This window comes from Sinocyclocheilus grahami, unplaced genomic scaffold (genome assembly GCF_001515645.1).
Source record: "Sinocyclocheilus grahami isolate Dianchi unplaced genomic scaffold, SAMN03320097.WGS_v1.1 scaffold229.1, whole genome shotgun sequence".
Lineage (NCBI taxonomy): Eukaryota > Metazoa > Chordata > Actinopteri > Cypriniformes > Cyprinidae > Sinocyclocheilus > Sinocyclocheilus grahami.
In genome coordinates, this window is record NW_015505408.1 from 155,893 (window position 1) to 219,139 (window position 63,247).

The following is a 63,247-nucleotide window of genomic DNA, read 5'->3' on the forward strand; positions in this document are numbered from 1 at the left end:
TCGCACTTCCCACACACACACTTGCCCCGTCCGCTGCAGATGGAACCATCCAGAGACATGCATGAGCTGTTGCTGGTGCTGCAGTTACAGAACTCTCCCATCCAACCGCTGTGACACACACACTCGCCACAGTCACATTCCCCGTGACCTACACAAACAAGCATAAAGGAAATACATACAACAATATTTAAAAAAAGACAAAGAAATTAATGCTTTAAATCAGTATGGAAGCATTATATTGATCAAAAGTGACAATAAAGACATTTATAACACAAAAAAAAATGTATTTGAATTAAATGCATTTTTTTTATTTACTTTCCTTATTTATCACAGTTTCCACAGAAATATATACACTATTAATAATAATAATAGGAAATTTTTCTTGAGCAGCAAATCAGCATATTAGAATGATTTCTGAAGGATCATGTGACACTGAAGACTGGAGTAATGATGCTGAAAATTCATATCTGCGTCACAGGAATAAACTAATAATATTATTATTAAGTTATTTTAAACTAATAATATTTCACAATATTACCATTTTTACTGTATGCATGATCATATATTGCAGCATTGGTGAGCATGTGAGATATTAAAACATTAAATATAAAAAAACCTAAAAAATGTCATTATTAATAATAAATCAGTTTTATCAGTTCATAAGTTTGTTAATAATTACATGCTGATTCATTCATCAAAATACCATAATCAATGACCAATATTTGCAGAAAACAGCATTTACCTTAATTTTATTAGCATAAGTTAACATTACACTTTTAAGCTAGACAAAGGCTTCAAACATGAATTTTATTAATTTCATTCATTATTTTCACAGTTTTTTTAAATAATTGAATCACACATAATAATTGTGATAATCACCTTAAATCGACAGCCCTAAGGTAAATATAAAAAGCTCACATTGCACACTTGCACTGATATGCAAATATACATATAAACATGAGACGGCCCGCATTAAACCCCTCCGCCCGTGTCCTCCCGAGTACAGCAACTGTTTTAGCGATTGTCAGCGTGTTATTCTTTCATTAACATTCCACAGATCAAATATCCCTCCCACAGTGCCAGCGCTTTCTTTCCCTCCACTCAAAGGGTTACACTGGGTACTGACCTCCGCAAAGCTCTCCTCTGAACCTGAGGCAGGAAAAGTCGTCGCACTCGCAGTACGGCCCGTAAACGTGTCCAAAATTGGACGGATGGCACACACACTGTCCACAGAAACACTCACCCAGGCCGCTGCACATCTCCACACCTTCATGCGCCCTGCCACACACATAATCTTACATTAAAGTATGTCTGCCTGCCTCGCAGGAAACTCTCCATGACCTGCAGTTCTCACCTGCAGTCGCTGATTTGTTCTTGGCCTTCTGTGCACTCACACTTCGGTCCCACGAAGCCTGGATCGCACACACAGGTGCCACACTCCAGCGCCCCATGCCCTCGGCTGCAGAAGGTGCTGTTCGCTTCGGGGGTTTGATGACAGTCACACACACACTGAGACTCCAGTTCGATCTCCAGGGCATCTTGGAAACCCACCGGCCGCAAGGAAAACTGCCGTGGACCGGCAAGACAGCCTTTTAACTCGATCGTAACATTAAAAGATACCTGAGTGAGAAAAGATCACTTTTGTTTTGATTGCTTTGAGAAATTGTGTACGATTCAAATCATTTTCACAGGACATATTGCGCAAATATTTTCAAAACGTGTTCAACTTGTTCGGCGAGGTTTGTTTGTAAGTGTCAGGAAGTTTGATTGATTTAAACACTTGTTTAAATGCTGTCATGTCAGCACAATGGTGCAACAAACTATATCAATATTATAATCATTGCATTATAAATCATACATGATGTGACATGTTTGTTATTTCATCAAACAGATGTATGACACGTGACAGGCATTGTTTTTTGTTGTTGTTTTTTTTGTTTCAGTCGTGTTTTAATCTACCAAGAGAAGCATTACTGTAAGGAACGATTGAATGAAGAACTGACCACATCACCAGCTTTGACATTGGAGCAGTTTTTATGTCCGGTGATGATGGCCCCGTCCTGACAGAGTGCTGTGAAGGAAAGCTGCAGATCCTCAGTGTTGCCCAGCACCTCCAGATCGATCTCTGACCTCAGTTCCTGTCAATCAAACAACAGACACGAACAGTCCGTTAATGTGTGAAGAGTATCATTTTTGTAATATTTGAATGTAAAAACTTTCCTTCGAGCCAGTCATTACCACAAAATAAACCTTGACAGGGTGATCAGGACCCCAGTGAAGAGGCTGATATATAACTAGAGGCTGATATATAACATAACTAGAACTAAAAAAATGAAATTAGAAGTAAAAGAGAACTCATTTTGGTAAAAGCATGCGCTGTTTGAGAGAGCGATGTCAGAGAGGCGACCGCACGTGAAGACGGTGCTCATAGAGCAGGAGTATTGAACGAAGATATTTTTGCTGCTTTATAGGCCTTAATGGTTAAATACACACAGTTGTATGTGTCAAAATGCCTGTCTTTGCAAGCATTCATGTAAACACAGTAATTTAGGTCTTAAGTGAAAGCAAACAGCTGAGAAAGAAAACGTGTAACAGTAGATCCGGGCAGCTCTTAAAGTGACAGCAGTCTAATATTCCTGCTGTCTGTCATTCATGTTAATGCAAAAATAACTATATCATGATATATAACATTACCGTGAAATAAAATTACTCATATGATATAAAATTTTGGTCACCCCTAGAATCAAGTAATTCATAAAGCTGGGTATTAAAGAAAACAAATAGTCGAAACCCTGTGTCAGTTAATCAGGATCAAAAATGTATCAATGTTATGTAAGTATGTAAGATTGAGCACCTGAGCAGCTCATCGTGTGTCTGGCTGACTCATGTGCCGAGTCAGCAATACGAGCACACCAGGTGCCAACACATCCAGAGCGACGTTAGACTGTCAACTTTAATTCAAATAGTCTATTCTAGCTTATTTACTGAGGTTTGTCACAGACTTTACACTTCAATAATACGCCACCATAGTGGAGCTGTGTCAGGTAGGGTGGGATGTGCAGTGCTCAGGATGTTTCTGGAGGGGTGTGATGAAAATTAGAGTGCAGGCAGGGGTAAGAGCGAATGGGGGATGGAGAACGGAGATGAAGAGATCAAACAACAGCCATAGAACGAGTGCAGACACGCTCTGTGAACACGGCGATTCTCATGAAAATGAACCGAGGGGGTTAAAGGGAAGGGAAACGTTGAACAGATAAGATGCATGTTTGCATGAAAAATAATTCCCAATAAATAATTCTCTCCCACATTTGGTAAACCTAGTGAAAAATAAATATACTAAAATGTATTTGAAACATTTATTTCATGCTAAGTATACTACAAATACATTTACATATCTCTACACTTAATAAAAATACCCTGCAGTTGTACTTTTAGTATTCTAAATTGGAACAACTAAGTTTGTGCTTAATGCACTTTAATTGTGTGGAATTACAGTATGGTCTAACTTAAGTATCTGATTGTGCTAAAGTGGAACTATTGCAAGTGTACTTCAGGTACACTTTAAATATCTTGTATTTAAAGACCAATACAAAATAATACAATCCTCATCAACAGCGACATTAAAATACATTTTAGGCTTAATATTAAGAAATGTGCATTGTGCACAAGCAGTACTCCAAATAAAGTTTAATTATATTTTTTATATCAGCAAGTCTCGAGCGATATGTCAGTGAATATGTTAACAGATTTGAACTACACTTAGTATGAAATGCATGTATTTTAAATATATTACTTTTTTACTTAGGAATTTCTTCCTACTAATAATTACTTATTCAAAAATCATTTGTTTTCTGCTTTTTTGCATTTCCTCAAAGATTAACAAACAAATATAATAAATGAAAAATAAAAATATAATTTTATCTATCTATCTATCTATCTATCTATCATATTTTTATTTTTCCTTTATTATATTTTTTCTGTTTCTTTAAAAAATATATTTACAAAAAAAAATATTTATTTATTTTTCATTTGCAATTGTAGCTACGAATTTTACAGATAGAATTCAAAAGCTCAACCCATTTGAACTAATCACTAAATCACTCACAGTTTTAAAAAACCTCATCTATGTCAGCCTGCAAAATAACATTTCCTTAAATCAGCCAAACTGGCAAAACATTCAAAAGACCACAGAAATCCAAACGCTAAAGTTTGCAAAGCATAAAAAACACGTGCATGATCATCAAATGTGTGAATGTTGGCCTAATAGGGCCATTATTTCCATGAACCGTCCAGGAACACTCTCACATTACCCGTGATACACTGAGTCTTGTGAAGACTAACTGTACCTTATATGAGGTCATGATGAGTTGCAGAATGTTCCTTGAATCGGATGCCAACACCCCCACAGTAGCACCAGGAATCAGACTTGCATAATTCTATCAGAGAGGCAGAAGAAGGTGGTTAAACATCAACTGCAAACTCCTGGAGAGCAGCCACAGAATTTGAGATGTGGGAGAGCGATATGGAGAAAGGGAGGGAAGACGAAAGAAAAGGAGAATTTAGAGAACATAAAATATTTGTGTCATGAGAGGTCGGTCTGGGTGATGTGATAAAGACTGTGTTTAAGCATGTTGTAAAGAGAACTCAATACAATAGTGATTCATGCAGTCTATTCACACACTGACATCTTCCTTCAGGTCTTCTCAGGTTCCACATACACAGAAAAACACATGCCTTTTTGTTTGCCTCATTGTGGCCTAAAATGAATAAACATGAGAGAAAAATCCCTTACTCTTTTCTCACCTCATAGTTCTGCCTCTGATTGTCTGTCACAGCGAATATAAGGAGGATATTGTTTTCAACCAGTTTGTCCACAAGCTGCCCTAATGTTGGGTACTCCTAAATACAGATGAGAAAAGTACCAAATACAAGACACTCAGTCAGACAACAAATTCACAAGAAATACTGCAGGAGACAGGACATACCTACATTCATTTGTTTAAAAAAAGCATTAGTCAATTAATTAATTTAGATTTAAAATATAGTAATTAAACAAGAACTCAAAATAAATACGTTATAAAGGAATATTCCAGGTTAAATGCAACTCAAGTTACATTGACAGCATCTGACAATAATACTCCGAATTATTACTGTAAATGCTTTCAAGTCAAGTCATCGTTATTTACATAGCGCTTTTAACAATACAGATTTTCAAAGCATCTTTACAGTATTAAATAGGAAAATAGTGAGTCAATAATGCAGAGGGACAGCAGAAAACACTCAATTTTCAGTTAAAGGCAGTTCATCATTGAATTTAGTGATGTCATCATCCAGCTCAGTTCAGTTTACACAAAAATCACAAAAAAATAAAAAATTATATATATATATATATATATATATATATACATATACATAGAGATATATACATATATAGTGTATATATAATAAAAAAATGAAGTGCATATTTTTGTGAAAGTATTTACAGTAATAATACAGTAATAACCCAAAATTATTTCATGTCAACTACCAAAATTATTTTTTTCTAAAGCCATCAATGCTACCTTTGTCAGCTCAACACCACATTTAATTTGATCCAAATTAAAGGCCTTAACAAGGGTTAGTTCACCCAAAAATGAAAATTAGCCCATGAATTACTCACCCTCAAGGCATCCTAGGTGTATATGACTTTCTTCTTCAGACGAATCCAGTCGGAGTTATATTAAAAATTTACTTTGATCTTCCAAGCTATTTAATGGCAGTCAGTGGGTGTTGCAGTGCATCAGTACAAAAGAAGTGAAATAAAGCGCATCCATCCATAATAAAAAGTGTCTCACACGGCTCCGGTGGGTGAACAAAGGCCTCCTGTAGCGAACTGATGCGTTTTTGTAAGAAAAATAACCATATTTAAAACATAATAATCAATTTAATCTTGCTTGCGCTCACTGTTCCTGGCGGATGACGTAAGATGTCGGCGTTGCGCATGCGCCGCTCAGAAGTGACGAACGCGGAAGCGCAGGAGAGAGATCAAAACAAAACAACGGTCAAGAATTAGAAGTACAAAACGAGGATTTGTAAAGAAGAATGTTGGAGGATTTCGATATAAGCCAAGAGGAGACTGGTTTTCCTTTGCTAAAGTAAGGAAACTTTGCTTCTTTTGATCCTGTAAACAAACGTTGGTTTTCACGAGACTCACTGGCGCATGCGCAACGCTGAACTCATACATCAGCCGCCCGGAACTGCTTCCGTGTACAACTGTTGGCGCAGGCTAGATTAAAATGATTATTATCAAAAACGCATCGATTCGCTACAGAAGGCCTTTGTTCACCCCCCGGAGCTGTGTGAGACACTTTTTATTATGGATGGATGCACTTTATTTCACTTCTTTTGGACTGATGCACTGCAACACCCGCTGAATGCCATTAAATATCTTGGAAGATCAAAGACAATTTTTAATATAACTCCGATTGGATTCATCTGAAAGAAGGAAGTCATATACACCTAGGATGGTAAATAATGGGATAATTTTCATTTTTGGGTGAACTATCTCTTTAAGTGAAATATGTCTGTTCAACTGTACTACTTCTTGGTATTATCTTGGTGTCGATCGTTCAGCCGATGAAATACTGAAAATATGTGTTTCCAAAAACTCCATCTATCCCTCCCAGCCTTATTTGTTTCAAATGGAATACTACTATAGAGGTTAATTTCTAGTCATTGTAACCTGGAATATTCCTTTAAGTGATCCAAATTTCCTGAATACTCAGGAACTGAAGCTGCAGACTTCACCTTACCAGATGGGCAGTCATGGAATACTCATTATTGTTGTCCAAGTGACACTCTCCATCATTGGGGACAACGATGCCGGACATCTTACTGTCCATCCCAAAATGAGAATCTGCATCGCTCACGAACACCAACAGCTTCATGGAATCGTTCCGCCAGCCAATCCTGTCCTGAGTTGACAGTGACATTGCCAGAAGTTGAAAAAAATGGTGTTCTCTCCATAAAAGCGAAGCATTTGAAGGGAAACCGACTCACCCCGCACACCGCTGCCTGCATGATGGCGTCAAAACCGCACTCTGGCACGTCGATGTTCGCCGATACCTGCTGCTTTGAGATGATCTCATTGAACTTGTCAGTACTGCTCGTTAACGACAGAAGGTGTCGGTATCCAAATGTGGGGAGACATTCAAAATCAACACTCCTGCAGAAGAGAAGCATGATTAAAAATGGGTTTCTATTGTCTGAAACGGTTCATCGCTCACTTCTAAATGGACGATGATGTCATATGACGTAACTCACTGAGCTCAGTGGTCATAAACATGATCGGTTGAAATTAAATCACACTTTCCCCCCATTGATGTCCCATTCATCTTACTTCTTGGGTTTATACTGGCAGACCCCTCAGATCTGGCTAAGCTGGTGTATTATGGGAATCACCTGCAGGGATTGGCCAACTCTTCGCGTGTTATCTTGATGAAAGGCAAAACTGGTTTCTCTACAAAGGAACCGAATCCTAGTCTGAATTTGCTGGTAAGCTTAGCCATCTCTTTTGAGAGCGTCGAGCCCAAGTCTTTGATCATTTTCAGATCATCATACATAGACGCTGACAGGTCCATCAGGTAATAAATGTCCACCGGATGGTCCTCCGGTTGCTGCACTCGAATCTGAAAGGTCAGCTGGCTTCCTGTGGAAGAGAAATGACAAACAAAGCTCAAAACAACATGTACAAATGTTTTCCAGGTCAGAGTGATCTTCGGCACCAGTAGACATTGTGTAGTTCATCTGTGGTTGGTTTTCTGTCACTTAATGACTAAATCTTTCTAATCTTACATTCAGGGGAAGTACCTCAGCAGGAGAAGCAGCTGTGGGTAGAGAGACATTTCTTTGATTTTCAAATCTGTGTCACCCATTTTTTTTACCTGGTCTAAGCTGGAGGCGCATCTTCTGTGGTGCGATGTACGAAACGTTAGTGTGGCCGGCGCTCTTTCCTAAGCCTTGATCCTTCAGTATTTTGACGTTCGTGACGGGGAACTCCACGAATTCGCCAGAGCATCCCTTCTGAAGAAGAGCCTCGGGTGTGTCGCATCTCTCGTCGATTGAAAAGAAGTCAGTGAAATTCTGGATAAAAAATAATTTTCATTATTTTTGGTAACACTTTACCAGTTTTTTGTTGCATAGCGACATAAGACAGCTAAACTAAAATGTATATATTATATTATATTATATTATAGTGATTTGACTTTACAATGTAAACCTTTTTTCTAAATTAATAAGGTAATAAAACAAATATTATTGGAGTATGTTGTACATGAATATACTCTTTTAGTCTTTCTGCTTTAAAATTTCACATTGTGAAATTTACTAAAAATTTCTGAGTAAAAATGGTTGAAAAGCAAATCCTTTGCTATTTTTTCAGTGTATTCCCTAGAAAAAATATCCTATGCTATAATTTATTAAAAATACATTTATTTAATTCTAAGTATTAACTTTTTTATTGACACATCACTTAAGACTTACTGATATAAATTATAATTACACTTTATTTGGAGTATTTCTTTATTGCACAATGCACGTTTCTTAATAATATGCCTAAAATGTGTTTTAATATCACCATTAATAAGGATTGTATGGTCTCTGTATAATATCGGTCTTTAAATGCAAGATATTTAAAGTGTACCTGAAGTATACTTGCAATAGTTCCACTTTAGCACAACCAAATATACTTCACTATATATCTTTATATGGACTTCTGTACAGTTAAAGTGCATTAAGCACAAAATTAGTTGTTCCAGTTTAGCAGACTTTTAAGTATAGCAGCTTAGTATACTAAAAGTACAACTGCAGGGTATTTTTCCTGAGCATAAATATGTAAATGTGTTTGTAGTATACTTAGCATGAAATAAATGCTTTAAATACATTTTAGCATTTTATTTTTTTACTAGGGTTATCCATAATAGTGGAAGTTTGTCTTTGGCTTCACACCAGTGGTGCAACATATACATACAGCTGTGACTGACAATAAGATTTTAGTGCATGTGCCCTATAGCGCCTTCCTCATGGCTATTTTTCAATTAAAAAGAGGATGTGAAGAATCATTTACTACCATTGTTGCTACAGTGTATTGTACTGTACTACTTCATTTTTTTGGAGTGAACTATCCCTTCAAGAAGAGTTTGTTCAGTGCATTCTGAAACATTTTGAAAGCAAAAGCAGTTGTTACCTGTAGTGTGCACCAGGCGCACTGTGGCCCCAGCTGCAGACACTCGTCACAGGAGAGAGCGTTAAATTGAGAACACGTCCCTGCACACGACACAGCACAGCACAGCGTGGTTTGTGGATGCGGTTCGCTTTTCTCAAAGCAACAAAGTTTCTCACGCAACATCAAAACCATAGAGAGTCAGCTGATATATTTGCTCTCTGCCAAAAAGTAGTCTAAGCAGCAAGTAAATTTACACTAAAAATGAATCTTAACTCTGAACCTGCACAGGTTCTATTCTATTACAACAATTTATGCCTACACTGAAAAAAATGTTTCATTCATCCAATTAAAAAAAAAATGTGGGTAATGAAAGGGCAAGTTATTTATTTTTCATTGGCTCAAGTTAAAAAATACCCAAAATTGTTTTAATTGGATGAATGAAACATTTTTTTCAGTGTAGGTCTTTTTAGGTGAAACCAATAAGCAGCAGATGAGATGGACTGACGCATTTGTGAGTGCAAAACTGCTTACACTAGAAAAAGAAAATGGGTTTGTGGTTCACTCCCAATCTCTGTCTTCCCAGCATGCACTAGGGCATGAACAGCAGCATTTTTTGGACTGTTTACAAGTTTAATATGTATTATTTTTGATGTTAATTTTGTTGTCATGATTAGTAACGTCTTGTCTTGTGATGTCAGGATGAGTTTGTTCCTTTGTGTTTTATGTACCAAGCTTCAAGGTCTGTATGTAACATTTGAAGGTGATTAATATCTTCACATAATGAGCATTTATATAATTATGTGACAGTAACAAGAACTTTACTCTATTTACAGTACATAGCTACATTTCTCATGAAAATATGTGAGATGAAGCGTACATATTAAACAAATTTAAATGTAAATAAGAGCAACTATAGCCTTAGAAGATTTAAAATGACAGATTTGAATCATCTAAATAGGTTTGGTCATATTGGTGCGGATGTTCAAAATGATTTAATTTTTAAAACAAATATGGTTTAATAAAAAATATTGAAGGAAATAAGTTAGCTAAAAAAAAACGTAATATTGCTCTAAATGATTGATCATTTTAAAGGCGGATTTAAACGCTGAATGAGGAACGAAACTGCACGTAGCCTATGTTCTGTATTTGTGTGATTGATCAAAATGTCTTCAGTCTTACCTCCGACAGTGCCGAGCCAGAAGTGAAGGACAATGTAGAGTGAAACAATCCCCATTAGTCCTCACGGTTTCTGATCACAGGAGAAAAAATCAAGTTCATATTCTCAAGCAAGCAAACGCGGGATGCGAGCATGTAAGCGCGAGCGGGTCTGAGCTCACCTGGACAGACAGACTCAGCGCGTGCGCTTACCTGCTCAACCTTTATATGCACTTCCGTGCAAGTGAGAACACAACAGGTAAGTCACTCTCTCACAAGGGCACATATCTCTCTCACACACACACACACACACATATGTGTCTCAACACAACAATCTTGTGATGTCAGGATGAGTTTGTTCCTTTGTGTTTTATGTACCAAGCTTCAAGGTCTGTATGTAACATTTGAAGGTGATTAATATCTTCACATAATGAGCATTTATATAATTATGTGACAGTAACAAGAACTTTAGTCTATTTACAGTACATAGCTACATTTCTCATGAAAATATGTGAGATGAAGCGTACATATTAAACAAATTTAAATGTAAATAAGAGCAACTATAGCCTTAGAAGATTTAAAATGACAGATTTGAATCATCTAAATAGGTTTTGTCATATTGGTGCAGATGTTCAAAATGATTTAATTTTTAAAACAAATATGGTTTAATAAAAAATATTGAAGGAAATAAGTTAGCTAAAAAAAAACGTAATATTGCTCTAAATGATTGATCACTTTAAAGGCGGATTTAAACGCTGAATGAGGAACGAAACTGCACGTAGCCTATGTTCTGTATTTGTGTGATTGATCAAAATGTCTTCAGTCTTACCTCCGACAGTGCCGAGCCAGAAGTGAAGGACAATGTAGAGTGAAACAATCCCCATTAGTCCTCACGGTTTCTGATCACAGGAGAAAAAATCAAGTTCATATTCTCAAGCAAGCAAACGCGGGATGCGAGCATGTAAGCGCGAGCGGGTCTGAGCTCACCTGGACAGACAGACTCAGCGCGTGCGCTTACCTGCCCAACCTTTATATGCACTTCCGTGCAAGTGAGAACACAACAGGTAAGTCACTCTCTCACAAGGGCACATATCTCTCTCTCACACACACACACACACACATATGTGTCTCAACACAACAACCTCTCTAACGCATTTGACATCACGTTTATGAGTAAAAAAATAAATGAATTACCAGTGGTCGTTTCAATATATAATTCTGACGAAGTCACCTTTTTGGTAGTCTAGACATGATCAAGTTTGTTTAAAACACGCCTGGCAGTGAAGAGCCGTGACTCAGTCCGTGTCTGAGACCACAGAAAGCACAGACATATATTGATAAAACAATGTCAATGTTTAACCGGTCAAGTTCTACAAAATGAGCACAGGACATTGTTTTCATAATTCAAAAGAATGACCAAATGTAATGATTAACATTCAATCGTAAATCCGATCACAAGTGTGAACGGGTGGATGAGGCCTCATAATAGATTGTATTGTTATTGTAACAATAGATTCAATTTTTTTCATTTTTACAATCGTAATTCAAAGTCAGCATGGAAATATTGTAGCTCAGATGTTGCTCTTTCATAGCCTAGACTTGGTTACATTTCAAAGTATCAGCATTGTTTCTTCTAAAATTCCTTGGCATCTTGGCACAATTTTGAGACATTGTTGAGAAGTCTTCTGAAACTCTGGCCACATATGTGAGATTACTGGGGACTTTTTCTTAGGAGAGTAGTTTGGGAAGCACCATATTGAACCATTTTCTCCATTTTCGCTGAATTTAATCAAATTTCTACAATTGAAATGACTTAAATTTTCAAAGATTGCATTTTTCTTTCCTGAAGTGTGCATCTGTGACAGGAAGATCTACAAGAAAGATCTACTGCCTAATTCAAAAGTGAGCATCGCTATGCTCTACTCACCCAGAAGGGTCTTGTTTGTGACAGATTGTATCGTTTTATATTTGTATTTAATTATATTTATATTTTATGCAATTTATATTAATTATATCTTTATCGAATGTATATGTTTATTTGTATTTAATTACTAATTTATTAAAAATACCTCACTATTCAAAATAAAGAACAAGGATGCGCCACTCAGGATCATAAATGGCAAAATTCATGACCAGTGACCATCATACCCTTCACTAACAGGCCATTTGTAAAAGGATTTAATTGATCACTTTCATTTAGAACAATGGCTTTTGGAATTTAACTTAAATGCAAGATAGGGATAGGATAGGATTGGATATAGGATAAGGATAAAATGGGACAGGATAGAATTGGAAAAGGATAGGATGGGATATAGGATGGAATACAGTAGAATAAGATATGATAGCAGTGTTGTAATACTCAAGTCCGGAAAAGGCCACTCTCAGACTCAAGTTTGTCTCGAGTCCAATTTTGATCTGGTCTAGTCTAATAATTCAAAGTGTATGATCCTGGAAGCGTATTTGAGACATGAAACAAAAAGACTGATCCCTATTCAATCATATATCCTATCCAACCCCATCAAATCATATATATCATATCCTGTCCCATCTTATATTCATCCTATCCTGTCCTATCCTATATCCCATCCTATCAAATCTCGTCATATCATATATATCTCCCTGTCCTATCTTACTAGATCCTATCATATTATATAATTAAATATCCCATCCTATCCCCAACTATCCTATTGCATCTAACCTATTTTATTCTTCAGGTGTATCCTATCTGATCCGATCCGATCCTATCCTATCCTAGAATGCCATGTCCTCTCTTAATATATCATATCTTATATCCCATCCGATTAATCCTATCTTATCCTGTTGTATCCTACAGGTATGTCCTATCCTATCGTACCATATCCTATCAAAATCTATCATAACCTATATCCCATTCTACCTATCCCATTCTATCCTATCCTATCCTATCCTGTCCTGTCCTGTTGTATTTTACTGGTATATCCTATCCTATCTTATCTTATCCTATCATACCATATCCTATCCTAATCTATCCTACATATCATCCTACATATCCTATCCTATCCTGTTGTGTCCTACAGGTATATCCTATCCTATCCTATCTTATCCTATCATACCATATCCTATCCTATCCTGTTGTGTCGTACAGGTATATCCTATCCTATCTTAGCCTATCCTATCATACCATATCCTATCCTAATCTATCCTACATATCCTATCCTATCCTGTTGTGTCCTACAGGTATATCCTATCCTATCCTATCTTATCCTATCATACCATATCCTATCCTATCCTGTTGTGTCTTACAGGTATATCCTATCCTATCTTAGCCTATCCTATCATACCATATCCTATATCCCATCCTATCCTATCGTACTTTGAGCATAAAAAATATTTAGCCTTATATTTTATATTAAATTTGAATTTGACTGTATGTGTGACTCTGGTTTTAACTTTTTAACCTGCTCAAAAGCCATAAACACAATTATTAAACTATATAAACTTTAACCTTTTCCCATTACAGCAGATCACATTTGGACACTCAAGATACCCTGCTCAAAGCACATTTTGGCTGTATCAGATTGGAGTAACTCACCCCTGGAGGCCTCTGCAGCTAGCATGCTGTCCTTTCTCTCAATACCAAATCCACAGCAGCAAGTGGGATACGGCGGTACTGGAGTATGTGAATGTCTGTCCGACTGGAAGTGTGTGTCGGAAGCAATAGTACGCTCAAACTATCACAGCGGCTTTATGGAGCATGACGCCTGCGCTCCCTTCCTCACCCCCTTTTCTCACATACACACACACTTTTCTGCCTGAATGACGGCAGCAACTGCAGGACTACACACACACACACACACACACACACACACACAGTGTGAAGCTTCTTCATTAGTGAGAGAGAGACTGACAGGCCAAATGGGCTTGTGTGACTGTGGATTTTGTTGAATGTGTGTGCGCAGCATGTAGGTCAGTGGGGTTTTTCTATTGTCTGTCAGACAGCGAAACTGATTCTGTGGTAAGTAAAATCCACCATCAGTGTCAGGTGCTTTTTTTAGTTTAGTAACAGGTCTTAGCATGCCCAGTATGTGCGCGTGCCTCAGGTTTTGCCAACACTGGGGCCTTAAAGAAATATTCCATGTTAAATACAAGCGAATTTAGTGACGTAATGTTTTACACTTTGAGGCACTTTTGGCTTTCTGAAGATGCTAAATTACATTTTAATGAAATTTTAAAAACACAGTAAGCATTCTGTGAGGGTTAAGATATAGAAAACCTCCTGAGCTCAGTATAAAAACCAAGTAGAAAGTCAGTAGAAAGTCCCCACTGTGCTAGAAAAACAAGCATGTATGTGTGTGTGTTGGAGGGCTGCAGTCACACTCACCAGAAATGAATGGCACAGATTCACTCCTCATTCTTCCTCACTGAACTATGAATGGAACGCAGAGAAAAAGAGAGAGAATGAGAGGCACTGAGGAAATGTCTCTTTTATATAAAGTCAAAGGGAAAATAATGTGGGCAGCGAGAGCTTTGTGGTTGTACTCTTTCACACACACACACACACACACACACACATACTTGCATATGTGGTTTATGGGGACTCTCCATAGGTGTAATGATTTTTATACTGTACAAACTGTATTTTCTATCGCCCTACACTTAAACCTAACCCTTACAGAAAACTACTGGCAATTTTTGAATTTCATAAAACACAGTTTTGTATGTTTTTTAAGCCTTTTGTTTTATGGGGACACAGGAAGTGTCCTCATAAATCATGTTTACGTTGTAGTACCCATGTCATTATACACATTTGTGTCCTCATAAACCATATATACCAGTACAGAAGTACAGAGCTTCTTACATGTTTAACTACATTTGTGAAGACGTTTTATTACTAAAGACTAAGAAACCAAACCCCAATAAGAAAAAGTTATTTTGTTTAATAAAATAAAATTATACAATGTTTAATGGCATACAATTATTTTATTTACTATATATACAATATAGTAAAGGACTTTTACTGGAGTTTATTGATTTTTTATTTGTTATTTTATTTTATGCAGATTTTGCACACTATTTTCCCCCCTAAGTAGCTACACAAAACCACAAAGACACACATATCTCTTATCTGGCTAGTTCAAAATGCCATCCAACACAAATAGCTTTATAATGAACTTTGACTTTTCAAATGTTTTATTTCAGGAATACAACAGCAAAATTTGCTCTTTGACCATGACAGTCTCTTTCCATCGTGGGGTTCAGCCTGTGGGTTTTGCTTGACAGGGTGCTGTGGTGGTGATGGAGGTATTTAGATTGAAAAAGTTCAAGACAGATCTCCTATCTACATATCATACACACACACACACACACACACTCAAGCACAGACATCCACACACTCTTGCACATACATGCACATAACCTTCTCAGTCCCACCAGGATATAGGGTGTGTGTCCTCTCAGCTGTCTGGGGGGAGGGAAAGAGACAGGTGTACATGCTATTAAATGTGAACTTGTCATTAATATAGATCAAGAAACCAACATCTGACAGAAATAATAAGAAATGGGCAAGGCAATGAGAGTGAGAGAATCAGAAACAGTAAATTGCCTACCACAGACACACTCTCAGATTAGAGTTCGAGTCTGTGGTAATCAGACAGCGGAAAACACACTCACACAACAGTGAAAGACAGACACATGCAAGGTGCCTGGGAGTATTAGACATAATCTCCTGGATTTATGATAAAACCCTGCAGGCTGATATTACAAAGAGGGCCGCTTTCAGCTAAAGAGGTGCAAAAATGACCTTCCAAAGAAATGACAGTGAAATGTAGACACTATCTAAATATAATCGGAAATGTAGCCTACTATCAACGACAGTAAAGCTTAAAATAAAGGCGAAAGACCAAAATGCTGAAGAGGTGTGAGTTTTCTGAGATACTTCGTTTTGTGGCCTTAACTATAGCGCCATCTGCTGGTCAATGACAGTAAGACAATTCTACGCTGAAAATAAATACATAAATAAATAACATTCAGGTGAAACACCTGTCAAAAGATCAACACAGAAAATTCCTTCATATTAATACAGTACGTTGTGCCCTATTACGGATCTTTTTTAGAGAGTAAAATGCATTGATGAATCAGCAAGATTTACAGTTGCTTGAGTTTATCAAGAAAACGATGAGTGGTGGTTCTTATGCAGTCAGTCAGATCAAAGACTATAGAAATCTTAGATGTGGTGAGAAAAGTTCTGTGATTTGAGTCGATTAAAATTATGCTCAAACATTTAAAAAGCACATTTTTGAAAATGTAGGCTACTACTTATTTGTGAAAATATGCCAAAGATATTTAAAGGGGTCATATGATGCGATTTCAAGTTTTCCTTTCTCTTTGGAGTGTTACAAGCTGATTGTGCATAGATGAGATCCCTGAAGTTGCAAAGACTAAAGTCTCAAAACCAAAGAGATATTCTTTATCAAAGTTAAGACTCTGCCACGCCCCCCTAAAACGGCAGGGAGGGGGGTCACATCACAGTGGAGTCAGCTGTCTTAACCGTGGCTTGTGTACTGCAAACACATACCAGCTTCATCTCTGTGTCTGTCACGCGACTCTGTTACCCTCTCGGGCTCTGTCTTTACATTTATTTTGAAAGATGAAGCTTGTGATTATGGTAAGGGGCGTTACATTTCTGATGAGTGCTTGCGGTGTTCGGCCAATCACAATGCACTGGGTCAGCTGGCCAATCAGAGCAGATTGCGCTTGTCGGAAGGAGGGACTTTGTAGAAAACGAAGCGTTTGAGAGAGGCGGGGCATAGAGGACCTACAATAATGTACAGTATTTGAAAAATTATGTGTTTTTTTAACATTAAAGCATGTCAACATATTCTGTTACACCAAATACACAAAATAATGATCTTTAAAAAAGCATCATATGACCCCTTTAATAAAAACTATAAAGTTTACCGTGAAAAAAAATTATTATTTTATTTTTGTTTGAAAATGATTAAGATTGAACAGACATTTATTCAAGGCGAGGAAAGTGTTATTACCTTATACATTACACCATGTGAATTAATTCATACTGGAAGAAATTACTATGCAAATATTTGTTTATTATTTATTTCTATTATTACTTAAACTATTTATTATATTTGAATATATGTATGTATGTATTATGCACTTCTCAATCAAATAATGTTTTAATGCATCGATCCTTCATAACAAAAATTATGACAAAAATGTTAGTTTCAATAAAAATCAATAAATTAATAATCTATTAATCTCAGTACAGTATCCCCGCTGTCCCTCCCATCACAGTGCACAATACTGTCATAAGGCAGGCCAGATGATGGTTTATATTTAGCTTTGGCACATCTGGCTGTTTTCAGTGCATATATTTTCAGAGCTTGGATCTTAATCTCTGCTGCCTGTCGTCTTCTTCAGTTCCACCTGCAGTTGTTGTCATCACATTTCGATCTTCAGCTATAGCTCTCACAAGCTGAAAATGTTTCCGGATCTGGAGGGAAAATTAAATAAAAAAATAGCATTTTATCATTGCCGTGATAACATTTTATAACTTTACTGTATTTCATTTTAAACAGCATATCAACAACAAATACTGCTTTATTAAAGGATGCCAGAAGTATTTCTCATTATTCACCAGTTGCAGCTGCTTGAAGGGGTCCTCAATATCCACAGTCTCTCTCCAGTAAGGTGCGATTATTTGATAAATTGAACGAATCCTGACCTTTATCTGAGCGTACTGGAGCTCCTCTCTTTCTGCAGTGGAACGCAATTCCTCCCGTTTCAGTTCCTGTGGAACACATCTGTAATCTTGAAAGACTATACGGAAGACAGAGGTGCCACAGTGACATCTGCGTGTCTTTTTGCACATAACCCTCTGTAAGCCTCTAAATGTGTGTGTGTTTTTACCCATTTGTGTGTTTCTGAGTGTATGTTGTCTAGCTCTGTCTGTTGCTGCTGCAGTTGTTTGGTGTAGTGCAGGAGACGAGTTTGCTGTTCCTTTATGTCCTTCATCAGTTCCAGTTTTTTGTGCTCTGCCTCTTTCTCATTAGCTTGTCTTTCTAGAATTTCCTTTCTGATGGACTGCGCTCCATGACAGTCACGGTGTCGACCGGTGTTCTCAAACTCAAATTTCATTAAAAAGGAGGAAACGAAAGAAAAAGTGTAACATTACTATACAGTATATTTTAGATATTAAAACAGGTGGAACCTGTGTAATGTATCTAGAGATGCATGCATTTTGTCTTTAAACATTAAAACACGACTCTGTATCTTTCTTGTTACCCAATCTGTCTCATCGTTCAGAAAACTGAATACCAAACCACACAGAATAAGGCTGATCTAACACCCAAAGCCTCACTCTTCAGTCAAATGAGGCAGGTGAGTCCGGGGAAAGCCTGACAGTTTCTCTGAGTAGTTTCAGTATTTTTCCCCTTTCCAGACACAAAAAAGTAGACTAGACTACTAATAGAGTCGGACTACCTTTCCAGACATCTTTGCAGTGCTCTCCTGGTGGAGTTTGGCCAGTAGTTTACGCTGGTCCAGTTGCTCTTTTTGTGCCAGCAGGGCTTCATACTGTGTCATTAGTTTCTTAATGTTCTCTTCTTTCTCTTTGATTTTAGCTTCCTCTTCCTTTGTTTTTTGTATGGCACGTAACCGTCTGGCCTCATTTTCCTTAAGGGAGAGAAAGACAAAAAAGAGGTTACCAATGATATTTGTGACCCTGGAGCACAAAACCAGTCATAAGTCACTGGGGTATATTGTAGCAATAGCCAAAAATACATTGTATGGATCAAAATTATTAATTTTTTAGATCTTTTATGCCAAAAATCATTAGGATATTAAGTAAAGATCATGTTCCATGAAGATATTTTGTAAATTTCCTACCGTAAATATATTCAAACTTCATTTTTGATTTGTAATATGCATTGCTATTCATTTGCACAACTTTAAAGGCGATTTTCTCAATATTTCTATTTTTTTGCACCCTCAGATTCCAGATTTTTAAATAGTTGTATCTAAATAATACATTTAAAAAAAAAGATAAATATAGATAAAGTAGAATTCTAATAGAATAGAAAGTGTTAGAGTTAGAGGGTCAAATAAAGGTGGAACAGATGTGTTTTTAGTGGTTTCTTGAAGATGGGTAAGGACTCAGCTGCTGGGATTGATTTGGGCAGGTCATTCCACCAAAGGTTCTTCAGGTGTTAAAGGTTCTTTATGGAACCATTTAGACAAAAAGGTTCTTCTATGGCATTGTGAAGCACCTTTATTTTTAAGAGTGTATACGGTGAAAAACTGTATTGGACATTACATGTATTGGACATAAATTTTACGGTAGTATACCGTTTTTGGAAGTGAAAAATACTGTATAATTTACAGTGAATAACCGTAAATTGACATTCCCAGCATTCCCTGCATTACATTTCAAATTTGATGTTTTTTTGTTGAAATAATTATATTTCTTCTTAGTTTTTTCTTATCAGTTTTGTATATTAGGGTTGTGTGTTACACCTAATGTTGTTAAATGAATGTTTATTGCATTATTTCAGTTTCATGTGTGTTACCATGATGCTGTTTAGCGTTTGTGTGAATGACGCTGTGCATCTTCTATATATGTATATTATTATTATTATTAAAAGCTGCTAGTGATGGGCTTTGGTTCATCATGTGACTTTCTCATCACCTCCTGCATTTGGTGGTTATCAGTGTATTACAAAGCTACAAAACAGATTTCAGTGCTTCAATAGGTTGGTATAATAACATTACATCAGTTAATGAAATTACGGTATTTAACTGTAAATTTAAGTTAAAATCTAAAACATTGCTACTGTATTTTTGACGGTAAAATTCCGGTAACCACAGCTGCCGTATTTTTACCGTAAATTTTACGGATTTTTTTTTTTACAGTGTGTGGTCTGAGAACTGCAGCTTATCGTCAATCACAACTCCAAGCTTTCTAGCTGTTTTTGAAGGAGTTATGGTTGATGAGCCTAACTGGATGGTGAAATTTGGATAAAGTGATGGGTCAGTGATACATCAATGGAAAGCTTATTTATTCAGCTTTCAGATGATGTATAAATCTCCATTTCGAAAAAATGGACCCTTATGACTGGTTTTGTGGTCCAGGGTCACGTTGAAGTCAATTGGCTCATTATCCATGTATTTGCTTTCTTTCTTTCTTTCTTTCTTTCTTTCTTTCATACAAGCACCTTTTCCTGATCTTCCAGTGCTCTGTTCACTCTCTCGTTCTCCTCGCGCGCCTCCGCAAGTAGCATCGCGCTTGTCCTCATATTCGCCGAATCCTTCTCCAAATCCTTTATACCTCTGAAATATTCAACAATCTCTGAATAGCCTACATGCCGTTCACTCTGAACCATCTCCGTCCGCACAAGCAAAGAGCTACATTTCATCGACTTCGCTGAAACTCTGAAGCCACTGGCCATAACGACGATAGGCTGCATTAATGCTTCTAACAAAAACACGGTTTGTGGTGTAAGTTAATTTAGTACTTACGATGAGAGTCGTTCTTTAAAAACCGACCGATAGTGATCCTCCGCATTGAAAGTCATCTTCTTCTTCTTTTAGCTCCGCACACCGTGGACAAACTTTCTGCGCGTGTTTTAAAACGTTTAAAAAATGCCCAAAAATGCATTCCGTTTGTTGTGGTGTTTATGATCAATTTTGCTGGTGCTGACATAATGATGTTGCTGAGTGAATGATTTTATTATTAATTTATATTTAATTTAATTTATGGTTTATATTAATTGGAATAGCATTACTGTGTCATCCAGCGTAACAATAATAATTGTGCATTTATTATTATTATTATTATTATTATTACCCTCTAACTCTAACACTTTCTATTCTATTATAATTCTACTTTATCTATATTTATCTTTTTCAGTTTTTTGTTCTTTATTAAAAAAAAATACAACAACAAAAAACAAACACTAGCTTTCTATTTTTTCTATTCTATCTACTTGTTTTTCTTTGTTTGAGTGTGTGTATATGTGTGTGTATAATATATATGTATGTGTATATATATGTATATATATATATATATATATGTATACACCTTGCTACGTGTACTGTGTTAGGCTAACCAAGACTTGTCATTTGCACTTATATATTGTTGCTCTTTTGTTAGTTTTGACTGCTTTTATTGTCCTCATTTGTAAGTCGCTTTGGATAAAAGCGTCTGCTAAATGACTAAATGTAATGTAAATGTATTATTAGCCTAATAATAAGAATAGGCCTATATTAGAACATTTATGATGCATGGTTAAATATAATCTCTATCAAATTTGTACAACTTTTTTGAGGCATATTTACAGACAAGCGGCTTTTCTTCAATTCAGATCGTAGCTACCAACATACACTTTGGTGTAAATAAACATAGGCTATGTTTCTCTATTAAATAGGCCTAGGCCTAATGGAATAACAACGTTAGACTATTTTACGATGCATAGGCCTAATGGACTTTATAAGATCATTTCAAATATTACAATAAATGTTTGAAAATATAAGCTGTATTTAGATTTTTTTTTTTTGCAAATGTATTGTGTATAGGTGTATTTGATTTTGAATGTGTATATGTGTGTCTAGACAGAGCTGGATGAAATGACACGCAGTCACGCATTAATGAATAAAATAAGGAAGATTATGGAAGAGGCTCTATACAATGCATGTTTCAAATGTACAAAAAGAATACAAAATATAGCCCTTTATTTGTGGATATTCTCACAAATTATTTTGAGGGGCTTCATCACATACAGTAGGCTAATGGCCCTCGAGATATTTCATACATAAAGGCTATGGTAAATAACATTACTGTGACTTTCGTAGATTAGCCTAATGAGATAAGTCTATTAGCTATTATATTAAATTATTAGGCTATGTTTGGCTATCCTGTTTTACACCAATGGCGTACGGTGGTGTTTTAAAATGAGGAGGCAGTTATATCATAGTATAAAAACATGGACGTAGGGTCACCCATAGATTTCCGAAGAGCGTTTTTGAAGCTCAAAAGTGGGCGGAGCCGGCCGTCGCCATCTTGACTTCGAAGCCATTTGCTTCAGATTGCGACTTTGGTGCGGGTTCACGAATCATGCGATTCAGATCGGGGCTTCGCAAATCTTTTATAAATTTTTTATTCGCTAAACAGTAGAAAACATCAAAGGCAGTACAGTTATAAAAACAAAACAAAAAGAAAGATCGTATTGTACAAAAACAATGGTTAAACTATGATTGGTGTAGAATGGTTAATTTGTGGTTTCCATGTACTTGTCTAAATAAACTCTGCCCAGCAGGCACCAGACGTCTATGTAACGTCAGGTTGACGTTGGACATGACGTTAGACAGACGTTGCATTTTGGTTGAAAATTAAAATCGGGTTGATGTCAATTTGACGTTGACTTATCATTGGATTTTGGTTACACATCCAAAAAACAACAAAATATCAACGTCAGCTGACATCGGTATTGGACATCAATTTGACATTGACATTAGACATTGAATTTACATTGAATTTTGGTCACCCGACGTCGCAACCGAAATGTAACCAAATATCAACGTCTTATGGCATTGTGTGCCTGCTGGGTGAATAGACAAAAGAGAGGTTTAGAGCCCAGATTTTTTTTAATGTGAAATTTAGCTAGCAGGAAACACAAATTAATTGTTATATTTTCTTATATTCTCTTTTGAGTACTCAAACAATTCAAAGAAAGCATCTTTAAAACAGAAAGAAAAGTATCTTACTAAAGGAGAACATACAAAAATCCGACCAAAATTTCTCTGTGGGACTGTGGGTTCATCGCCAAACAAATGAATGACAACAAAATATGTCCAAATGAAACAAGAATTTTGAACTTGGCTTAATCCGATGTTCAGATTTTTGTTCTACAAATATATGCAAATGTCTTTAATTAGCTAGATAATGCCATTTTTAAGTATAACATTTGCATATTTAAACATAGTATTTTAAATCAGAACATTTTAAACACAAATATAATGTAATACAAAATAAGTTTTGCGATTCTTGATGCGATCAGTCAGCTGGGGACGTTAGGTCTGTTTATTTTTAACCTGTTCACCTGGAGTGTCTTGCCTTCCATAACTTTCAGGCTGACTAGTGTTTCAAAGTATCCTTCCTTCCTAAAAACAATATTATAACAAAAATGTTAATCTCAATTAAAATCAACCTTTTAATCTCCATACAGCAGCTTTTGAATTTGCCTCATTTTTGAAGTTTGCATCATTGATTTGAAACAATCTCAAGTGTATAAAGCACTATAATAATAAAGGTGTTTTGAACCTGATCATTATATCATTTCTTTATTGCAGCATATGCACATTAAGCAAAATCCACTAGACAGCAAATATCACACTAATTGATGTTATGATTCTTAAAAATGAATTAATATTTTTAACCTTGAAGAATAAATTCAAAAATGTTATTAATAATGATACACTGACATGCATTCAAGGTGTAAGAAAATGTTATAACTTATAGATTATGTGCCATGTGATTTTTTTTAAAGAATGTCTTAGATGTGTGTGGTTTTAATACACATTGAAAGAAATTACTACACAAATGCTTTTATTATTTTTATTATTATTATTTGATCTACTACTACTATCAATTATCTACTAGTTTCTTACAAATATCTAAGATGTCTATCTACTACTATTATCAATTATCTGCTAATATCTACTAATATCTTTCTAATATCTAAGATGTCTATCCACAACTACTATCAATTATCTACTAATATCTTTCTAATATCTAAGATGTCTATCCACAACTACTATCAATTATCTACTAATATCTTTCTAATATCTAAGATGTCTATCCACAACTACTATCAATTATCTACTAATATCTTTCTAATATCTAAGATGTCTATCCACAACTACTATCAATTATCTACTAATATCTTTCTAATATCCAAGATGTCTATCCACAACTACTATCAATTATCTACTAATATCTTACCAATATCTAAGAGGTCTATCTACTACTATCAATTATTCACTAATATTTTACCAAAATCTAAGATGTCTATCTACTATCAATTATCTTCCTAATATCTAAGTTGCCTAAGGGTTATTGTTTTTTTTGTTTGCACAGTGGGTACTGGAGGTTTTTCTTGTCTGTGGAGGATGGCAGGGCACTGGAGAAGGCCGTGGAGGAGCTCGGAGGCAAATTATTCCACAAAGTGAGCATATAAATCCTCCTTCGTCTTCTTGGTTTCCACTGGTTCCTCTCTCTTTCTTATCTTCTTCGGAGGCTGGCTACGTGGCATCAGCTTTTTTCCGGTCTGCAATAAAGACGTGATAACTTAGCATCACACTATTGATCCACATTACAATATTGATAAGCAAGACAAAAGAATTGGATATGTATTGCTGGTTCTGTGTGCCACTCACCAGTTTCACTGAATGAGAAAGTGCTCTCTCCTGTCTTCTCTGCCTCCGTTCTTCTAATAACGCTTCACGCCTAATGCGTTTCTGTTCCTGCTCCCTGTGAAAGAGAGAAAGCAGGCAAGAGGTTTTAAAGAACCACTCAATTTCTGCAGTTTTAAGAAAGCTATAACCGCTGATGATCATCATGTCAGCTATGTATTTCTATACCTTACCTGATTTCATAATGTTTGCAAATCCGCTTTTGTATTTTGCAGAGCCTCTCAGCTGGCATGTTTTCGATCAAATCCAGAGAGTCAGAAATCCAGTCCTCCAACTGGAGCAGTATCATCAATGGATACGCAGGGCTGTTGGCCTGCTCCCCGTAGCTCGCTTGGACCTTCGCAAGCTCCTCACACAACTGTTCGGTCTTTGTCCATATCTGGTGAGACAGAAACAAAATGATGAGATCAAATGTGACCGAGATCAACTGCACAGTCTCTTATTACATTCAGATGCTTGCGAGGGTCGCTTTAAACAAGACACGTTGTGCACTTACTTTCATTCTCCTTGAGTCCTTGACATTATTTATCATCTCCACTTCTGCTTTGACTTTGTTTTTTTTCTCCTGCTCTTCTTCAATGCAGAGAGCCATGCTCTGTATCTCCTCCTCCATGCGGTCTGCATTCTTTTTACTGGAGAAAACCACACAAGACAAAACTCAGAGCGTCAAACGCTGGTACTGTGTCTTCGGGTTTCCTCAGATTAGAGACTATTAAGAAATCAATCCCATGGTTGGGTACAAGAAACTTACAGCTTTTCCTTTTCATCCTCGTAGTACTTGAGTACCTCGTTGTTTTCCTCATTTAGGGACATGCAATTCACATACTCCCACGTAAATTTTTCAAGGTCCTCTGAGCTTTGTTTGTTGCCCTCTTCCTCACGCTCTTCACGCTCCCGGTCTTCCTCCAAATGCATCTCTTCAATTTCAATCGTGTCTTGAACACGATAGATTTTTCTGTAACAGAGATGGTTATGAATAATAGGATCCGAAGCAGCATCTTCACTGTTGGGATGAGCAGGAATGGAAACGCTATAATTGTGCGTACTGACGAGACAGTGCTTACCTTAGAAGAGCTTTTTCCTTGTCTTCTAATTTTAACCTCTTCGAAAATGAATCCTGAGCCCTGAAACATGACAACATGATAATAAACACCTGGCAATCAGAAGTTTATAAATTGAAACTGCGTTATTTACGATGACCACAAAAGCATGGCTTCAAGATTAACAGTGATGTAGAAATAATTACTTTTGCTCGTTCTTCAAAGGATTGGAGTCACGGAAAGAGGCTTCATAATTGGCCCAGTCTTGTTTTGCTCCGAGCTCTATTTGGGACATTTCTCTGTACTCCATAGAAGCACGTTGGGCCCAAGTATGCAGGATCTCCATTTTATGTATTGTATCAAGCTGAGAATGGAACAGAGAAAGAAATTAGAAGAGTACAGATGAAAAACCCCATCCACACAATTTCCAAGAGTAGTGGGTATTTCATATTACATACATAATTTGAACTGGAATAAGAAAAATATACAAAATTGGCTTACTTTACAGCGACCACTTTGTAAAACCTCAGCTTTGTATGCTGAGATGGGTTGAAACACTGCCCTCCGCACGCTGAGCGGCGGAAGACAGGTTTCGCTTCGGGCCCCTGTTGGTCGCGTTCCTGAGGCGGGGCGTTCCTGTTGTCCCTCTCTAATGAACAACCTGACTTTTTCCCCTATTTTGTCCTCCCTGCATCGGAGCCCAAAGATCAGAAATTGTTCTTCAGCACTGAGACTGGATCCGTTCACCTTCTTCTGAGGCGGTGGGTGTGGATGCAATTCTGCATAACATCACATTTATGTAATGTTAGTATGGCTCTCAGGAAGGAACTTGTGTTTACTTCATACTCATACCATAGGCCTATGTTTTGAATTCAAATGTAGCAAACCGGTTTCAGACTGTTTGAGCAGCTCACCTCTGGCAAGTGAAGGACTATGGATGGTCGGAAGCTTGACAGCCTGCATTTGGCTGGAGATTGTGGTGTTTTCGCTCACAGTAATGATGTTCTGGTGAGCGCTGACGCATGTTTGGTGCATGAGCTTGCGAAATTTGTTACAGTACATTTCAGATCTAAAAGGGTAGACTGCAACAATCTGAAAAGTAAAACTGAATGATCTGAAATATTACCCAGATCAGAAAACTCTACTACTGTTTTGTGCTTGTCGAGATATGATTTAAAACTGCACTGAACAATGATCGTACACTGAATGATAATGCAGATTCACAATCAGACACTGATGTGGAATCAAGGCTTAATTCAAAATTGTACGTCGTTTCAAAACTGATCAAAAGCTGACTGAAGCAAAAATTGTATACCTACACTAAAGCGTGTATACTGAAGCAACGAGTCAAAATGAGGGTTTTGTGATCAAGGCAGGCCACAAGTTCTAAAAGCCTCCAGTGCAGTGATGTCACAGTTAGAAAGAATTCACGCTGCAGCGCCGCGGATAATTAGATTCGCAATAGAACTCTTTTTGTTTTGATTTAAACAGCTTATGTTTATATGATTGCCACAGGCAGCCCAGGAGAGTAATCTAAATTACTTGTGAAAATGTATTAACCTTCTGCCTCTGCGCTCATGCAAATACAAATACTGACCGAATCTTGTCTCTTAAATTACAAGACAACATCCTGTGCCATTCACAGCGAGTCAGTTTATACGAATATAGTTTCATTGATTTGAAAGGATATTACTGGAGTTTATTAAACATCCTTTGATTGCCTACAGTAGCCTAAGGACGTTTTGGCTCTGCTTGGCAGGTGTTAAAAACATGCAGTGTGACTATTTAATAAAGGTATAGTTTAATAAAAGTAATTCGAGAACCCACATTTCGATCGTTTGCTCTTACAATTCCAGCAACCGCTGCAAAAACATAAAATAGCAAGCACAAAACAAACAAACGCGATTTTCCGTCGCTGTAGCTATTATTTTGGACAATGTTAATTCACATCACTTTTACGTAAAATAAACCAAAATCAAATATCATACCACTAAATGTTAATACAACTTCTCAAACTTTACATTTGAGTTGGTTTATTCGGGCAGATGTACACCGAAGTTATAGCGTTCATTTGTTCTCAGGAATTTAAGAAAAACAATTAACGAACATCACATAAATCGCAGGTATAGTGTCTACATTACATTTTCTTCTTTTTGTGTGTTTTCAGAGATGAGATTAATAACATATTTTTTAATATAGCCTAGTGACCAACATATTTGCAACATAGTATCAAAAGAAGATATGAGGTATAAATGCATGTTAAATAATTGTATGGCCAATAATTATTATAATATCTAAAATAATTGTGCATTATGCAGTAAATTCAGATAGTAACACCTACTTTGATTTACCTAACAAAAGTGTTCATATTATGCAGTATTGGAGCTATTGAGGCATGCTATCACGATATACAGTATGGGATTCTGCCAGTAGACTAGCTACATTTAGGCTTAAGAAACTTTACTTGGTCTTAAAAAGGTCTTTAAAAAGTCTTACATTTACCATCATAAACCCTGAGTTCAACTTTTCAGTTGTAATCTGCCTTCTTCACTATACAGTATAGTTGACACTTGCCTCAATGTGATGTGTTAAATGTAAGGCCATGTGTGTTGAATCTGAATTTTGTATTTTTTTTTTAAAATAAGATGACTCTGGAATTTTAAGTTGGAGGACATAACCTGATTAACTGTATGCTAGATTTGTGTTTGATATGTTCGTGAAGTATCAAAAAAAGATCTGTTAATGCTAATTTTTAAGCCAATTAGATTTCACGTGAAACACCTTTTAAAGTAATTAGTGATCTCTGTAAATGAAGACTGATGATTTGTGAGCACACATTTGTTTGCTTGCCTTTGAGCCATTGCTGACCTTTCACCTCGATCCCAGAATAGAAGAGCTCATGACCCAGGAACAATGACCACTTCATTCCTGTGCGTGAGGTTTTTAGATAAAAAGATGCATTTTAAATGGACACCCTTGCATGAAAAATACATTTCAATAAAACCCAGCGAATCCATTTAATTCTCAGAACATCAACGTGCATTTTCCTGTAAATGCTGAAAACCACCAGACTGAGACTTCTGTGTTTGTTTTTCCAGAAGAGCTCATGGTGAGAGAGGCGAGTTCAGCAGAACAGCACAAGACCTCAAGGTGCGCCACATGTAGCTCTGGGGTCTGCAAGCTGGAATTCAACCCGCGTCTGTGGATGCAATTATCAGCAAACAAGACTTGCTACATTGAACGCACCAACCCAAAAGTGCAGAGAGCATCTATGATGTAAGAGTTTTGGACTGAATTAAAATAGAGTAGAATAAAGAAGCTTTTTTTTTAAATAGTTGATTTTTTATAATTGGCCATGCAAGATCAAACATTATATAGTGATGTGATTTATTTTTAATGGGGGAATAAACAAAGCAAAATCTTTTTTGGCAACTAAAACTTTTCTATAATAAAAAACGTAATATTTTATTAGGCCTACTGGATACAGTAATCAAACTAATACACTAGCAGCCAAAAGTGTGGACTGAATTTGTTTCCTGCGACCTGTAGGATTATGCTTTAAATCTGTTTTGCAGACAAATATACATTGTGCTCACATAGGAATTTCTTGTCAAACTTTTTTTTTTTTTTTAACAAATGGGCTGAATAGTGAAGGACAAGCAGCCAAAAAGTGTTCAGCATGCATGGACACTCCAGTGTTGTTTAAAAAGCATCCCAGGATGCACCTCATGAAGCCGGTTGAGACAATGACTGAACTGTGCAGAGCTGGAATCTACACAAAAAGCTGTTACTTTGAAGAAGCCAAAATGTAATGCTCCACTATTATTCTAAAATGTGTAAAATAGTAATACTATTTTTAGGCACTTTTATAACATTTTATAAAATCATATTTCTTCCCCTGTTTTCAAACTTTTTAATGGTCATTTTAGGGTTTTATTTGTTATGTTGTTAGCCCTTCTGGCTATACTTATAACAGTGTTTAATGTTTGGCTCTGTTTACTTACATTGATTACATGTGTGTGTGTGTGTGTGTGATAACTCTCCCCGCACTCCCTCTCAGTTTCTTCTCCCTGCTTATTCTTAACTTAGATTTTTTACTTTACATTTATGTATAAGGCTTGCAACTTCGTTGAAACAATATCTGAACTCCATAACTGCTCTACTATTCTCGATCTCGAACAAGCAAATCACCAAACGGCATTCTGGGTTGAGCGAGCGGCACTGAGCATATTGAGTGAGCGGAGCGGAATCTTCAGAAAGGCGCTCTGCGCTCTTAAGGAAATATTACCACTCCGCTCCCCGCTCCGCTCACGCTCCGCTCCGCTCACATGCTCTGGTGTGATTACAATTCAAGACTGTTACACATGAACCTTGTGAAAGGTGTGATCTGTGAAGAGCCAGACTGCAGATGACGTCAGTGACGTGGTATAAAAGCATTAGAGACACAGACACGCTCAGAAGCTCAGCTCTGTCCTCCTCCCCTCACGCAGCATGCTGTGGACTCTCCTGTTCAGCTGCAGCTTGTATCTGCACGGCGCTCTGGTTTCTGCTCAAGGAGTTTCCAGAGGTGAGTTGACTTCTGCACGTTTGCATTCACTTACTGTGACATTCATACATATTTAAGGTTTGCACACTTCTTGCACAATGAACTTCTATTACTTGACCATGAAATGCCTGCTTTTGTTATATCTTGGACATATCCAGGACTTTAAAAATATGTTTATAACGAAATATGTTTATTAACATCTTCACTAGAAAGTGCTTTACAGAAAGGATACAATATACACTCAAACAGATTATTATTGGTCTAACTCTCTAAAGTGCACTGCAAGATTGTTCCAGAGAGAATATTCATATTTATATTTTTCTGGATTATATATAATGTCCATGTTTGCCCCTTCCTAAATGAGCAACTTTATTTTTATTCAAATATTTTTTTTTACAAAGCTCTTCCAAAGGTTTAAGCTAAGAATCTTTTAACAGATGCTGTTTGACGTGTAAGATGAGAACCTGTCATGTGGGCAGATTTTGGTATGTTTTAAAACCCGTAACAACACTGCTGAAGAGAACATTTACGTTCTATGCAGTTGCAGTGTAAAGACCAACATTTTAAGTGGCCCACCAGGCAAGATGAATAACTGATAAACTGAGCTTATGGAAGCCTGGAATGCATATGGAAAACACTGATGCCGCTAATGGAAAGAGCACACTTCCCTTCTGTTTGTCTGGACTGCCCTCTGGGGAGGGGAACCTCTGACAGAAGCCCCACCTGTTACATTTAGAACTTGGATTTTTTATTTTTTTTTATTAATTTGACCACAATCAAATATGGGGAAAAGCGAAACCTGAGCCTTACTGGGACCCTAACCGCAGCACTAGAGCTAAGAAAGAAATGCACTCAGGTTGATTTGATAATTCTAGTGTTGCTACTCCTGTGGCTCATAAAACCAGCTTCATAAATCACAACTGCAACAGTTTATCTGCTGTCATAACAACATGTTCATGAACCCATGAGATGAATCAAAATGAAGCATGCTATTTGGATTACATGTTATGGTCATGCCTAAACACAGAAAACAGGATCCAACATTAGCCCTTGCCAAGGCAACAGACTTGGACTGGGCTTTGCTATTCACAAACACACCGCATAAACAATCGAAGTGAGTGAGTTCTTGGCAAATTACTCTAATACATTTCCTAACTGATATAATGTCAGATGCTGACAAATTATCCACAGGGCCGGCAGGAAAAGTCATTATATTTTGAGCGTAGCTTTATATGCATTAATCATGAAACCGTCCTGTTGTTTGTATGTAGTTTCCAGTTCATACAGTCTTAAAGGGAAAGTTCTTCCAAAAATGAATATTCACTCTTAGGTTTTTCACTCTTGTGTCATTCCAAATCTGTATGGCTGTGTTTCTTCAGCAAAAGAAAGATATTTAGCAGATTGTCTGAGGTGTTCCAAAAATAACACTAACTGTAAAAGTATCATAAAAGTGCTTCATGCTGTAAGCCATTAGATAGCTAGAACGAATCTGAATACATTATTGCTGAAATTCTTGACTTGAAGTAAAAGGTAAGGGGAACTCAGCATGTTGCTATAAATCATCTTTCTGATTCTACATCGTTACTACAGATGGAGAGATTATCAAACAGATTAAAGGCACAAACCAGGAGCTTGCTGAAATCAAAGAACTGCTGAAACAACAGGTAAATCATCTAAAATACTGAAAAATATGGAAGAAGATGCCATTGCATGTTCTCGGGTAAAATGATTTTGTATAAAACTTCTGCTATCCACTCACACATAAAAATATTTTCATAACATTCCAGCCTGTTAAAGACCTAAAGCACATTTTAGTTCTTATACATTTTTACATAATACTGAACTCTTTGCTTTATAGATACAGGAAATTGTTTTCCTGAAGAACACAGTTATGGAGTGTGAAGCATGTGGTGAGGAATTCTAAGCTTATGATTGCATTAGATTCTTAACTGAGAGTGTTATCTGCTAAAAGTTGCATATTTTTTCTCTCATGTCTTGCTAGGCATGAGACCAGTAGATCCTATAGAGCCGTCATGTGTTCCCAACCCCTGCCATCTTGGTGTGGAATGCATAATGACTCCCAGCGGTGTGAAGTGTGGTCCGTGTCCAGAGGGCATGACAGGAAATGGAACTTACTGTACAGATGTTGATGAGGTGAGTGGGCTGTCTGAGATGAATTAGGGTGAATTCCAGTCAGAAGTGAGCATCCCTATGCCCTGCTTGTTCTATTACCATGAATGGGAGAAAGTGCAATGCGCAAATATGGTGGAACAATCCTGAAAAGTGGAATCAAGTGGAAAAGTCCCCCATTTAAGATGATCACTATTTTATATTTTATCCAATGGTATATAAAAATAATATTAAGTGAAGTACATTTTAGACACAATATTGACTTTTTTATTTTTTCGATCGTATTATTTGGTTTATTCTGCTAATGAAAATCGTTCCAAACAGAGTGACAGCAGAACTGTTGCGTATCTGATCAACATAGTGGTGTTTCGTTTCTAAATTCTAAATTAGTCGATGATTCAATGACCCATTAAAAAAAGAACATTCACTTGCTTCATTCGTGAAGGAATCAGCTGTACTGAACAAATCGTTTGAATTAACCAATCAATGATTCACTTATTAAGACAGCACTAGGTGCCACCAACTGCCAGTTTTAGTTTCATAGGTAAAGTATAATTGCATTTTTTCAACGTCATATTTCTGAATCTCATTAATTTCAATCATTAATTTTTTTCCTTTATTATGATAAGACAGATCATAGCTGACAAGAAGCTGTGGGAGAGAGAGAGGGGGGTGTGATCGGGAAAGGTCCTCCCGTTGCGATTTGAAATCGGGACACCCATAGTGCATAGACGCTGTATGTCGGCGCGCTGCCCACAAGGCTATCAGCACCAACAATAACACTTTAGTTTGATAATCCACATTCTACTTCATGCAACTATATGTAACTGTTAGTCTGGTAATAGTCTAATGAGAGTCTAGTGAGAGTTAATTGACATTAATTGATAGTTGCAAAGGTACTTATTGTAAAAGTGGACTATGGAAAAAGTGTAATCCTTGTGTATTTGGTTTTAGCGGAATAGATCTGCTATGCTGCTGCTGCAGAGCAAGTACCGAGACTTGCTACTGCCAATAAATCCCCAACATGCTGCTGTGAGCATGTAAGAAATATTGCTGCTGCAAATATAACATACATGAAATAACCCCCATATAGCATACATGAATCACCTCATAGCAGATCTATACAGGTGGAGCTGGGGAAGGTGGAGGGTTTCTGAAGCAAGCTGGGACTGCTACGGCAAGCACTAGTCATATATTTGAATGTTGTGCAGCGAGCTCATTGGCTACCGATACAGGAGAGAACCAGTCAGCTGTGCCATGTGATAATGATGTCATTAGGTCAGATTGAGATAGACCTATCGGACTGTGCCATCTAGAGTTTCATGCCAGAACTCTGTATTTTACTGTGGACTAAGATTTTTGTTCTCTACTGTTTCTTTGCTGTGTACAGTGTGCTGTAATGCCATGTCACATGGGGGTGAGATGCATTAACACGTCACCTGGTTTTCGCTGTGGCCCCTGTCCTGCTGGGTACATGGGCCCCCAGGTGCAGGGGGTGGGACTTGCCTATGCATCTGCCAATAAACAGGTATAATTTTTAAATGGGAATCTTTTAATTCAAATACAAGCAATCAATGGATAAAATGTTTGAAATTGAATGTAAATGCTTATATGCAGGTGTGCAAAGACATTAATGAGTGTGAGAACTCAAATGGAGGCTGCGTGGAGAACTCCAACTGTATCAACACACCAGTGAGTGATGCATTATGCTCTGTTAGTCGCAGAACCAGAGCACCATCTGTTCTGGTTCGCAAACCAAAAAATGGCTCAGTTCTGATACACTGTAAAAAGGGACTTCTGCCAGTAGTAGCAGTACCTTACCCTAAAATAAATTTTATAACTGAATGAGGTCATATTAAGGAATAGTTTGGCTTGAATAAAACCAGTTAATTTAGATAATAAAACCAGTTAATTTAGTCTTGATTTTAACTTAAAATCGGCCTTAAATCTGGCCTCTATCTTCAGCCTTAGGCAGATGCTAACATGGGCAGCTTGCATTATATGCCCTTATCCTTAAAACTATGAGCATAACTGTGTAAGATAACAAAAAAAGAACCAAGACTGAATGAAATACTGATTACAGATTTGATATTATGTTGGATCAACACACCATAAAATGGTCTACAACATTTGAGAAATGGATTCATATAAGTCAGTTGGAACATCATTCTTTCCATTCTCCTTGTTTATGTGAGTCATTGTGTGTCCATGGCAGGGCTCTTTTCGCTGTGGCCACTGCAAGACTGGTTTTGTTGGGGATCAGGTGAAAGGCTGCAAACCTGAGCGGGCCTGTGGTAATGGTCAGCCCAATCCTTGCCATGCCAGTGCAGAATGCATTGTTCACCGTGATGGACAGATTGAATGCGCAGTAAGTCAATGATCATACAGTATTTCACACATGAACCACATGATCTACATGGTCAAACTGATATAATCTGTTTTAGTGTGGAGTTGGATGGGCTGGGAATGGATACTTATGTGGAACGGACACTGATATTGATGGCTTCCCTGATGAAAAACTGGAATGTCTGGAAAGAAACTGTGCAAAGGTAAAACATAAAAACAAGTATTACGAATGAAAAAGTACTAAAACATTCTCTCAGTGGTGAGATCTCAATAAAACGGTTTTCTAGGACAACTGCCTCACCGTTCCAAACTCTGGGCAAGAGGATGCAGACAAGGATAAAATCGGTGATGCATGTGATGACGACGCAGATGGAGATGGGATATTAAACACAGAGGTCAGAGGTCACAACACCACCTTAATTAAAGGCAGTGTTATAATATCACCATATATTAGTAATCAAAATCCTGAATGTGAAGTGCACAGGAGACTCGACTCCTTTTCCTTGTCTTCTCTATATACGATATGTGTGGTGGAAAAAGAAAGGTCTTAGAAGGAAATCTTAGAAGGTTGCTTCCTACCTTTTGGAATAGACTTTATGGTGGGATTATGATCAATGCTGTCCAGGGAGGCAGCTCACTAAGATATTAAGAACTAGGGGTGGGCGATATAACCAAAATCTTATATCAGGATATGAGTAATTTTATTTCACTTTACGATATATATCACAATATAGTTATTTTTGCTTCAAATAAGGTCTTTAAGATATCAACATTTTTGATACCATAGAAATTTCATAATTCTTGTCATCCGTGTCAATATCACAAAAAACTAATACTAGCCTAAATTAAAAAAAAAAAAACTCACTGAAGACAAGTAAACAGTCAGCGATTACATAAGAGTAAGAAACTAATTACAAGCAATAGGACAAAAAACTACAGTAGAACAAATAACTAAGAAATTATTCATACATTGTGTAAAGTAATCGAATGAATAAAAACACTGCATATTCTTCACTGAGTAAATTAAATAAATATTTCTTCTTATTAAAGTTACAAAAGTGATTTAGTCAAGAGCAGTGAGAGAGTTTCTGTCTTTTGCTGTTTGATTAACATGAATGATAGACAGCAGGAATATTAGACTGCTGTCACTTTAAGCGCTGCCCGGATCCAATATACTGTTACACATGTTTTTTTTCTCAGCTGTTTGCTTTCACTTAAGACCTAAATTATTGTGTTTACAAGGATGCTTGCAAAGACGGGCATTTTGACCATTCAAGGCTTATAAAGTGGCAAAATTAACTCTGTTCAATACTCTGTTGCGCTCTATGAGCACTGTCTTCACGTGCGGTCACCTCTCCGACATCGCTCTCAGACAGTGCACGCATATAGCAAAATTAGTTCTTTTTTACTGCTGATTGCATTCCAACAGCTTAAAATCACTTGTTTTTAAACCGCAATGCTTAAAATGCGTGCAAACGATATGTTTACGTGACCATACAGCACAGCAACTTCACGAGAGCGTGTAACCGCGATAGAGACGATAGTCCAAAATCTCTACCGGTTGACAAATTTCTACCGGTTAATCATGTCTACCAGTATTCTTACTCATGATATTCTTACCGATTACTTCTCTGATAGGACAACTGTGTGCTAGTCCCCAACGTCAATCAGAAGAACATTGATCAGGATGATTATGGAGATGCTTGTGATAATTGCCGTCAGGTAAAAAACAATGACCAGAAGGACACCGATAGCGATGGCCAGGGTGATGAATGTGATGATGACATTGATGGGGATGGTAAGTCTTCAGATAGGAAACATCATTAGGGTAATATGAACATTTGCATTGGTCAAACTGAGATGTTGTGTTTTGCTTTTCAGGAATCAAAAACGATAAAGATAATTGCAAAAAGGTGCCAAACCATGACCAGAAAGATAGAGACGGTGATAATGTTGGTGATGCTTGCGACAGCTGTCCCTACGTCCGCAACCCTGATCAGGTCTGATTAACACCCTATGCTCTCTAACTCTGAAGGTGATGGAGATGGACTCAAACTAAGAAATTGAGGCATTACGTAAGCCATAATTCTCCTTCTTTCTGCCACAGATGGATGTGGATAATGACTTGATTGGCGATCCTTGTGACACTAACAAAGATAGGTATTACATCACTCCAATTGGTGATTTTCATTGCTCACACCCCATAATGAGTACGTTCAATCTGATGCTTTGGTTTCTATCATCAGTGATGGAGATGGGCATCAGGACTCTCGAGACAACTGTCCTGCAGTTATCAACAGCTCCCAGCTGGACACGGACAAGGATGGCATTGGAGATGAATGTGATGATGATGATGACAACGATGGCATTCCCGATCTCCTTCCACCCGGTCCGGACAACTGCCGTCTGGTTCCAAACCCACTGCAGGAGGACTTAGATGGTCAGGCTTTAATGTTTGGAAACTTCACTTTACATCAAACTGTTGATCTTAAAGGGTTAATTCACCCAAAAATGAAAATTCTGTCATTAATTACTCACCCTCGTGTTGTTCCAAACCCGTAAGACCTTCGTTCATCTTCGGAACACAATTTAAGATATTTTTGATGAAATCTGAGGGCTCTCTGTCCCTCCCATAGACAGCAAGGTAACTACCACGTTCAAGGTCCAGAAAAGTACCAAGATGATTGACAAAGTAGTCCGTGTGACATCAGTGATTCAACTGTAAAGTTACGAAGCTACGTGAACGACTTTATTCCACATTTTCGTCTCTACTGCGTCACTAGTGGACGTGCGTTCACGACAGTATCATCACGCGTCCACTAGTGACACAGTAGAGACGAAAATGTGGAATAAAATCGATATTTTAGTTTTCTTTGCACAAAAAAGTATTCTCGTAGCTTCGTAACTTTACAGTTGAACCACTGATGTCACACGGACTACTTTGTGGATCATCTTGGTACTTTTCTGAACCTTGAACGTGGTAGTTACCTTGCGGTCTATGGGAGGGTCAGAGAGCCCTCAGATTTCATCAAAAATATCTTAAATTGTGTTCCGAAGATGAACGAAGGTCTTACGGGCTTGGAACAACACGAGGGTGAGTAATTAATGACAGAAGTTTTTGGGTGAACTAACCCTTTAATCTCATTATTCTTAATAAAATAATGTCCTGTTCAAAATACAAGCTTGTGCAGTGATTTGGAATATGGAATTCTGGTGTCCCAACCAGGCTTCTTAACTAGTTTAACCGAGAAGACTTGATCAATCTTGACCAACTCCTAACCAGCAAGGAAATTCATTCGGATCTAATTTGTTCTTTTCTGCTTGGAAACGGATCTTTAGTCATTTTCTGATCTTGTTGTCAAATCAGTCATCCGCTTCATTTTCTTGACTTTTGGTTTACAGGTGATGGGATTGGCAACGTTTGTGAGAATGACTTTGACAATGACACATTTAGTGACATCATTGATGTTTGTCCTGAGAACAGTGAGGTGACTCTCACTGACTTCAGAACCTATCAGACTGTGGTTCTGGATCCAGAAGGAGATGCGCAGATCGATCCAAACTGGGTGGTGCTCAATCAGGTCTGTCCGCTTCTTTCTGCCTCATGGAGATTTTGCACCCAAAGTTCTCACAGTATAAACTTTACCAAGGAATGCTCATCTTTTTCAACAGGGAAGAGAGATTGTTCAGACCATGAACAGTGATCCTGGACTGGCTGTAGGTAAAAGACTATAGTTGGGTTTCCATCCAAAGTTGTAAATTTAACTTGTGCGCAAAATTGAAATATTACATAAAACATTTGCAAATAAAGCATCGTTTCCATCCAAGAGAACAAAATCGTCACTTCCTGATAAACTGGCACTAAATATCAGTAAGAAAAGTGGTTCTATGAAGGTCAGCAGATGGTAGCAGATACAGGAATTATCATCGACACAACCATGAGAGGAGGCAGACTGGGAGTATTTTGCTTCTCCCAGGAGAACATCATCTGGGCCAACCTGCGCTACAGATGCAATGGTCAGTTATTTTAATGAAATACCTTTTGCATACATTAAAAATGGAAACAAATGTACACTCCCTCAAAGAGCTTAGCGTCAGGCCTTCTAATTTTCATGTAATATGAACTCCCAACATTCAAAGTTCTACACATCCTCGGCCACTTCTGTGTTCATTTATTTTGGCTCATTTGAAAATACACTATATGGACAAAAGTATTGGGAGACATACTGCTTAATTATTGAATTCAGGTGTTTCAATCAGACCCATTTCCACAGAAGTATAAAATCAATTACCTAGCTATGCAGTCTGTATTTACAAACATTTGTGGAAAAAATGGGTCATTCTCAAAGTTCTATGAAGGTCAGCAGATGGTAGCAGATACAGGAATTATCATCGACACAACCATGAGAGGAGGCAGACTGGGAGTATTTTGCTTCTCCCAGGAGAACATCATCTGGGCCAACCTGCGCTACAGATGCAATGGTCAGTTATTTGAATGAAATACCTTTTGCATACATTAAAAATGGAAACAAGTGTACACTCACTCAAAGAGCTTAGCGTCAGGCCTTCTAATTTTCATGTAATATGAACTCCCAATATTCAAAGTTCTACACATCCTCGGCCACTTGTGTGTTCATTTATTTTGGCTCATTTGAAAATACACTATATGGACAAAAGTATTGGGAGACATACCGCTTAATTATTAAATTCAGGTGTTTCAATCAGACCCATTTCCACAGATGTATAAAATGAATCACCTAGCTATGCAGTCTGTATTTACAAACATTTGTGGAAAAAATGGGTCATTCTCAAGAGCTCAGTAAATTCAAGCTTGGTATGCCACCATTGCGATAAGCCAGTTTGTGAAATTAAACCCCTGCTAGATATTCCACGGTCAACTGTAAGTGGTATTATTGGAAAGCAGAAGCATTTAGGAAAGGCAGAAGCTCAGCCATGAAGCAGAAGACCATGTAAAGTTGCAGAGCAGGGTCAACGAGTGCATATGCTGCTTCCATAGCTGAAGCAAAACTCGCCGCAAAAACTGTATGGTGGGAGATTAATGTAACGGATTTCAATGGCAGAGCAGCTACATGCAAGCATCACATCACCAAGCGTCAGATAGAGTGGTGTAAAACACACCACCACTGGACTCTGGAGCAGTGGAAACCTGTTCTGTGATGAGTGACGAAGTGCTTAATTATTGAATTCAGGTGTTTCAATCAGACCCATTTCCACAGATGTATAAAATGAATCACCTAGCTATGCAGTCTGTATTTACAAACATTTGTGGAAAAAATGGGTCATTCTCAAGAGCTCAGTAAATTCAAGCTTGGTATGCCACCATTGCGATAAGCCAGTTTGTGAAATTTCACCTCTGCTAGATATTCCACGGTCAACTGTAAGTGGTATTATTGGAAAGTAGAAGCATTTAGGAAAGGCAGAAGCTCAGCCATGAAGCAGAAGACCATGTAAAGTTGCAGAGCAGGGTCAACGAGTGCATATGCTGCTTCCATAGCTGAAGAGTTACAAACTCGCCACAAAAACTGTGTGGTGGGAGATTAATGTAACGGATTTCAATGGCAGAGCAGCTACATGCAAGCATCACATCACCAAGCGTCAGATAGAGTGGTGTAAAACACACCACCACTGGACTCTGGAGCAGTGGAAACCTGTTCTGTGATGAGTGACGAAGTCAGATGGGCGAGTCTGGGTTTGGCCGATGCCAGGTGAATGTCACCTGCCTGACTACATTGTGCTGACTGTTAAGTTTGATGAAGAGGGATAGTTTGGTGGCTGTTTTTTAGGGGTTGGACTAGGCTCCTTACGTCCATTGAAGGGAAATCTTGATTCTGTAGCGTACTAAGACATTTGCTCAACTGACCCTTATGACTGGTTTTGTGGTCCAGGGCCACATATTGAAGTCTATTGCTGTGTCCCAACATGCATACTATCTGTCCTAAATAGCATTCGAAAATAGAATCAGTGTGCCCCAAATCGTAGTGTGTTGAAATGAGTATGCCAAAGATTCACAGATGTTCTACTATACTTCCAGTTAGAATTCGAAGTGCATATCGATGCATACTCTAATGGCTAATATTGCCTGCAACACATTGCAACACACATAAAAGTGTTAAAAAACTACAAATATGGTGGATATGTGAGAAGGATAGACAGGTAGAGAAAGGGGTTTGAGTGATAATCAATGTCTAACCTGATGAAAAAGTATTTATTTTGTTATCCATGTTATATTTAATCTGCAGCAACATTGTGAACTTTTCTAATGATATGTTTGTTCATTAACTTTTAAATGCATCATTATGCAAACACGTGTTAAAGTTATTCGAAAATAGAATCAGTGTGCCCCAAATCGTAGTGTGTTGAAATGAGTATGCCAAAGATTCACAGATGTTCTACTATACTTCCAGTTAGAATTCGAAGTGCATATCGATGCATACTCTAATGGCTAATATTGCCTGCAACACATTGCAACACACATAAAAGTGTTAAAAAACTAGATAGGATAGACAGGTAGAGAAAGGGGTTTGAGTGTAATCAATGTCTAACCTGATGAAAAAGTATTTATTTTGTTATCCATGTTATATTTAATCTGCAGCAACATTGTGAACTTTTCTAATGATATGTTTGTTCATTAACTTTTAAATGCATCATTATGCAAACACGTGTTAAAGTTACGATGAAGAAATATGTCCCAAAGCTATACTAATCTGCTACATACTCAAAAGTATGTACTTTTTCTTCACAAAAAGAGTACATACATTTAGAGCATAGTATAAGAAGGTGAATTGGGATGCAGCTTATGTATTTAGAATGCAAAACTCCTTGTTGGCGTAATGGTCATGTGTCCCAGTAGTTTTGTTCATATAGTGTACTTCAAGCTGCCAATAGGAGTATAGTACTCCCAGATCTGTTGAAAACAAGTTATCATGAAATGGAAATTCTATTTATATTCTGCTTTATTGATACACATTCCAGGTCTTTTAGCATGATTCACTGGAGCATGTTATTCCAAATTTATGACAGAAAGTAATAATTTCACAATCCATCTTCTTCCGGTGGCCTCGCTTTTCACGATCCACTTCCCAATAGATTTTCTTTGAACTTCATATAGATGATAAAGAATTTTCTCTTGAAGTCAGCGCAGAATAAACCTCATCTGGAGCTGCTCATTTTTGTCTTTTATCTAAATGAAATATATTACGAGCATACAAAATTCACAGTCACATCTGAGGAGAGAATTAATAAATCAGCTGTCTTGTATTTGTTCTTTTTTTGTGCAGATACAATCCCCGAGGACTTTGAGACATTCAGAAGCCAGCAAATCCAGCTTTTTTGAACCCAATCTCAACAGTTCTTTTTTACAAGATTAATGAATGTGAGTTGTATATTTCTGTCATGTGTGTCATATTATATACTCCATTTTTTTATACTTTGTGAACAGTAGAGCTTTAAGTAACCCCCTAATGACAGACATAAATTAATGGCACTGCATTAGCACTGAGAATTTAAATATATATATATGTATTTTAAAAACACGTACAGAAATACAGGTTACAAAATATAAATGATATAACAAGAAGGCTCTGATATATGCAGCTGAGACATCATGCACATCCATATTTAGTTTTTTTTTTCTGAGAAAGGAAAAGGACCAGCAAAACAACAAAGACGAAATCAGTTCCTTCTACAATCAGTTACCACAAATAGGAGACAAAGATGACCACACCAGCACAGCGACTATAGAACTGGGACAGAATAAAAGCTCTAGACAACCACAAATTATATGTCCTAATATACCGTTAACTCCAATAAAGAGCGAGCACTGTTAATGCTCACGAAATGAGAGATCACAAAGATTCGATGCACATTCTGTAACCTAACACTCTCACGAGTGCTTCGTTTACAGTGTCTTTTAATACGTATTAAACCTGCCTTAAGTGAGATGACAGTTGGCGAAATAAAAAGTATATCATCTTTACAGAAAGAAGTCCATGTAGATAGCACTTAGTTTATGCTAATGCTATGATTTAAGGGGAAGGGTTCCTCTATCCTATGGGTCACTATCGGTACGTTTATCAAGAAATACATCCCATCTAGTCAGCTACGTACTTAATGGTACGGACATGGTAATCATGGTCACTAACTGCTCAGCAGTTCTATTAAGGCTTAAAGGGGAATTTACGCTAAAGGGGGTTTGCTCTCACACGAATAATCAGGACACAAATGAACATAAGTGCTAAAACCGCTCCAGTTTGGCTGCATGCCGCATGTGCATCAACAACAGATTATTTGTCCAATAAACACATGCAGTCTGCCCACATCTCCTAATGTTTCACAGGTTAAAGCAACAAACAGACTGAGCCCTTTTTTCGGTTTGCATTGGGAAGTCACATATACATATATACGCTTCCAGAATTGTTTTCCCTCTGAATTATCAGTGCAATACAGAAAACGGTTCACAAAGAACACCTTCACGATAAACCGGGGTGGGGGGAACGCATGTACAGGGTCGAACAGTCGGCATTCTCAGAAGGTGAAACAGTCCAAGTTTCATGAGCAAAGCTGCGGCTGAAGTTTCCAGAAGCAGCAGCCAGAAGATTTAGAAGAAATGCACAAACATCAGTATGAAAGCTGCCGTATCTTTGAGATTTCTGACAGGATTTCAGATGGAAACCCAAGATGCAAGGGCCGAGCAAATCGACAGGGCGGGGGAATGACCCAACTGAAGATATCAAACATGCTACAGTCGAGATGAGCGGCAAAATGCTACCGTGACCGAAAACGAACAGAAACGTAACAGATCAGGAGAAAAAAACAATAGTGCTTTGGTCAAGCATTGTCAAGCAGGTCATTTGGTGTAATGCACTATCAGAACACGGAGCCCCATAAATACATTCTGTTTCTAAACATGATCATAGACGTGGTAAAATGACACCACTAGCATTAACTAATACATGCACTGTGTCTCGGGGGTCTACATTGGTTTATGTGCAGTGAATCTTTTTACTGGAATCAGCCAAGTTAATGAAGACTTCATACCAAAAAGCTAACGAAGAGCTTGTTCTAAAGGTTTTTCTCATTTTGACATGCAGTCGTCATATTCCAGTGATAAGCTTTATGTACACTATTTTCAGGAGAGAAACGCGCTCATGGTAAAACATATGAAAACACCATTCTGAATGGCACAGTTTGAAGAAGAAAAACTAAAGCGAGTATTGCAGTTTTTGTAACTTCTAAATAAACTACAGTGTATCCACCATCTGAGCCAATCCCTATTTCTCAGCCCTAAATATACTATTCATATTCAACCAGAAATATTCCAGATTGTTGGTTGATTAATGCTTTTAGATTGCATAGGAATCACAAATTGTATTTGCACAGTTTTAAGAGTTATTATTTCCTTCAAGGACCGAGATGACCAAAATGTATCTGGCTGAACCAAAATTACTAAAACTTTAGCAGGAAACATCTTGTTCAATTGCCAAAAACTTCACCTTGCTCTTCATCCCCTGTATTATAAACATGTTGTTTTTAGACTGACAAGTTAGATACAGTGGGGTCCAAAAAAAAAAAAAATTATATATATATGGGATTGGCATGAGAATGTACATGACAATGTTAATGTATTTGGTCTTGGCGGAATAGATCTGCTATGCTGCTGCTGCTGCAGAGCAAGTACCGAGACTTGATACTGCCAATACATCCACAACATGTTGCTGTGAGCATGTAAGAAATATTGCTGCTGCAAATATAACATACATGAAATAACCCCCATATAGCATACATGAATCACCTTGTAGCAGATCTATACAGGTGGAGCTGGGGAAGGTGGAGGATTTCTGAAGCAACTGCACTGCTACGGCAAGCACTAGTCATATATTTGAATGTTGTGCAGCGAGCTCATTGGCTGCCGATACAGGAGAGAACCAATCAGCTGTGCCATGTGATAATGATGTCATTAGGTCAGATTGAGTTAGACCTATCGGACTGCGCCATCTAGAGTTTCATGCCAGAACTCTGTGTATATTCTGTGGAGGCTTGTTTTCGCCATGGGATAAAAAATAAAAAAGGTAATTGTGATTTTTTTATCTCACTATTTTGACTTTTTTCTCGCAGGATCATGTTTACATATTGCAATTGTAAGATAACATCTTGCAACTTTTTTTTTTTTTTTTGCTAACTAAAAAGTCAGAATCATGAGATATAAATTAATTAATTCATTCATTACATTTATATAGTGCTTTTCTAGGCACTCAAAGCGCTTTACATTGTCAGGGGATATCTCCTCATCCACCACCAGTGTGCAGCATCCACCTGGATGAACTCATAATTGCATGAAAAATTGTGAGATTAAGTCAAAATTAACTTTTTTTTTTCTTTTTATTCCATGGCAGAAACAAGCCTCTACAATTATCAATGCACCAGTTTAACGAAAAATAAAATAAAGAAATAAATATCAAAATTCACATTTGAATCCTAATATATCTTTCTTATCATTCCCTTTGCTTCATTGATTTGAACGCTTTTCACTCCAGGTTTGAACCAAAAAGCTGTGTTTTTTGGACCCCACTGTATACAGTATAGAGATCATAACTGCGTCACTGAATTGTAAATGAGTGATTCCTTAGTTCCTTCCTATAGCACTCGAGGGGAAAAACACATCACTTGATCAAGGTGCGACAGGGCTTGAACATACGCATGGGAATGACAAACACAAACTCCCATAAACAGCACAGAATAAGGAGCATTACTCTCCCCAAGCCAGATGACTGACATCAGCTTCACAACAGAACCTTGAGTTAAGTTTGGCAGTACAAGTACAAACTACACAGCATTCGATACTAAACAAAATGGCATTGTTAAAACAAAAATATCGAGAGGGACGATTAGAAAAACACATTAAAAGTTAAAAACAGCATTTTGTTCATGTAAGGCAAAATCAGGTCCTCTCACAGTGAAGTGTTCAGCAGGTTTCTGCAGCAGCTCGAGGGTCACATATTTACTGACCACCGTTGAAGCGTACATTTCAGCCATAACATTCAAATAAATAACGTATGCGTACAGAAAGTCACGCGACAGTCCACAAAAACACCAAAAGATGGGTCACATTTCTATTTAGAGACTGCTGTCCTCCTGCAAGAAACTTGATACCGAAAGAATGAAACCGATCGTGACATCTTGAGATGTTTGGATGATACAAAAAATGCTAGCAAAACGAATCGTCATGGAAGCCATTTTGTAAAAGCAAACTTTATGCCTTCCGGCGTACAATGAGCAACGCTCCCTTAAACCCTTGATACACAACCTGGGGGAGTAGTGCTCCTTACATAAATATGATTAAATAATATATATTTAGATCTGTAATTAAAAAAATAATTATAATAAATACAATCGAAACAAATATGTCGATTTCACACACATCATCACACAGATGGATATTTCTTCAAAGACATGGCATAGTTATGCAAACATTAAAAAATAGATGAAATTTGGAAATGTAAATACGAATAAACATAGGATGATCCATGAAATCAAAAGGATAAACAACTAAAAAGGAATAAATAGAAACCGCGCATTGGCGACTAGCCAAACCATGAATACGTGAAGAGAGTGGATGGTGGATGGTATTGCGCATTGGAAACTATCCAGTGTGGATACAGCACTTCCACCTCCACCACCCCCCCCAAACCCTGGCCGCCGCCTCCACCGGCCCCTGGCCACGAGCGGTTTGGCAGCATGCTGTTACGTAGGTGGTTGGGGGGACGTGGACGGCCACTGACCAGATGGTGAACAGAGACGCCATGCAGAGGAATGTCTGGCTTCGAAGTGCATTCACAGCTTCACAGTCGATCCATGCGGAACGTGTCCTCCGTGGCCGGGTCGGCGAGAACCATATCCGGGTCGTTGAGCATGTGCAGTCCGTCCAGTGTCAAGGGGTCAATCTTCAACTCGTCCAACGGGAACTGAGAGTCCGCGTCAAAGCTGACGTCACCAACGCTGGCCAACGAGCTGGTGAGTTCTTTGGAGAGACTCGGCGGAGATTCTCCCGTTACTAATGTGAGACAAATCAAACTGTCAGCTGAAATGCTTACTCCTGGGAACCAGTGTTGGGAAGGCTACTTTGCAAATGTAATAGGTTACAGATTACAAGTTACCTTATTTAAAATGTAATAAGTATTGTAACTATTTCGATTACTTGATTAAAGTAATGTAACTGTAAAAAAGTAATGTAATGTAATGCGTTGTGATACTCTCTCCACAATGGCAGCGCACCGCTGCAGATGAAATGAGGAGGAGAAGAGTTGTTGAATAAAGTTGCTCTTTTTGTTTTCTTTGCGCACAAAGTATTCTCGTAGCTTTGTAAACTTACAGTTGAACCGCTGACGTCACATGGACTATTTTACAGATGTCCTTGCAACGTTTTTGTGCATTGATCGTGGTAGTTGTGTTGCTGTCTATGGAGGGTCTGAGAGCTCTCGGATTTCATCAAATATATCTATGAAGGTCTTACGGGTTTGGAACAACATGAGGGTGAGTAATTAATGACAGAATTTTCATTTTTGGGTGAACTAACCCTTTAAGCAAAGTGATATCTAGTTATGATAGCTAGCTACTAGCAAGTGAAGTGTTGGTCATGTTATCTAAGTGCAATTAGAATATAACTAGTTACTGATAAACATTAATAAAGCTGGCTACATAAAAATACCATTATTATATGTAAGCAATTAGGTACTCAAGGCCGTGCTGTAACGTGAATAAATCACGGCTGAAGGGCGTTGTTAGGCACGACACGAAGCAGAGTGTTTTTGTTTGTGTTTTTGGGGAAACATGTAATGAAAAAAGAAGTGTAATAATGGGAGTAATAATTGACAAGATTTTCATAATAATATATAATATTTCATAGAAATATTTTAATATATTTTCTTTCCCTATTCATTGGTTGTGTCTCCCAAAATGCGTAATAAACATGCTTTTAGTCCCGGTGTCCTCATATGAGGACATGTATGAAATCAACGTCCTGTTTCGTAACAGAAAGTCATATTTTGATTTGAAACCCCATAACATTTTCCCGAGATGTTGATTTATGACACACAGTTTAAAAATTTGATTTAAATGATAATTACAAAAAAAATCATATTTCCATAAGTGTGTCACTAAACTAAAATCAGACATTTTTGAAGACCAAGGAGAGGGATTGGTCATAGTGAAATATCCAAGCATTTAGTATCTCTGAAAAGCCCTGAATGTGCTCTGTACAGGACATCTAGACTTAAAACTGTGGCATGTATAGTCTCAGAGAAATTCACTAAAATATAATGTCCTCATATGAGGATGCAGGCTACACAAACTAGAAATTTAAGTGAAATCCTGTTGGAATAATTAACAAGTATGCTTATTGTGTGGGGGCGCTAAAGGACCTGGATAATGGATAGACCCCAAAAAGGTTGTGAGGCACAGGTATAGATATTAAAGACCCTCAGTGCAATTATAAATGCACCTCTCTGACATCTCTTGGAAAGACATTTGTATAGAGAAGTTGATGTTGAAGCGAAAGACACACAATACCTGTGAGAATGATGTTGGGGATGTTGCCATGGCTACTGTAACCGAGCTGCAGCGCGTCCTGCTGACCGCCGTGGCTCCCGGTTAGACCCATCATGGCTGCTTGTGTGTAGTTCAGCGTTGAACAGTGACTAGAGCCGCCCGGATTCTCCATCATGTTCATGTTGAACTGCTCCAGCTTCTCCATCAGCATGAGAGAGTTTTAAAGTCATTTGAACAATAAATTAAATAAAAAAATTTTAACATATATTATACAATTGTAACATGTTATACATACATACGTACATTCATACATACATATTTATTTATTCATTCATTCATACAGGCCATGAAACTAAGTGCATTACTTCTTAAAAATACAGCAGAACAACTTGGTAAAACACATCTAATAGCAATTTTAGTGATTTCTTTTATGCATTTATTATTATTAATATAATTTAATCAAATTATAAAAATAAAATCAATAAAGAAATATTACTGTAATACTACTAAACTGTATATACATAATATGCACATGTACATAAAGCACATGTACCTGGTTTGAAAGGGCATTGGTCTGTCTGGATGGAAGTTGCTGATCATAAAATGAATCTCCAAAGATGCTTCCAACCACCTGAATATGCTGTAAAGACACACATTATGAGCAATACATCTGAAGAAAATTAGCCACATACTGAATACTACTACTGATCAAAAGTTTGGAATAGTTATAATTTTTCAATGTTTTTAAAATAAGTCTCTTGTGCTCACCAAGGCTGAATTGATTTAATCCAAAATACAGTAAAAACAGCAATATTGTGAAATATTATTACAATTTAATTTGACAATTTTCTATTTGAATGTATTTTAAAATATAATGTATTCCTGTGATGCGCAGCTGAATTTTCAGTATCATTACTCCAGTCTTCAGTGTCACATGATTCTTCAGAAATCATACTAATATGCTGATTTGCTGCTCATTTCCCATTATTATCAATGTTGAAAACAGCTGCACTGCTTAATATTTTGTAGAAACCCTGATGTGCTATTCAAAAGTTTAGTCTAAGATTTTTAGATTTTTTCTAAAGATTTTTGAAAAATGAATACTTTTATTCAGCAAGGACACATTGAATTGATCAAAATAAATCATTTATATTGTTAAAATGATGTCTATTTCAAATTAACATTGTATTCATCAAACAATCCTTTATCATGATTTCCACAAAAATGTTAGAAATATATTTCAACAAAGAAAATAATAAGATATGTTTCTTGAGCAGCAAATTAGAATAATTTCTGAAGATCATGTGACACTGAAGATTGGAGTAATGATGCTTTGCATCACAAAAATTGTACATATATTTTTAAGCAGATATCAGTTCTTTTTTTAATCAATTAAAATCAGTCTTGGTGAGCATAAGGGAAAATCTTTCTTTCCAAACATTTGTCCGGTAGTGTATGAAAGACTACAAAGTGAGTGTAAGAATGAAACCATAGAAGTGTTATGCTTACTTGTGGTGAGCCGCCGGGTGAGAAGCCCTGATTGGACACTGGAGACGAGGGTGACTGATTGGCTGAAGAGCCGGTCTGACTGCGGTACTGTTGGGAGAAAGAGATACATATCTGAATTAACCCTATCAACCTAAAGCAAACTGTGTACAGCAGAATAAAAATATACCGAGCTGGCAGTTCCGCTTGTGGCTGTCTGTGATTGGCTGGTGGTGTTGGGGGTGGAGCTTACGGTGAGAGGCGGGAGGCGTATGAGACGAATGTTCTGAGGGAGGCTGTGTGGCTGTTTCTGCAGGTCGTTCAGTAAACTCAGCAGTGAGTACTGAGACAACTGCTGCTCCAGAGACAGGCTGTCCATCGTCATCGGCTATGACAACAACAGACCGTCAACACATCAGAATATTCATACTCATATATTTACACTAATTCTTTGTCAATGATCCAGGGTTATTATAGTTCACTAAAACCGAAACGAAAAATAAAACATCTTCGTTATTTTAAATAAAATTAACTGAACATTAACTGAAATAAGAAATTAAAAAGACCTTTGTTGCCAAGGAAACATTTCTCAATTTCATTTAGTTAAACACTAAAATAACTAAAACTAAAATTGAAATAAAAATGAATAAAAACTACTTAGACACATAAAAAAACAAACTAAAAATGACAAAAACACACAACTTACAAAAACTTTCAAATGAAAACAGAAAATGTTCAGAAAAAAATTCTAATTATTAATGGAAAATAATAATAGAAAAATCAATCAAATTAATGAAAATGCAATTATAAAGCACTTCACAATTGGCAATTAAAAAAAACTGCATTCAAATTATAATTTTAGATTTTGTAATCTCAACTGCTTGATTTGTCATTTTTTCGGGGGGGGGGGAATGGATGCACCCATATTTCTCTGCCAATTATTCAGAATTGAAATCTGCAGGTACCAATAGTTTGGTTTTCTAAAGGAAAGCAATCTCTTCCAACTAATGCTGTAAACTACACAGGGAAGCCTCTCATTTGGTACACTGCTATAATATTAGAGGTTAAAATTAACAACAGAGACCAAACTACTACTGGTATTTATTTTCAGATATAATAATCACACTCAAATGAAAACTGAAATGTTTGTACAATGCAATTAGGTATTAGTACAGGTTTTCTTTACTTGTCTTCATGACAGATTTATTCAAACATACATATATAATTATCAGTAATTAGGCTCCTCTTTAGTGTTTTTTTATTGCTTACTAACCAACTGTGAACTGATGTTCATTCATATTTATTTTGCACTATACCTTATAAGTGGAAAAGACTTGTGCTCCGCGCTGCTGCTTGAACTGAGGTCCTACAGCGTTCTGGACAGAATAGAATCTGCTCTGATCGTCTTCAGTTTTTAAACAATGGCTGATAGTGCAGATAATTGCTTTTATAAGCCATACTGATTATTGGTCAATACACTGGTGCATCCCTCATTTAAATATTAGAATCAGACTTTCTTGGGACCTCATAGATTGCTAGAAATGAAATGATGGTCCTTTAATCACACATATTCTGAATTCAAACACAAGCCGTGCTGTTTAAGCAGGTTATTTTTTCATTATGGATGCTTAATGTGAGGAATAATCCAAAATAAAAAAAGTTGTGATAGATGTGTTCTATAGGAGGAGATTTGTACAGTATGTCTGAATCTGTCATAACACTTATATCAGCAAGTCAAGAATTTCATTCATACGGTTCAAATAAAGCCATGTAATGTTGCAGTTCCTTTGGCCAATTATTTACCCAAACTATATTTTACCATTTAATTTTCCTTCAGACCATTTTTACCTCAATTTGGCACATGGTGAGTGTCAATTTAGGATCTAAAGTTGCAGCCACACTTCATTGTGTCTACTCATGCTAATTCAAAGGTTATTTAAAGGTCCCATATTTTCAAAACTGACATTTCCTGGCTTTTTTCATGATAACTGAGGTCTAGGTGCTATGTGACTACCATATAAGTTTCAAAACAGTCAGTCCACAGTAAAATTCACACATCCTGCTTAAAGTAGCTGCGATTTTTCATGAACCGTTGTGACTTCCGTAAAAAGTTGACGTCAGAACTACACAGTCACCGCCTTCGGTCAACACCCCGAGCACCGCCCACCGTCCCACTCTCCTTTTGCCAAACCCCCAGACAACATCGCGTCCTTGCCATTGCTGAGCAACGATAACAACACGGAAACATGTCGAAAAGATTAACTTTAACCACAAAACCAGATCGGCTGACCTGTAACGTTACACTCTCACTTAAAACGGATGGACGATCTAGTATTGTTACTATGAGGTGCATCACATCTAACATGTACAGTAGAAGGGTCTGGCTGCAGCCTTGCACTTGCACTCTCCAATACCTTTGTTTTACTGCCTCCAGCTAGCGCTGTGACGTCGGCTGACCCTAGTTACCTGTGGTTCTCCTGGCCGTGCGTCACTCAGAACACAACAGGCCAATCAGAAGAGAGGCTCATGAATATTAATTAGACAGGCCAAAATCGACCTGTTCTCAGCAGAGCTCCTGAGAAAAGAGCTGTAAAAATATATTGAGATGGTTCTTGGTACTTATAGCGCAAATATATATTCTTAAGGACATCAAAACCTAAAATAAAACTCCAGAAAGGTGTAAAACATGGGACCTTGAAGTGTTCCATGATTTCCAGCAGATGGGGAAAAAAGTTTTAGTCATGATAAACTCACTTAATCCCAGGAACGTCACAGGACTCTGTATGCAGAGATGCTTTGGGCTCGTCTTGCTCCATCTCTGATTCAGTGTCCTCTGTATCTGGAGGGGTGAGCAACAGCACTGCAGAAAGAGAGGGAGATATGGATGAACTCCTACCAGGACATTGTACATGAGAAAAAACATATCACAAATACATGTAGGTCAATGACAGTGGAAAGCGTCCACAATAAAAATAATATTTTAAAAATCTAATTAAAACACATGCCATGTTCTCTTTATATCCATGTTGGTTTTGTCATATGATGTAACCACTAAGTAAAAAATAATAACTTATTTTCCTTACACCATAATTTCAATATTAATTCATAGAGTACATATCCTTATGATTTGAGGGGTCACCAATATGACATTTTACAACATAAAAATGTCAAATTATCTGATATTTTAAGAGACTTATTGACCTTGACAGTCAGTGATGAGGATCTACAGGGGTCCTTTTTTTTTTTTTTTTTTTTGCATGTTTCTGCATGTTAGTTGAACCACATCATGACTTTTGGCAGACAAAAGTTTTTAAAATATTAATAAGCAGAGAAATACTTTTGTTAAAGGAACCATTCACCCCCAAAATGAAAACGTTCTCATCCTCAGGCCAGTTTGTTTCTTCATGGTGACAGTTTTGGAAAATGTAGCATTACATCACTTGTTCACCAGTAGATCCTCTGCAGTGAATGGGTGCCGTCGGAATGAGAGTCCAAACAGCTGATTAAAACATTACAAGTAATTCTCACCACTCCAGTTCATCAATGAATGTCTTGTGAAGCAAAAAGCTGCGTGTTTGTAAGAAACAGCTTCATCATTAAGGCGTCATTCAACTTTTAAGCCATCGCTTCTGGCCAAAATCCATAATAACACTTCCTCCAGTGAAAAAGATCCGTCCCGTTGTTCTCTAACATCAAAATCCACCAACATATTTGTTTAGAACGGTTTTTATTTGTAAAAAGTGCATGATCTGTGCATATATCTCTCCTGATTCAGGTGAGACTACTTTTTCACTGGAGAAAGCAATATTGTGGATAGGGGATTTGTATTTTAGTCGGAAATGATTTGGTTAAAAACGTATTGATAGATTTGTTTCTTACAAACACGCAGCTTTTTGCTTCACAAGACTTTAATTGATGAACTGGAGTGGTGAGGGTTACTTGTGGATTATTGTGATGGTTTTATCAGCTGTTTGGACTCTCATTCTGATGGCACCCATTCACTGCAAAGGATCCATTGGTGAGCCAGTGGTGTAATGCTACATTTCTCAATGCTACTGTTTTAATGAAGAAACAGACTCATCTACACCTTAAAGGCCTGAAGATGTATTTGAAATGAAAATGAATTTTAATTTCATGCAGCATTGCAAAAGCTAACAAAAATGGAAAAAAAAACATCCCAAATTCTTACATGTTTTTACTCCTTTCGACTGCAGTTCCTGAGATCCACCAACAAAAGTGTCCTGTGGAGCTGGATTCACAGCGCTCTGGTGTAGAGCTGAGTCAGAGTTGGTTCTGCAGCAGACCAGCAGAGGTGGGAACACATAAAAACACTGATTTATAACCTTTGAGCACGTTTTGTTGATTAGGTTATGAGAAAAGCTGCTTTACCTTCTCCAACTTGTGTCGGGAGGTGGTGACAGATATACTGAGCCATAGGGACAGCTGTCGATGTAATTAGGGTTAAGGACAATGTCTCATACACGCACATAGAAATACATATCAGTTGAGAAAAACTTGGCAGTGTTTAATAAAGCTGAAGGATATCTGACGTCCATGCTTGTCCACAGAGAGAGGTCTACGATGCGGAGAAGCGATGCGATTCCTGTCACGATACACGCGGTCCACCAGGCCGTGATGTCGGGACGTCCGACTGGTGTCTAAAACCGTCGTCTGTAAAAGAATCGGATTTAAGTGATCTTCAAATGTGTTTTCACAAGGCATCAGGACTTTTGCTGCAGTGTTGGGCAAATAAAAGCTCAAAACCGGCTCCACGCAGAAGATGGACTAGCAGTATGAAAGCTCAGAGTAGGCCTGGGCGATAAAACGGTATCGATATTTATCAACGGTACACCCTCTTCGATAACGCTAGAAAATGTTTCCGATATAGTGCACGATATAGGCACGTGCTATGAGTGATGCAGACCGCACACACAAACACGAACACATGCTGAATTGAGTGCTGTGCTTGCCTGTGATGAGGACATTGTGAATAAAAAAAAAAGAATGTTAGTCGAATTTAAAATAAACATTTGCATTTGAATGCAAAAATAGTACAATCAAATGTTAGGTGTGCGTCTGGGAGCGTCATCAGTGGAGCACGAGATGCGGTGATGATGATGTAAGTGACGTTGTTGCATTTTAATGTTTTATAAGTCACAAGACGCGCCGCTGCTGCGTTATTCATTCAAAATATTAGAGAAATATAGTAGCTCAATGCTTAGAAGATCTTGATTAGGCTAAAACCGAAACCAAGCCATTCACACAGATGCATATTCAGCGCATTTTTAGACGGACAAATATGACTGCTGCACTCGCGTCTCACACAAGAGATGTATAGAAAGCCATTCAAAGTTAAAACAGTTTAAACTTTTAGAAAACACGTCACGAATTTGTGGAGGTTTATTCCGTTTCACTGCATCTCATATGTTTTTAAAGGCAATCTGTGTGAATGGCGATTCGTCTCTTTGTATTAAGCAGTGCATAAATACATAATGCTGTTTTGCTCATAATTGTTTATGCAATTTACGAAATTATATTTGATTTATATGAGTTAATTTAGACGTAATGCACGTTTTTCTTTTTATAGACAGTTACTTCCTTTGCGTTGACAATTTAATGTGCTGCATTATTTTGCTCATTGCGCCCTCCTGTGGCTTCGGGAGACAAGCCAAAAGTTTCCTTCAGACCTATTTAATCTGCATATAAAACATTAGAAATGAGATATTTGTTTAATTTTTATTTTGTGTCTGACTGTTAAAACAAAAAATATTTGTTGTTTGTCTCAATAAATTGGGTTAATTAAAAAATACAGTGGTTAAATTTAAACGTTTTTTTATAACCTTCTTTATAGGGGTGTAATGATACATCGATAAGGATCAATAAATGTCAATCAATATCAATATTATGTATAGATGCAATGTGTATAATAAATACATTAATAAATAATAATATATAATTCAATAATATATATTTTAAATATGATCTAAAATTATTTGTCTGTAAAAATGCATTTTTTTCAACAATACATTTTTTTTTTTTAAATGACATACTTCATTTTGCTCTTTGTGTCCTAATGTGGATACTAGATGTGCACATTTTAGTACAGAAAACTGACAGACTTTCTTGACAATTGTCATTGCTTGTCGCACTGAACAAGCCAGTGATGAGCTGTCATCAGACGACTGGTGATATCATGTGTGACTAAAGGTTTTGTTGTTGTTATTTTGGTTGCATTTGTGAGTTGTAATTAGGCCTGGGCCATAAAACGGTATCGATATTTATCGACGGTACACCTTCTTCGATAACGATAGAAAAAACGTTCGATATAGCGCACGATATAGGCCCGTGCTATGAGTGACGCAGAGCGCACACACAAACACGAACACATGCTGAATTGAGTGCAGTGCCTGCCTCTGCTGAGGAGATTGTGAATATAAAAAAAGAATATTAGTCGAATTTAAAATAAACATTTGCATTTGAATGCAAAAATAGTACAATCAAATGTTAGGTGTGCGTCTGGGAGCGTCATCAGTGGAGCACGAGATGCGGTGATGATGATGTAAGTGACGTTGTTGCATTTTAATGTTTTATAAGTCACAAGACGCGCCGCTGCTGCGTTATTCATTCAAAATATTAGAGAAATATAGTAGCTCAATGCTTAGAAGATCTTGATTAGGCTAAAACCGAAACCAAGCCATTCACACAGATGCATATTCAGCGCATTTTTAGACGGACAAATATGACTGCTGCACTCGCGTCTCACACAAGAGATGTATAGAAAGCCATTCATAGTTAAAACAGACAGTTTAAACTTTTAGAAAACACGTCACGAATTTGTGGAGGTTTATTCCGTTTCACTGCATCTCATATGTTTTTAAAGGCAATCTGTGTGAATGGCGATTCGTCTCTTTGTATTAAGCAGTGCATAAATACATAATGCTGTTTTGCTCATAATTGTTTATGCAATTTACGAAATTATGTTTGATTTATATGAGTTAATTTAGACGTAATGCACGTTTTTTTTTTTATAGACAGTTACTTCCTTTGCGTTGACAATTTAATGTGCTGCATTATTTTGCTCATTGCGCCCTCCTGTGGCTTCGGGAGACAAGCCAAAAGTTTCCTTCAGACCTATTTAATCTGCATATAAAACATTAGAAATGAGATATTTGTTTAATTTTTATTTTGTGTCTGACTGTTAAAACAAAAAATATTTGTTGTTTGTCTCAATAAATTGGGTTAATTAAAAAATACAGTGGTTAAATTTAAACGTTTTTTTCTATTGCTCTTTGTTTTAAAAAAGGTTATAAAAAATGTCAATAATTATCGATACCGAACGATATGAAACATTATATCGTTGATACATTTTTTAGCTATATCGCCCAGCCCTAGCTCAGAGAACCATCCCGTACATCCTTATGCTAATGTGTCATAAATGAAAAACAATGATAAAGAAGGAAATGACGCATGTTTCCATCAACTTTGTTACATTTAACTAATTCATAAAAAAGGTTTTCCAGACAAAAATGCGAATCTTTGTTTAATACTTTGCTTTAAAAGCTGATCCGGGCCATTCCTACTACACAGCGTAAAAAGAATTTGGACCTTTAATCCACACTTAAAGATGTCTGGATGTTTTTGGATTGAATAACAGAATATCAAAGCAAGCATCAATTTCTTATTGACATTTCACAAAAATGTTTTTAGTACTAAGAAAAGCTCCAGAATGACTTCTTTGATATTTTGTACCTAATGCAATGGCACCGAGACATTTTTAAGTGCAGAAGTGTCAATTACATTTTGGGTCCTAATATTGGACTAATATGAGTGTCCCTATGAACTAACTTTTAAAATGATAAACTGGTAATTTCTTAAGAAACATTACATTTGTATGTTCATAGTTTTTCGGTTTCAAACAAAACATGCCTTTGGCTTTGATAATATCGCCAATACAATAGTTTTCTGTCCTTAACATAATTTTCCATCCAGTTAGACTTCTGTAACATCCCTTTAATTAACAAAAGTCTTAATGGCATCATCTTGCACGAAGTGACAACATTTTGGTGGCGAAACAACAGCGCAGACTAAAACTCTTAGCCCCACTCTAAAAGCAGTTTGTTTCCAATTACAGAACTCGGATGACAATATAAAGAATAAAAACATAAAGCACACTCTCATAAGCCAACTCTTGCTTTTATGTCCACTCTGTTAGGCTCAATATGGGTAATTTTCTTGCCAATTGTGTTTATAGTTATAATAACTCGTTATAATTTAGAGTTAAAATGTCTTTTCAATTCAATTTTCAATTTCAATCAATTCTTTTAAGTTACAAAGTTGAAAAGGTATTGTATAAAAAAGTGTGGTCACATTGAAAATAGACCATTTTTTGCCTGCATGACCAACTTGAACATGAGCAAAATCTGCACGGAGAACTATTTCGCCTATTGAAATGAATGGAATTTGCCAGGCAAAATTTCACAGAGCAATGGTAAACGTGACCGCACCTTATGAGGAATGACCCTTTGAATGCACTATGAGCGTTATCCAGTTAGGATGTTTATGAAACTGTGATTAGATCATCTGAAGGGATATTTCATTCATAAAGTGACAGCATAGTGTGCACGACAGAATTTTCAGACTTATGAAGTTTCTAAGGTCTCACCTGAAAAGGGAGGTCAGTGTTGCTATTTCCAATCTGATTGACATTGGGCAGTGACCCTCCATAGCACTGAGCTCGATTCTGGCCTAGTTGCAAATACTGGGTCTTCTGTAACTGCAGCTGTGCAAAATAACAGTGCGTGAAAAGCAGCAGTGAATGACGTAATGAATGCATGAATGAAACGTAAAGCAGATACCGTGGAGTAAAACACTTTATCATGTGAAGAATGAGAAAAGCAGACCAGTGAGAGTTAATAAAAAGTAGCAAAACATGGGTATCGACTTATGTGACGCACACTAACGTATAGAATACGTTCAACACCAAGGGACAAACTAATAGCTTTGTAGCAAAAAGGTGAAAACAGAGGCTGGAGCAAATTGCCCAAGCATTGTCCTCAAATTAATATTAGTAAGGGTTAGTTAATTTTTTTAATTATTCTATATTTTATTATTGATTGATTGGTTGTTTTTTCCCCAGGAAAAAGATACAGCTCACTTAACATATGTTGACACTGATTTGAGACACTTTTTTTTCTGTATGAAATACTCTTGAAAGTAAAATAGCACATTCAACAAAATGTGTACGTTAATAAATAACATAAACCAAATAATACAAAAGTAGAATACAAAAAAACCAAACACTGTTTTGGACAAATTATAACGAATGCGACAATTTGCCCTGACCTGACATTGAAATTGATTGACTTATTTTTGTATCACTGATATACTATTATAGACTTTGCTAATATATTGAATTAATTAGATTTTATTTTTAGATTTTCTGTGTTCACTTTCATTTTAATTCAAATAATTGTTGTTTTTATTATTTTTAATGTTTTACATTTTTAATTCATTTTTATTTTTAGTTTATATAGTACTTCAGATTAAACAAAAAAAGTTGCCTTTACAAAAAAAAGTTGTAATACAGAGTATTCGAGTACGTTTTTTTAAAGAAAATACAGAAAATAATTTTTTTTAAATGTCAAAATGCCATGTATAATTCAGTGTTACTCTTTTTTTTTGTAATTGTTTATGAAATTTACAAGCATTTTCAAAATGACAATTGTTTCTACACTTTTTTTTTTTCAGTGTTGGCGCCTAGTTTTATATATAAATATAGGCTTATATATTTTCCATGCTTTCAATGGATTTGGTTTTTGCATGTATTTGTTATACCCAACAGCTTTCACAAAAACATGAAAATCCTAGTTGGACAGACTTTACCAAAATACAAAACCTTTAGATTTTAAATTTAAAATAGTTACTAGGGTATACATCGTGTGACAACTTGCCCCGGTCAATGACATTTCGTCATTAAATAAGCAGCTTCTGATACACACAACGAGAACGAGAAATAAAAGAGCGAAAAGCAATCACAATGCATTCAAGGCCGGAGCAGGTCTCTGTGCAGATGTGCATGACATCTGTCCAGCATCTCTCTCCAGCAGCATCCTCAGCATCTCCCGTTACGCTCAACCACCGGGACATCACTGCCGTCCTTCACCGATTTGTCACGGCTCTCAGGCGACAAGAGAGCTCTTAAATCAAACACAGGCTGCATCCTACATAGCAGCTGCGCTATGCGCGCGTTTAGCCGCCGTTTCTGACACACGTACCCGCGCTGCTCGCGTGATGCTCAGGTCTTTCATGACCTCTTCAAACGCCGCCGTCTCCTCCGCCTGCTTCTGGTTGTGCAGGGCGATTTTCTCGCTGAATTTTCGCGGATTGTTTGAGGTCGCCATCTTCCGTTCTTCTCCAAAACACAGAGCGTTGCGTGAGACGCGTTGTGCGCTGCCGCGGCGTCATCACGAGAAGAGTTGTGGGCATTGGAGTCCACCTGACACACACACACACACACACACACACACACACACACACACACACACACACACACACACACACACACACACACACAAGCATTTATGAGCAGATTGAGAGCAGAATTAGCCATTGTCTGCTGAGGGGCTTGTAGGGGCCGATCCAGGATATAGACACTGTGCTCTGTGTGAGCCTTTGGTGGTCTTTGTAATAACAAAAGAACGTTTTTCCATTGCAAGAAACCGTACAGATGTTATCAGTGGGAACATAGACAATAACACCTCAGATTGATGATGACATTTCAGATGATTTATTGCCAGATTATGAAAGTTATGCTGTGGTGATTTATTTATTACCCAACTCAAGTCGTATGTACTAGTTTTGCACTGTAAACAGACGTCTGAGTCTAAAACAAGATCACTTTGACATGCTAAGCAAATACGGACTAATTCAAAGCATAATGATGTTAATCTGATAGCTGAAGATCGTCTGAGAAGCACATTTTAGTATGTACTGTATGCATTCGATTTTAGTAATATGGTATTTTAGTGTCAGTGAAATTACTATTATAGTTTTTATTAATACTTTGAATTAGTTAAAATTTTTATACTTTATGTTTTCATTATACACACACATACACACACACACACACACACATGTCTGGTCAACTATCCTTGTGGGGACTCTCCATAGGCGTAATGGTTTTTATACTGTACAGACCGTATATTCTATTGCCCTACACCAACCCTACCCCTAAACCTACCCCTCACAGGAAACGTTCTGCATTTTTAGATTTTCAAAAAACTTAATTCTGTGTGATGTATTAGCTTGTTTACCCATGGGGACCTCAATTTAGGTCCCCACCGTGACACGAGTCCCCATAAGTCTGTGTGTATTCAGGTTTAAATCCCCACCAGAACAGAAAAACAGACACACACACACACACACGATGAGGCGACAAACGTAAAATAAAGGCATGCTTGTTGGTTGTTTCTCCGCCAGAAGGAAACTGCTGTGTTAAAACTGAAAATTTTAAATGTATTTTGAGACTTAATGTTCTTTATTAAAATAATTATGCACTTATTATAGCTTAGTTTTTTCTTTATTATCATAGGCTATTTCCAGGGGCGGCGCCAGAGAATTTTGAACGCAGGTGCTTCTCTGCTGAGGGGCTGCTAGATCGCAGGGGGAGCCGGGCAGTTAAAGGCACAATATGTAAGATATTTTTATTAAAATATCCAAAAACCAATAGAACAGTGTTATATATTTTGCTGACTTGTGTACTTACATTATCCTTAATGTTTCGAAGAATGTTTATATCCAGAGAAATAAGCAATTTTAACTAGTTTCCATGTGTCGTCTGGCAATGACGTCATAACCCCTCGATTTCCGGTTTTGTTTTGTATCCATGTGTCGCCTGGCAATGACGTCATAACCCCTCGATTTCCGGTTTTGTTTTGTAGAAAAGACCAAAGACGCTTTAAAATGTTGTGCGTTTTAATAGACAGGTGACGACCGCACAGAGTAGCATTATAACAGAACTTTCAAATGTATCTAGTATGATAAAACAGCGCTGCTTTACCCCACATACGCACGACCGGAAGGAGCGGAAGCGCTCGACTGTGGCATAATAAAAGCTCCGCTGCTTTCAAGCCGTGTGTCACGCTCGTTCAGCGGCCTCGTTTCGCTTCGACGGCTTTCAGCCTCACCCTGCTTCATTCTACTACGTTAATAAATCATTAGCTCATCCATGAACATGATTTCTGCCCGAGTCCTGTCGGATTGCATCGGCTGTGGGGATGAAGACGACAACTCCCATGATTCCACACCCAGTCACAGCGTCATCTAACTACGCCTTTGTCTATTTGTTTATTTTGACTACGCGCCCTCTAGCTGCGAAAATTACATATTGTGCCTTTAATAGTATATGACCAAAACAGGTTATTATTATTTTTTGTACTATGGTAAAATGGCTATATAGGCGCATTTCAAGTGTTTATGAGGAGTGTGGGACTGGGAGTATTATCGCGCTTACTGTATGACATGGGGGCGCCCGTGCAGTCATTTATTTTTCCTGCGGAAAGAACTTAAAATAGCCTACACTGTAAAAAATTTCAAGCTGTTTCAACTAATTATTTAGTAACTAGTTCCACAGAAATTTTACATTCAGACCATTTCTGTCTTCAAAGTGTTATCTGAATTGCTATTTTTTAGTTGGCTCAATCTTTACTGAACTAGTTTTATATTCCAATTGTAATTGGTCAAACATTTAGAAAACTACAGCAAGTTATGTCAATTAAAGTTGAACCATTTACTCCATGTGTTTTACATGTTACCTCAACTAAGATTTATTATTTGGGTATCATAAGAAATTGCTGGGGAACTACATAAACATTTTTATAGTTATTTATACAATTATTAAAAGTGATTAACTGGTGTTTATCATTCACTAAAAACACACACATTACAACACATAATAGCCTTTATTTAAAAACAATCTCCATTTATAACATTTTTCATACAGACTAAACACAGGCTTGAAGAAAAAAAGTCACCTATACATCTTGGATGGCCTAGGGGTCAGTAAATAACCAGCAAATTTTCATTTATGGGTGAACTATACCTTTAAAGCTCCAGTTGACAAACATTACATCTGTAATACAACTGCAAAATTCAGTTTAAACTTTGTTTAATGAACTAAGAAAAAACTAAACAAGCTAAACAAAATGTTAGCAAACAAACATTTACAAATATTACTACTGTTCACAATTACATCTTTAAAATGAGGCAGAAGTAAAAAAAAAAAAATGAACCAGGTGTTACAGTATATAAAATCAAGTC

General features: G+C 37.1%; 4 protein-coding genes, 1 long non-coding RNA gene and 1 pseudogene across 5 annotated transcripts in view; 3 read left to right on the forward strand and 3 right to left on the reverse strand.

Moving 5' to 3' along the window:
- LOC107597145 (integrin beta-6-like) overlaps positions 1–10,562 on the reverse strand; it is a 12,856-nt gene extending 2,294 nt beyond the window's left edge. The window contains exons 1-12 of the mRNA XM_016288090.1: positions 10,382–10,562; positions 9,224–9,303; positions 7,923–8,121; positions 7,441–7,687; positions 7,039–7,204; positions 6,792–6,953; positions 4,804–4,899; positions 4,347–4,436; positions 2,004–2,138; positions 1,355–1,620; positions 1,127–1,278; positions 1–148 (exon numbers count right to left, since the gene is read on the reverse strand). The exon at positions 1–148 is cut by the window's left edge and continues 75 nt beyond it. Coding sequence (XP_016143576.1) covers positions 1–148; positions 1,127–1,278; positions 1,355–1,620; positions 2,004–2,138; positions 4,347–4,436; positions 4,804–4,899; positions 6,792–6,953; positions 7,039–7,204; positions 7,441–7,687; positions 7,923–8,121; positions 9,224–9,303; positions 10,382–10,436 — 1,796 coding nt within the window. The 5' untranslated portion in view covers positions 10,437–10,562. The remainder of the gene's footprint in view (positions 149–1,126; positions 1,279–1,354; positions 1,621–2,003; positions 2,139–4,346; positions 4,437–4,803; positions 4,900–6,791; positions 6,954–7,038; positions 7,205–7,440; positions 7,688–7,922; positions 8,122–9,223; positions 9,304–10,381) is intronic.
- A 13,814-nt stretch (positions 10,563–24,376) lies between these two features.
- On the reverse strand, positions 24,377–25,756 carry LOC107597211 (putative golgin subfamily A member 6-like protein 19). Its single transcript, XM_016288165.1, has 5 exons — positions 25,572–25,756; positions 25,317–25,452; positions 24,994–25,199; positions 24,785–24,878; positions 24,377–24,675 (listed from the first exon to the last, which is right to left on the reverse strand). The coding sequence occupies exons 1-5, from the start codon at positions 25,733–25,735 to the stop codon at positions 24,562–24,564; spliced, it is 714 nt and encodes a 237-aa protein (XP_016143651.1). The 5' UTR covers positions 25,736–25,756; the 3' UTR covers positions 24,377–24,561.
- A 4,595-nt stretch (positions 25,757–30,351) lies between these two features.
- On the forward strand, positions 30,352–38,913 carry LOC107597188 (thrombospondin-4-like; annotated as a pseudogene).
- A 370-nt stretch (positions 38,914–39,283) lies between these two features.
- Positions 39,284–42,611, forward strand: LOC107597146 (uncharacterized). Its single transcript, XR_001610437.1, has 2 exons — positions 39,284–39,364; positions 42,181–42,611. It is a non-coding gene; the product is annotated as an uncharacterized lncRNA (long non-coding RNA).
- Positions 42,612–45,282: 2,671 nt separating this feature from the next.
- On the reverse strand, positions 45,283–60,379 carry LOC107597189 (CREB-regulated transcription coactivator 1-like). Its single transcript, XM_016288144.1, has 12 exons — positions 60,205–60,379; positions 58,593–58,709; positions 54,476–54,601; positions 54,320–54,381; positions 54,120–54,223; positions 52,685–52,790; positions 51,247–51,355; positions 50,121–50,318; positions 49,955–50,041; positions 48,999–49,085; positions 48,467–48,641; positions 45,283–46,952 (listed from the first exon to the last, which is right to left on the reverse strand). Exons 1-12 carry the CDS (start codon positions 60,328–60,330, stop codon positions 46,741–46,743), a joined length of 1,509 nt encoding a protein of 502 aa, XP_016143630.1. The 5' UTR covers positions 60,331–60,379; the 3' UTR covers positions 45,283–46,740.
- A 1,812-nt stretch (positions 60,380–62,191) lies between these two features.
- LOC107597190 (probable ATP-dependent RNA helicase DDX49) overlaps positions 62,192–63,247 on the forward strand; it is a 23,341-nt gene continuing 22,285 nt past the window's right edge. The window contains 1 exon segment of the mRNA XM_016288145.1: positions 62,192–62,202. The gene's annotated coding sequence lies outside the window, so the exon portion shown is untranslated.

What these genes read in the sequence shown, in the direction of transcription:
- LOC107597211 (XM_016288165.1), bottom strand. Translation starts at nt 25,735, where the DNA reads ATGCATTTGGAGGAAGACCGGGAGCGTGAAGAGCGTGAGGAAGAGGGC. An exon ending in AGGACTCAAGGAGAATGAAA is followed by an intron (nt 25,200 to 25,316) that starts GTAAGTGCACAA and finishes CTGTCTCACCAG; the next exon opens with ATATGGACAAAGACCGAACA. An exon ending in TGCAAACATTATGAAATCAG is followed by an intron (nt 24,879 to 24,993) that starts GTAAGGTATAGA and finishes TCTCTTTCACAG; the next exon opens with GGAGCAGGAACAGAAACGCA.
- LOC107597189 (XM_016288144.1), bottom strand. Translation starts at nt 60,330, where the DNA reads ATGGCGACCTCAAACAATCCGCGAAAATTCAGCGAGAAAATCGCCCTG. An exon ending in GTCGAAAGGAGTAAAAACAT is followed by an intron (nt 52,791 to 54,119) that starts GTAAGAATTTGG and finishes CTCTTTCTGCAG; the next exon opens with TGCTGTTGCTCACCCCTCCA. An exon ending in CACCCGGCGGCTCACCACAA is followed by an intron (nt 49,086 to 49,954) that starts GTAAGCATAACA and finishes GTGTCTTTACAG; the next exon opens with CATATTCAGGTGGTTGGAAG.